The following is a 72,089-nucleotide window of genomic DNA, read 5'->3' as shown; positions in this document are numbered from 1 at the left end:
TATTTAAGCTGCTGGATTAACGCTAGCAAGAGGTGTGTTACACCGTCCGTCCACTTGGCTCGTGTGGGGCCCATCCCACACGTACAATACGTGCGGGGGTGGGGCCCATCTATCATGTAATGTATATTCAGGCCATCCATACCTGGACGGTCCTGTGGACGCACTCATGGTATGCATTAAATCCATGCCATCCAGCTAGTTGAAGAGACCATCTTATGGCATTCGTAGGACCCACCCACACGTGCCACACGTGTGGGGTAGGCCCACCTTGATGAATGTATTCTAATACACGTCGTCCGTCTAGCGTCCAGGTCTGGATGTTGGACCCCCCTTTTCAAACAAAATAATAATAATAATAATAATAATAATAATAATAATATATTATCATATAATATCATATGATGGACCCTATGTGGGACCCACCATGATGTATTTGTTCTATATCCACTCCGTCCTTGTCCAGGACGGTGGACCCCACGGTGATGTATGTGTTTCACACACACAGTCCATTTATTTTCAGCTCGCGTGGGGCCATCCCACACATGTTATACCTGTGGAATGGGACCCACCTTGGTGTATGAACTGTATATCCACTCTGCCATCTGTCCAGATGGTGTGGCCCCCACTATAATGTATATGTTTTTTATCCAAACCGTCCATCCATTTGGCAACTCGTTTTAAGGTTTGAGACTAAAACTGAGGCAGTTTCAAACCTCTGGTGGGCCACCACATAGACACCACCATGATGATTTATTTCATGCACACCATCCAAATTGTGCTGGATGGTGCTAGACAGTGTTTGGACGGTGTTATCCAATGTTTGGACGGTGCTGATTAGTTATTCAGTGTTTGGACGGTGCTGATTGGCTGTTTAGTGTTTGGGTGGTTCTGTCATGCCAGGCACACCGTGATGTATGTGTTTCATGTAGGTCGTTCATCTGTAGGCCCACCTGCAGCGTGCAGGGCCCACCTCCATGTATTTATTCTATATTCACTCCGTCCATATGCCAGATGGGTGGGGCCCACCTTGAGATGTGTGTATATTCATACCGTTCACATGAAAATCCCACCTGCGATGTATATTTGAGGCCCACTTGGGATGTATTGAGGCCCATGTGTAGGGACCACCTATTGTGTATTTGAAGCCCATGGGTTGTGGCCCATTGTGATGTATTCAAGGCCCATGGGCGAGTCCCAATGTGATGTATTCGAGGCCTATGGGCAAGGCCTGATGTAATGTATTTATGGACCATGTGATGGGGCCCACCTATTGCGTATTTGAAGCCCATGAGTCGTGGCCCATTATGATGTATTTTCGACCCATTTGGTAAGGCCCATTGTGATGTATTTCCAACCCATATGTTGTAGCCCATTGTGATATATTTTCAACCCATACGATTAGGCCCATTGTGATGTGATGAGGCTCGATACGATGTATATGAAGCCGTGTGATTCGGCCCATTATGATGTATATGTGGCCCATGAGTGAGGCCCGATGTATGTATATGAAACCCATGAGTGAGGCCCATGGTGATGTATATTAGGCCCTTGGGTGAGGCCATGGGCCCACTATATGTTTGGCCCTATGCATGCCACTCCTTAGAAGCAATGTTGGTTAAATGTCCACATTGTAACCTTCCTTTAGGCCTTGTTAGGCCCATTCTCACCGATTTCGATTGTCGAGGTCGATTGTTGAGGCCGATTCTGATTGTCGAGGCCAATTGTTGAGGCCGATTATGATTGTTGAGGCCGATTCCGATTGTCGAGGTCAATTCCAATTGTTAAGGCTGATTTTGATTATCGAGGCTGATTCCGATTGTCGAAGCCAATTCTGATTGTCGAGGCCGATTATCGATGTCGATTCAGATTGTCAAGGGCAATTCCGATTGTTAGGGACAATTCTGATTGTCGAGGCCGATTCCGATTGTCGAAGCCGATTCCGATTCTCGAGGCCGATTGTCGAGGCTGATTCTGATTGTTGAGGCCGATTCCGATTGAATAGGCCGATTATCGAGGCCGATTCTGATTGTCGAGGCCAATTGTCGAATCCTAACGTGATATATATGTGGTCCGTATTTGAGGCCCATTGTGATGTGTATTCATCCCTTGTTTAAGGCCCAATGTGATGTATATGAGGCCATGTGATGAGGCCCATTGTGGTACATTTGAAGGCCAGTAGATGGAGCTCATTGTGATATATATTAGGCCCATGTAAGAGGCCCATCGTGATGTGTATTAAGCTCTTGAGTAAGACCCATGGTGTTATATATTAGGCCCTTGTGTGAAGCCATGAGTCCACTATATGTTAGCCTCTATGTGGGTCATTCCTTGGGGGCAATGTTGGTTAAATGTCCACATTGTTGAGGTCGATTGTTGATGCCGGTTATTGATACCGATTATGAGTATGAGACAGCATAGCATCATGATACATACCCATACGCATCATTTGCATGTTTATTATGAGATGTGATTGATCATTGCATATGTTATAGTACAGATGGTTTATGGGATTCCCTGATAGGTGGAGTTATCCCACATGAGCGTACGGTATGCGCAGGATTGATGCATAATTAGACTACATGACTCATGCATCTTGCATTGTGTGATTGTGACTACTGTACGCCCTAGTGACATCAAGGTTGTGACCTCCACAGGCATGTCGTGGATGACCAAATGGGACACCGAAAATATTTGGGTTCGAGTATCTGAGCACTTTGAATGTCCATGGGTGAAAGTCCTTAAACCTCCGAGACCAGGAGACGCCCCAACGTCGAGACCGAGTGGATACATAAGCGTTCGAGTGCCGAATACCAGGAGGCCGCATCTCTCACTGTGTCATGATCGGTTGGAGGGGGTGTGGCCTTATCCGCCCTATTCGTAGTGGGCAAAACTAGGCCGAGTTTGACCAGCTCATAAACGGGTTTGCTATCGACGTGTCGGGTAGGTATTAGCTGACTACTGGTCAGGCAGATAGTGAGGTCTCTTCCACTCACCTAGTTGCGCGCGATGGGACGACAATTTGGTTTGAAGTGTATTAGACCCCGGTGATGACCCCGGAGATGTACGGTACTGATATGTGGCCTTATTGAGCAGTAGTTGGATACTCATTCATTCATTCATTTACTATCCACTCGGGCTGGTGGTGCGTAATTATTTATTATGTGTACCTTTGTAATGGCCAGGATTTTGGTTGGGGCACGTGAATAACCTGAGATTAGGAGTTTACCACATTGAGTCTAACTATCCAAATTTAGGTATAGGACTGGTTTGGATAGAAGTCCCTTATGGTAGACCCCATAGCCTGCGATACTATGTACTGTCATCCCGACTTCACACTTCAGCTTGGTCATTTCATTCGCATCGCATATTGCATTGCATCCTCAGTACATAGCATTTGGTTTACTGTGCTTCTGCATTACATAACCTGATTAAGGTTAACGGTATTCATGGACTCAGTACCTAAAATTTTTCTCTCTATGTCTCCGCATTGCATAATCTATCTACATTACATACTCGGATATTATATGATTTATAGACTTGCCAGTATTTCCGACATTGTATGATTTATGGACCTGTATTGTATACTTGGCACTAACCTTGTGCACACACTTATACCACCCTCTAAGCTTTCTATAAGCTTATGCACGATAGATGCATGCAGGTGGCGTTAGGTTGCAACAGCGTTGAGCATGCAGCGTGCAGCGGTCTCCTTGAGCTTTGATTTTTGACATATGTATTTCCCTTTCTGCATTGTATTCAACTGTTTATATTAGTGGATATATGAAGATGATGTTGCCTTTGTGATTTGGGTATACTTGTGGTTATGCTTCTTATGAAATAAACGTACGTTGAAAAATCCTCCTTGTAGGATCCCAGGATCGAAATCTGGCATATGCACGCTGGGAGCTGAGAATGGGGTACTACGGAGGCTGTCGGCATCAAATTCGGTAATCGAAAATTCTGTGAGCTCGGTTTCCGAGTTTGGGACGTGACACCATAGCTCAAAAAGGTTTGAACTAGTGCCAAAAAGAGGCTCTTTTAGCTCATTGTGATGGTGCTAAGTGCTAAGTGTGCCTAATAAAGCACCCAAGCCACTCATGTGCCGTACTTGAGGAAATTTGAACCTTGATTGTAAAAGCGAAAACTCTATCTCTTACCATCTGACTATACACATTATTTATGAAAAGTTTTAATAATAATATATTTATTTACTTACTAAAAATAAACTTTTCTTTTTGAAATTTATTTTTTATTATAAAAACACAACAAAATGAACTTTTTTTCTCGCAGAACGTGAGTCGTTACGACTTTTGTCTTCGAAGGGTCCATTCCTACGCCACTTGTTAAAAGGCCAAGAACATATGATAGGGTTGTCAACTGATTGTGTTCCAATCGAGTTCAGATGTACCCGTATCGGGACAGATCCACATCTGGTCCTATCTGGTCAGTTGCAACAGGCCTTGAAGCCATACTTATTCAGGTTCTAATGCAAGGAAGGACGTGAGGTCGAGCACCGTCTTCCTCAAGGGAATAACTGTTCCGAATCCATGAAAATTCTCTGGACTCCTCACAGTGACTTCTCGAATCCATGAGAAAGAAAGCAAGTAAAATAGAAAATAAATTCTATAAAATTCAAAATTGATTGATGAATGAATAAAAACAAGTTCACAACCCTTTAAATAGGGGTACCAAGCAATGGGAGAGAAATCAGAATCAAACTACGACTAAAACTCCTAGAATTCGTGACTTATTATAAATAGTAAACTTACTATTTATAGACAGTTGTGATGTCTACTAGTGCGTAAGGTTTTCGGCCAAAAATAGTAAGTGTCCTATTTGGCTTCACCAATCTGTTCTCCTAATTATTCTAAGCTCTTTTCGCGTTGGGCGCAACTCCTAAAGCCCAACGGATGAAGAGTATAATCAAACTAAAACTTACTATTTATAGTAAAAACGGAATTAAAATAGGGAAACGACCGTCGATCTGGCGGTATTTTGCAAATCCGGCTTATGCAACCCGACATAGAGGGGTTGGTTGGCTAAAGTAGCTTGTTCTACTCCAAAATCATATATTTTACGTCCAATAACTCATTCTGGATTGCGAGATGCCTAATTTAATGTCCGACGGTCCAGATCACTTCTGTCGTTGACCGGGCTATTTCTGATCCGTCTTGGCCATGTAACTATTCGCGACCCTCTCTACATCAGTCTCCTCCACTTCAAAAGAACTCATCCTCGAGTTCTCGTCTTGCTCTAGTTCATGATACTCGGTCAGGTCCACGACGTTGAAAGTCTGTGAGATCGCCATGTCATCTGGAAGATCAACAACGTTAGTATTATCATTGATCTTTCGGATGATTGGTACCGGTCCAATCTTCTTATTTTTCAACTTGTTGTACATTCCGGTCAGAAATCTTTTTTGCGCAAATGGACCATCTCGAACACTTTTTGTCACCGATGCTTGTCCACTTACTCCTTGTACTTTTCGTTCGAGGAATGTAACTTGGTTTGTACCTCCGCATGAATGCCCATGATCCTATCTGTATATGTTCTACTGCAATGCTCATGCCTGGGAGCTTGGGCGCAGGGACCAAGTCAAGTGTGTAGCGAGGTACTCATCTGTAAATAACCTAGAACATGGATTTCCCTGTTGAGTGGTTCACTATGTTATTGAATGCAAACTTTGCTTGAGATAAGGCCAAATCTCATTACTTCGATTTTTCTCCTGAAATACATCGAAGGAGGTTTCCCAATGTCTAATTCACAACCTCGGGCTGCTCGTCAGTCTGTGGGTGGTAGGCGCTACTAAACTAAAGTCCTGTATCGAATCGAGTCCACAAAGTTCGCCAAAAGTGACTAATGAACTTTGTGTCACGATCAGAAGTAATAGTCTTGAGAAGCCCGTGTAGCTGCACAACTTCTTTGAAGAATAAATTCGCCACGTGTATTGCATAGAGAGTCTTCTTACATGGAATAAAGTGCGCCATCTTGGAGAAACGATCTACTACCACGAACACTGAATCCATGCCGCATTGTATTCATAGGAGACCAAGCACAAAGTCCATAGATAAATCCTCCCAAGGGCCGTCAGGCACAAGTAACGGGGTATACAGGCCCGTATTATGATATTGCCCCTTGGAGGTCTGACAAATATAATAATGTTGGACTGTTTTTCCCACATCACGTATTAATTGTAGCCAGTAATACCGCTTTTCCATAAGTGCTCGCGTCTTGTCTCGCCCAAGGTGTCCACTAAGGTCACCTTAATGTAGCTCTTGGATTATCTGTTCCCTTAACGAATTTTTGGGGATGCACAGTCGATTCCCCTTCAAAAGAAACTCATCTTGCATATCTAAGTTGCCGAGGTGACCTTCTTGGCATCTAACCCATGCATCCTTGAAGTTGTTGTCGTCAACATATTATATGTCCTTGAGGCGCTCGAACCCAACAACCTCATTGCTCATAGTAAGTAACAAAGTTGCACGACGACTCAGCGCATCAACTACTTTGTTCTGTTGTCCAGACTTATGTTTTAGCACGAATGTGAATTCCCGCAAAAACGAGATTCATCTAGCATGCACACGGTTAATGTTAGCTTGGCTATTAATGAATTTGAGAGCTTAATGGTCCGTGTAAAGTATGAATTTCCTTTAAATCATAATGTCGCCAGTGTCGCAATGCTTGGACCACTGCGTACAACTCGATCTCATATGTAGACCACTTCTTGCATGCATCACTAAGTTTCTCACCATAGAAGGCTATCGGCCTACCTTCTTGAGACAAACCTCTCTCAATCCCAACATATGAGGCATCATATTCGACTTCAAACACTTTATCGAAGTTGGGAAGTACAAGAATCGGGGTCGTGGATAACTTGCATTTATTTTCGGCAAAGCTCCTATCGGATTCATTAGTCCATTGAAATTGTCCTTTCTTCATGCAATATGTGATTGGTGACACAATGGTACTGAAATTTTTCACGAACCGACGATAAAATGTCGCCAGTCCATGAAAACTTCGTACTTCGTGAATATTTGTGGGAACCAGTCATTCTCTGATTGCCTTCACCTTCTTCTCATCCCCCGAATGCCTGTGGATGTTACGACAAAATCCAGAAACAACAGGCTATCAGTCATGAAGCTGCACTTTTTAAAATTGAGATACAGTTTATTTTCAGTGAGCACTTGAAGGACCTTCTTGAGGTATTCCATATGTGTGATTTCGTCTTGATTGTATATCAATAAACCACAACAAACTGCCCAATGAAAGGTTTCAGAACTTGGTTCATCAATCTCATGAATGTGCTAGGTACATTTGAAAGACTAAAGGACATGACCATCCATTCGTACAATCCTTGGTCTTAAAGGCTGTCTTCCACTCATCACCTGGCCGTATTCGAATCTGATGATAGTCGTTCCTCAGATCAAACTTAGAGAATAATTTCACGCCTTCAAGCATGTCCAACATATCGTCCAGTCATGGTATGGGAAACCTATATTTTATGGTGATTTTGTTGATGGCGCGGCTGTCGACACACATACGCCAACTCCCATCTTTCTTAGGAGTTAATAAAGCAGGTACGGCGCATGGGCTCATGTTTTTTTGAATAAGACCCTTACAGATCAGTTCCTTCACTTGCCCTTGCAGAATTTCGCACTCTTTCGGACTCATCCGATAATGAGGATGGTTTAGTAAGTTGGACCCAGGGACAATGTCGATATGGTGTTTGATATCTTACATGAAAGGTAATCCATCGAAAAGGTCGTTAGGCCAAATTTCTTTAAACTCATGCAGTAAGGGTTTTAGTTCATTAGGGATGTTAGTGGGACCGAGTTCTTTCCCTTTCACGATTAATGTATAGGCTTTTCTTGTTTCTTTGGATTTCTCTACAAAGTCCTGTATGGTTAAGAGAAAACGACCATCCATTTTAGAAGTTTCAGGTGGTCCCTCTGGATCCATAGGGGCCAATATAGTCTTTCGGTCATCCTTGATGAAGATATATATGTTATCTCGCCCTTTATGAGTGGCGTCACGGTCAGATTGCCAAGGTCGACCGAGTAGTATGTGACATGCTTCCATGTTAACTACATCACATACTACTTCATCCTTATAATGTTTGCCAATTGAAAAAGATATGGTGCACCGTTCAATTACTTTTGTTTCGCTGACCTTCTTGATCCAACCGATTGTATATGGGGAGGGAAGACGCTCCATTTTTAATTGCAATTTTTCTACCATCACCCTAGAGCGATATTCTCGCTGCTTCCGTTGTCAATGACCACATCACAGACTTTTCGATTCACCATACACTTAGTTCAGAAGATGTTATGCTATTGTGAGCGCACTTCTTTCCGTGACACATACAATAGTCGTCTCACGATGAGTGATTCGCCATGATCCTGTTGAACCCAACCTAACTCATTCGCCTCGTCTTTTGTGGCATGCTCTGGTTCCTCGATACCTGGATCATGGTCAGCATCTTCAGCAATACTATCATTGATGGTGAGGTTTACCACTTGTCGTTGGGGACAGTATTTGACAGGTGACCTAGTTGGCCACAACAAAAGCAATGGTCTCCCCTTGGCTGAGCATAGGGGTTCGGGATCTTGCTTAGGCCAGTGGCAGTCGATACGTCCCTTTGGGGCCTAGTTTGCCTGCTTACTTGATCCCGGTTCACAGGTGTATGGGGTTGAGTGCATGCTTCTACGAGCTCCTTACCCTTGGGTTGTGGAGCTCCCTGTGGTGGACCTACCGCAGCAACCCTTGCAATAGGATAAGTCCATGTGTTAGGACGTTCAAGTTACGCTTCCGCCCGGGTGGCCAACTTGATTGCATCATTCATCGTACAAACGGACTGCATCTGGACTCGATCCTAGATTGCTATACGCAATCCACCGTTGAATCGGGCGATTTGCTGCAATTCAGTTTCGACTAAATCGTTAAGCGCCGCCAGGCGATAAGATTCTTTTGCGTATTCTCTCACCGACCGACTACCCTGTCGATAATTTTGGTATTATTGGAATAATACCTGATCGTAGTCGTTAGGGAGGAATCATTCCACATACACAAAATTCACATCCACTTCACATGCAAAATAATAATAATAATAATAATCCATGTTCTTCCATATTCAACCCATTTATATAATCATTCCAAATTCATTCCATATTCAACCCACAAAAAGAAAGTCTTTATTATATTTAACCCTTAGACATAAAATATCCACATTTTCAACATTCAATCCGCATGCATAAAAAAATCTCCATCCATTCCACAATCCACTCATATGAAGAAAAATAATAATAATAATAATAATTCTCCACACTCTTTTCGCATCCATAATGGCAACCATTTAGGCAAGTGACAATTAAAAAGAAAAAAAGGAGTGTCACGCCTATCATATATATCCAAGAAAAGAAATTACACAAAAAGAGTCATCTATCCAACAATTCAGGCAGATGCTTGAAAAATGGGACACACCTATCATATATATCTAACAAAGGAAACTGTACAAAAATAATCATCTATCTAACCATTCAAGTGGGTGCCAACAAAAAAATTGAGTCATGTCTATCATATATATCCAAGAAAAGAATTTGTACAAAAAGGAGTAATTTATCTAACTAAAGAATTTGCACAAAAAGAGCCATTATCAAACCCTTAAGTTTAACTTGAACTCATTCCAACCATAAATAACTCAGAAAGAAAATGCAATGTGATTGGTAGAATACATGTCAACACGATTCCTATTAATAAATGAGATGCTAATGCCATTGTCACCGTGATTACAACATTTACAGAATGCATATTATTTATGAATTAATGTCGTCGTCCTGCATAGAAAAATTTACACTTAAATGTACAAAATGTCTCACAATATCCAAATTCACAAGGTTTTTGCAATATTATGTGAAATAGAAATTGTCAGTTTTACCTTACTAAAAACGATACTTCCTTGAGATGAAACTTGACGTAAATGTAACAATTGTGGGTTGCTTGAGAGAATTTGTTGGTCAAGTTAATGTTTGGTTGGTAGGTAGAAATAGTTAAAGGGACATTCATGGATCCACTAGAACCACTCCCAGGTATTCTGAAACCTCTCGCTCTGATAACATTCAAACTCTGAAAGAGCAGAAGTACAATAGTGAAAACTTCAATAAGCATAAGCGATATGAATGATATATGTAATATTAGAAGTCCATCCATTAAATCTAATTTTTACCTGACTTGTTAGAGGATTTTGTTGAAACATGCTAACATTAGTTCGTTGGTACCCACATTAAGCTATTAATGCATTGATGGATTTACAAGGGTTAGAAGTGTTGCCCTCCACCATATTATGACCATGACCTACATGGGATCCACTTAGTAATCCAAAAGGACACACCACAATAATATGTGACTCCTAATAAAGAAAAAAAAGAATAAGAAATTTCAACAACAATAACATATGATATGACCAACTTTAGTAAACATGTTTTTAATGTACCATATTGAAATGACATAATTAAGGCACTGTAAATGTCTAATGTGAAGGTTGCAACAAATGATGGTGCATGATGTTTGGTGCTTGAGTCATTTCTTGTCTCTCTTGATTTATTTGTGGCTGAACAGATTCAGTTTGGAATATTTTCTTTTTTATTTTATCTAATGAATTTTTATATGTGCGACAATTGCCCCTGCTAACTTTAAGCTTTACTTTAATCCCACTAACTGTTTGTGAACTCAAACTATCAACAAAAGTAACTTCCTTTTCAGTCGACTAGGGGCATGTATGTTTATTATGTAGAGATTTAGTTGGCTCAGGGCATGCACATTCACTATCCACACTTTCAGTCAGCTCAGGACGTGCACATTCGATATCTACACTTTCATCAGCAGCTTGATATAACCTTAGTAGAAGTTCATTAATTTCTTTCATACATTACATTACTACATGAAATTTATCTGCATATTTATCAACCACTTTGAAGACCTCATCATATTCTACGATCATTGTCACAATTTTAAAAAGCTTGCAAGATCAATATTTATATCGCTTACCTAAAACAACATTGGAATCAACTTATAATCTTAACCGAATATGATCTTTAGTGAAACCTACCTTTACATCTCTTTGCTATCTTAAAAATATAATGGAGATGAAGTGCCTTTTTATTATGATAATCTAAAACTTTAAATACATGGCTACATAAGATTCTAACAAACTCAAACTTCTTGCAACTACACATAATGGAACCGTCTAATGAATCGAATCTAACAATTTGTCCTTCATATTTGTCGTTATAAATAATTTGAAACTTTATAATTATCTCAAACTCATCACTTCCTTTAACATATTCACATCAACAAACATTATAGGGATACTTTGCCTCATTCTGAAATAAGTAAATGATTAATCCTATTACTGTCGATCCATCACTACTCGTTTGTACTGAGTTAAAAAACGTAAGAGATATTTTTTAATAAATTATTCATACTCCCTCTCTCTCTATTGTATACTTTTCATGTCAGCACATAATGTATTTCGTCCATAGACTAATACCCATTTTTCTCTTACTTAAATAGATCCCGTAGTCACTCATTTTTCTTTAAATCATATCTCTCGAGCATGGCATTTCATGCAATCATAAACTCCTCCCTCTCATAGTCATATACACACCTATTGAAATTAATTTCAAAACTTTTTTAACATTTAAATACATTGTTAAGGTGTTTGGCAATATTTTGGTAAATATGTCAAATACACAAACAATGATATGTTCCCGGCATCACTGAAGCTATTGCATTGGTCATTGCAACATCTTGGTTTGTTAAGATTGTCATTAGTTATTTTCTAGACATCACACTTAAAAATGTTTTAAACAACTTTTTAAAAGACTCGATCGTTTCATCATATAACAAGGTCGCACCAAATATTATAGTTTACTTATAATAATTTACCCCAATAAATCGGACAAATGATCATTCATAACTATTTACTTTGTATATAGTATTAAAGAAAACTACGTTCCCAAAATACTATAATCTATTATTGACTTTACATCTACCCACAACATATCCGTGATCTGATCATCTTTATCTACTTGTATTGAGAATGATCCTCTATTTGCATTTTCTGAAAGTATTCTAAAATGGACCCCTGCATCACCATTTTGCATTGCTTTCATTCACTTCCTCTGTAAGTAATTTTTACAATCAATGGCCAAGAAACCTAGATTCTCTCGACCTCCAGTTTGTTTACTTAAATAATTTGCAATTGCTTTTGGTGTTATTCCTAAATCATATACCATATTCACTTCTTCTTTTTAAACGTCAATCAAGCCTCTCTATTACCATAACATATGCGCCTTTGAAGGTGTAACAACCTCATGGTTTTGCTTGGCAACAAAGTTAGTCACATGGTATTTTTCATTTATCTCAATCTTCAAACTCATACTTGCTTGACATTTTGTTCTTGTAATCGGATGGATTTATTCGACTGATTGATTTCTTTTTTTCTTTTCATATTTTCAATCTTATTTAGAACAATAAAATCTTTTATAAAGTATGACATCATCATCTGATTTTCTTACCCAATCCTTTGAGCACTAAATTTTGTCTTCTAACTATATTTATTGTAATACTTATATGCAGTCTCATCAGAAATAAACCCCATTCCCACTTTTGGTTCTTCATATAACTTCTCATCTGTATTAACTGGTACATCTTGTCCTGCTTCTTAGCCTTCTACTTGTTGGCTTACTTCTTGATCATCTATTTCAATATCAAACTCTAAGCCTTGACATGGTTCAAAAAATGCTTGACTCTTAAATTTATTTACATCCATTTCACCACCTTCAAATTTTAAAATAGAATAAAGTGTGTGTGTGTGTGTGTGTAAGTCTTTATATATGAAAAATCAGCTCAGAATTTTAGGTTAAAAAAATATTGATATATAAACAAGTCTGTAGAGATAGCAAGTTGGGAAAAAAAAAGCAACAAGAAAAATTATAATTTTGGTCGAACGGGTAACACTTTGACAGTGCTCCAATTGAGATTGGGATATTATTAATTCTGATGTATCACAACTTGTTACACAGTCCAGATGCACTTCCAGGAGACATGGGCTCATGCTTTCTTCATCTGTGACAGTTGTCTCATGGGCTTTTCCGAACGTTGGAGGATGAGTCAAATGCATTCTTGATTGAAAGATCGCAACCATTAAAATATCCTGTAATTTCCTCTCATATTTTGATACATCATGACCTTATCTGTCCTCAAAATTTACTAATATTTTTTGAATATATATATATATATATATTAGTTTGAGGATTAGGGTCATGATCTGACTAATCCACACTGTCTGTGCCTATGTTTCAACCAATCCGTTTGATAGGCACAACATGGATTAATAAAGCCTAAATATTTTTTGTTTCAAATGATGTTATCCATTCGATCATTTTCGATTACTTCTATCAAATGGCGAAACACTTTCACAATGGGTAGGATAATCTGATTTGGAAGAATTTCAAGTTGTTTCCGATCCAGAGTGGGACCCATCAGATCAACAGCTTAAATCTTGTTACAATGTAGGTGAATCATTACACTTTAATATGACAATCAAACAAGGCCATAGTTTGCATACAAAAATAAAATTCATTTGTAATTTGTCACGGTAGAAATTTGGCATCATGAATACCCCAAGATTGTATTATCGAATGGCCCACCAAACGCTTCCTATTCTCAAATTTTCCGATCAAGGGACGTTGGGATTCCATACCAGGCCTGTGATGTTGCGATTATATAGACAGAGGTTTTGAAATTCATGAAAGAAACTCATGAAAAATCCTACCAGGAAATCATGTTGAGCCTCTTTCCTACTATTATTATAAAACATTAACATCAATTTAATCATATTCAATTTATTAATACACAATCACTAGTTTTCATCCTCTCTGTTTGTGATCCAAATAAGCATACCAACGCCCTTCATGGCTAGAGAATTGAGCATATATCAATAACTTGCATGATACCCATGCCATCGATTTGGCCACATATGTTCGATAGTATATCAATGTCATCAGGTGGGCACATATGTTGGAGAAAATATCAATGCCATCAAGTGAGCCACATATGTTGGAGAAAATATCAATGCCATCAGGTGGGCCACATATGTTCGAAATACAAATATCAATATCAAATCCCTGTCCAGTTTGAAAATACAAAGCAATAAAAAGGCGATATGAATCCATTTCATTTTCATCTCTCATCTTTCTGGCAATGTACTCTATATTCACTGAATATATATCTAGAAAAGAAAATCAGAGCCTACCTGCCCAGGATAACGAGCCGCTGGTGTGGGATTTTTTACAGAAGACTATCGAGTCGCGATCTGTTGGAAGGAAGAGAAAGGCACCTTAGAAGAAGGAATTGCAAGCCGTTGCGAACGATGAAACGTAATCAAGGAAGAAGATGGTTCCAATGTCAGTAAAAGCCATGCCTTTCCAGAGACCTTCGTATATCTAATTAGAGATGCTCTGGAAATGCGAAGACCACGTCGTATAGCAGCTCCGACACTAGAGAGACTGTCGACCATGGCAACAGGGAAGATTAGAAGGTGTGAGGAATGGATAACCAACAACATGCGTCCATGAGAAAAACTATAAAATGATAAATAGTCTTGTTATATCATAGAATCCATTTCATCACATATCCTACCTTCTTGGATTGATATCTGTTTGATCACGTGTCGAGTGGGCTGAAGACGATTGATTCAGGAAGATATCCTTTTATATCTGTTCGCTGAGGGCGTTCCCGCTTTGATACTCCTGTGGACCACCATTCCAAATGTCAAACAAATCTGTTGTTGTAGTCTTTCCAATCAATTACCTACATTTAAAAGAAGGATTCAGGCGCCTCCTTTGTTCTCAAAACAAATGTCTTAAATCTGTCTGTCCACACTGCTCGACCAGTCGAGGGACTAACTTGACTAGTCGAAGGTCCCTTCGACTGGTCGAAGCCCATTCGACTCGAAGACTAGCAACAATGTATTTGAAGTTCCGAGGTACTCGACTAGTCGAAGGACTGGCTCGACTAGTCGAAGGTCCCTTCGACTGGTCGAAGCCCTCCTTTGACTAGTCGAGGGTTACGCAGATGGTGCACGATTCCGCGCGGACTGCGTAAATTGGAAGCGGTTTCTAGGGAGGTGCGTAAGTGGGGTTTCCCTATCTATAAATAGGAGTCTCTAGGGCCATTCTCTGGTATTCTAAGGGTTTCCTAAAGGTATTCCAAGGGTTTTTAAAAGGGTTCTAAGGTTATCAAAGGGTGTAGCAAGGGTAAGATTCAAGGTTGTTCGAATCGGGTAAGTCCTCTCTTTATAATTTCTATTTTCCTAGTCGATTTTTGTCGCTTTGTATCGTAATTTTTTTCCGAAAGGGTTTCTCACGTTAAATCTTTGTGTTCTCTTGTGTTTGCTTGGTGTTTCTGGATTGTTATCCTAGATCCATATATGTGTGATTCCGCAGCACAAATCCCAACATCCTTTACTTGGATTTCCCTCCAACTACTGTCGTCATTGAATGTTGTTATTTAATACAATTTACAAACACTTGTGAAATGTCATTATTACCCAACACACTCCAAATGCCAGTATCCTTCGAAACCAAACAGGCCCTTAGGCTATCATTTCCTTCTCTTCTTTTGTTTTTTTTCAAACATATTCTCCCTCGGGACCCCCTTGGATAGACGGGGAATTCTCATCTTGAGGCGTTTGCCTTGAGCTCATTTGTGATCATGCCATGTTGACGTCGGTGAATCTTGTTACCCATGGTAATTGTTCGAGAAGTTCTCTCAAGAGATTCCTTTTTTTCGTCTCTTTAAAATTTTAGATTGACGCATTTTTGTTCGAATTTCTGCTTTCTAACTTGCAATAGCTCAATATGCAAATATGCATGGTCGTCTCGGAGCCTTTAATCAAGGATCAGGACATTAATATCATAATTTCCATGAATGTACATACCACAATAAGTATGTGCATGAATTCAACCATAACCATAAACACAGCCACTCACGTTAGGTAACCAAAACCAACAATTAATAAATGTCCAATGTCTGGTTGATCTGATAGGTCAAACATCAGATGACGACAGTGTCCTACGAGAGAGCCACCCAGAGAGAGAGAGGTCATCGATCTAATCAACGGAATTTGATTATTGAATGTGGCAGATCAGCTTCCCCGTGCAGAAATACTTGCTGATTTGACTTTTAACTGGCTGACCGGTGAATAGTTAATGAACAGAAAACAGTCAGTGATCTAATTTAATAAATGCTTATCAATCAAAGATTAGGAACGTTAAATCAATATGAATTTTGGCCAGAACCAAGGGTAGCCATGGGCGGCTATACCCAGGCCCTCTCAACACTAAAAGACCCAAGGCCCAAGCTTGGCCCAAGCCCAACATGGGCAGAGCATAGCAGGACCAAGCCCATGCGTGACAAAATTTGCTGGCTCAGGCAGGACCCGGCTCGGCTGGAAAATTGGTAAAATCCCTATTTCTCACTCGAATATTCCAAATCCATCCATTGATCAAGTGGTTAACATATGTAAAAAGAATTAGACATTTTTGAAGAACAAAACCCAGGGTCTACATTCAAGATGGATGGATTGCCTAACCAAGGATTGGAATAGCATAGTTGTAGGATTTAACACAACTATAAAGTCTGGTCGGGCTCGGCAGCACAGGCTAAAATGACTTGAGACCAGCACACCCAGATAATTGATCAGACTACATGCAAAGCCCAACCCCATGTGTTTTGTTACTGGTATTAGGCTGAGATACATCACGTAGAGTCAAAGGGTATAAACATCAACCATACCCCATCCATCTCTTCACAGGCATTGCACATGCCATACCTACAAACATGTACAGAGAGAAACTGTACAGAGGTATAACAAGCATGTAAAGACATCAGATCACATGATAGATCCACCATTGATGGAAGGGACTGCGACTGGTGTTTCAGAGAGAGACTTTTGCTGCCCAAGTGTAGCATTTTCAACAGATGGATAGCTTTTGCCCACTAAACTGGCAGCATTCTCTCCTGTTGTTGACACATCTGGTTCTCTATTGCTTTGGATCAACTGTACAGACTTCTCAGTTGCATCTGGCTCCTGGCCAGATATTACATCAGGGTGCAGAATTTCAGGCCTTTTCTCTCCCAAGTCAGGCGTAGCAGTTAGGTGGTTGATTACCATTGTTCCTTTCTTGCTCCTTCAAGCCCACCATGAAAACATGACCCATGCCTGCTGCTGGCCTGGTAGTTTTTGCCTGTCAGCCCTGACCCGTTTTGAAAGCAGGTCCTGAATTATTTGAAACTGAAGCTTTCCTTTTGGACACTCGTCTTGCAACGGCAGGTACATTGCTCTTGCCTTTTCCTGCAGATGACTTCATTTCAGGCACCAGAGCTGCAACCGATACTACTCTCTTTACATCGATGGAGCTCTTATCTAGTGCATGGCTGAGATGCGGATTGTCTTGGGGAGTGGCAACTTCAACAGGTTTGACCCTGTGAAGTTCCATTTGTGTAGCCGTATCAGACATCGAGGCATCAAAGCCAACTGCTTTCCGAGTGCTTTGGATGGAAGAGTACTCGGGCTTTTCAGCTGGTTTCTGCTTCTGGTCGGGTGTCATGTCGGCAGGGCCCACTCGAAGGGTCCTCTCCATCAAATCTTGTGCCAATGGAGCAGTAACAGTGGGAGATTGGCTGACCCAGTGCTCATTCCCAGCTTGCATCGAACCAATATTTGCAGTATTCTCATTCTTCAAATCTATCATGTATGTAGGATTGGTGCTTGGTGCAGCTGTGATCTCAGAAGAAGCAGTTGTAGTAACAGAACCTCGACCTCCTGTTTCATGTTCCCTTTTTTCCAGCAAAGGTGATGTACTCCCATATTTCTCTTGCGCAACGGACAGATTCTGAGCTTGGCCTGGAACTAAATCAACAGCCTTTTGGAGACTGGAAATTGGATTGGCTTCATTCTGAGTAAACGCATGCACATGTATTCCTGATGACCCAAGCGATGTTCCCCTGTCTTGGGCAAAACCCAAAACTGGAAGACTTGGAAAGGAATTAGCTTCAGGACCAACAGCAGCTGCATTGGGTTTCCGTTTCGTTGCCCGTCGTCGAGGTTTTCCTTGTGCAGTTTGAGTCTTGTGGCTTTGTTCTATGACTTGTGAGGTCATGGCAGGAACCAGAGTTGCTAGTGAACCGGGGGCAGTTGCTACCACTAACTGATGTTGTGGGTTGGCTTCATTCTGAGTAAACGCATGCACATGTATTCCTGATGACCCAAGCAATGTTCCCCCGTCTTGGGCAAAACCCAAAACTGGAAGACTTGGAAAGGAATTAGCTTCAGGACCAACAGCAGCTGCATTGGGTTTCCGTTTCGTTGCCCGTCGTCGAGGTTTTCCTTGTGCAGTTTGAGTCTTTTGGCTTTGTTCTATGACTTGTGAGGGCATGGCAGGAACCAGAGTTGCTAGTGAACCGGGGGCAGTTGCTATGGTTAACTGATGTTGTGGGTTGGCTTCATTATGAGTAAACGCATGCACATGTATTCCTGATGACCCAGGCAATGTTCCCCTGTCTTGGGCAAAACCCAAAACTGGAAGACTTGGAATGGAATTAGCTTCAGGACCAACAGCAGCTGCATTGGGTTTCTGTTTCGTTGCCCGTCGTCGAGGTTTTCCTTGTGCAGTTTGAGTCTTTTGGCTTTGTTCTATGACTTGTGAGGGCATGGCAGGAACCAGAGTTGCTAGTGAACCAGGGGCAGTTGCTACCGCTAACTGATGTTGTGGGTTGGCTTCATTCTGACTAAACGCATGCACATGTATTCCGGATGACCCAAGCAATGTTCCCCTGTCTTGGGCAAAACTCAAAACTGGAAGACTTGGAATGGAATTAGCTTCAGGACCAACAGCAGCTGCATTGGGTTTCCGTTTTGTTGCCCGTTGTCGAGGTTTTCCTTGTGCAGTTTGAGTCTTTTGGCATTGCTCTATGACTTGTGAGGGCATGGCAGGAACCAGAGTTGCTAGTGAACCGGGGGCAGTTGCTACCGCTAACTGATGTTGTGGGTCGGCTTCATTCTGAGTAAACGCATGCACATGTATTCCTGATGACCCAAGCAATGTTCCCCTGTCTTGGGCAAAACTCAAAACTGGAAGACTTGGAATGGAATTAGCTTCAGGACCAACAGCAGCTGCATTGGGTTTCTGTTTCGTTGCCCGTCGTCGAGGTTTTCCTTGTGCAGTTTGAGTCTTTTGGCTTTGTTCTATGACTTGTGAGGGCATGGCAGGAACCAGATTTGCTAGTGAACTGGGGGCAGTTGCTACCGCTAACTGATGTTGTGGGTTGGCTTCATTCTGAGTAAATGCATGCACATGTATTCCTGATGACCCAAGCAATGTTCCCCTGTCTTGGGCAAAACCCAAAACTGGAAGACTTGGAATGGAATTAGCTTCAGGACCAACAGCAGCTGCATTGGGTTTCCGTTTCATTGCCCGTCGTCGAGGTTTTCCTTGTGCAGTTTGAGTCTTTTGGCTTTGGTCTATGACTTGTGAGGGCATGGCAGGAACTGGAGTTGCTAGTGAACCGGGGGCAGTTGCTACCGCTAACTGATGTTGTGGGTTTCCACTCAATCCTTGTAAGTAAAGGGAAGCATCTGGGATAGGGACCATACTATAAACAGGAAATTCTTGTATTTGAGGTTCCATTGCTGATGTGCCAACACTTTCAAATGGCACCGGAACAATCATAGGGGGTGGAGAGACATCCTTCGCTGCTCTTTTTGGCATGACCTGCCACCATTTCACTGGTGGAGTTGCTTCATTGCATACAAGTTGCACATCTTTGGATGGTGGTGATGGCCCTTTGAATAAGCATGGTAATGACCTTTTGGATGGGAGTGGTGCCACCAAAGATGGCTGTGCTGGTTCTTTTGATAGCACCGGAACAATCATAGGGGGTGGAGAGACATCCTTCGTTGCTCTTTTTGGCATGGCCTGCCACCATTTCACTGGTGGAGTTGCGTCATTGCATGCAAGCTGCACATCTTTGGATGGTGGTGATGGCCCTTTGGATAAGCATGGTAATGACCTTTTGGATGGGAGTGGTGCCTCCAAAGATGGCTGTGGTGGTTCTTTTGATGGCACCGGAACAATCATAGGGGGTGGAGAGACATCCCTTGTTGCTCTTTTTGGCATGGCCTGCCACCATTTCACTGGAGTTGCGTCATTGCATGCAAGCTGCACATCTTTGGATGGTGGTGATGGCCCTTTGGATAAGCATGGTAATGACCTTTTGGATGGGGATGGTGCCTCCATAGATGGCTGTGGTGGTTCTTTTGATGAGGGCGGTACCTCGGTCGGCTGTGGTGGTTCCTTGGATGGCAGTTCTGGCTCTTTGGATGGCTGTTGTGGCTCCCTGACAGATTGTGTCAGCTCTTTCAATTGCGATGATGACTCTATCGATGATGGTAGTGGCAGCCATATGGATAGAGGCAAAGGCTCTGCACATGCAACTGGCAGCAACTCTTTGGATGGTGGATAATCTGTTGATGGCAGCTGTTGCACTTCTGTATCTCCCACGTTTGACCCATCAGCCTCTTTACCCATACATGAATCCCTAGTATCATCCTTCGCTTTGGGGGATTCAGGAGAATCAACTCTACAAAGCTTTTTAAATTCTTCTTTTGTCAATTGATATCCATATGAGTGTACCTACAGGGAAAGAAAAAAGTAAAAAGACCTTCAATGGCAACACTAGATATCATGAGATACTCAGGAAGGATTTCCTTTTCCTTTTCTTTAATGTTTTGTTTGATCCAGCAATGGTACAAGTGGGGCCCAACTTTCAGTGTCCCAAGCCATCAATCAGATGTCCATCAAGGGATGGAGCATGCCTTAATATCTCCCCTCACAGATTATCATAGCAATCTGATGAAAATGGACAACTACAAACAATAGTCCCAGAACCAATGAGAGAGTAACGATCACTGGCTGGGGAAGATTTCTGGGTATATCCTGCCTGCCTTGAGACCCACTATACAAACAATCTGGACCACCAAAAGATGGGTAATTACGTACTACTGATAGGGCCAAGTTAATGCACAACTGGACAGTATATTTCATGTAAAGCTGCCCCATCATGCAAACCACTTCCATTGCTATAAGAGTTCAGTGACAAACCTCTCTAGCTCGTTTACCCCATCCATATCGTTGGGTATCAATCCCCCCAAAGGAGTTGCTTTTCCGTTTTACCATGGCATTGGATGCTTCATCTATCTGCATAGCTTGATAGAATGCCTTCAAGTCGTCGTCTGTCACAAGACGAGGAGGCACAGGCTGTAGTGGCTCTGAGCAATTGTTGCTTCGCACAAGTAGCTTTTGCCACACTTCCTGGAATTTTGGTAATATGAGTCCTCTATTAGAATAGCAGAAAACCAGAACTGGCAGAAAAAAACACATGTATAAAGAGTTCTATTAATAAGCCCACATACATTTTCCAAACCTAGCAGATGTATGGGATATTCATGCCGTGCATCAGGTGGCTCCTGCTGTCAAGATGACCTGGCTCAGAAATCAAGATGGCCTTCTGATCAGGTACGGCACGCATGTCTGTTAGATGTGGCCACTGCAATTGTTTTTTAAAATGTCCACCATTTCGGTCCATGCGTATACCACTTGGATAAGCTGACCAGCATGAGTTTTGGACAAGGTCATTTACATGGTGGGATCCACCTGACGCACGGTTACGATACCCTGATCATGTGCAAGGTTGGCACCTGTAACTGAATGTAGAGGTGTGTTTGGGCTCATCATAGCTCCATGTATAGGACCAAAACACAGACCATCTCTTCTGCATGCCTTTGTTTGTCAATCGATTCAAAAATGTCAATCTCCGAACCGCTGCAAGCAAAAAATAAACATGAGGAAATAAAAAGGAGAGCATGATAGATAATTACAACCATATCTTGCATAAAAATACAGTAACTACAAGAACACGTCAGTAAGAAACAAACTTTTTTACTTTTTCTTTTTTTTCTTTTATTTTTTATTTTTTTGCGTTAGCTTGTTAGTACACACCCATGTCAGTACACACACTCCATGTTAGCCACCCCCAGTAGGGATCGATACCATGACCTCAAGTGTTGAAACGAGGTATCTCCACTCAGTCTGCCAGTTGAGCTATGGATCTGGGTGTCAGTAAGAAACAAACTCAAACTGTAAAAGATAATTGAATTCCTAAAATCAGACCTACCTGCGGGCTATGAGTTCATTCAGAGCATCATCATCTAAAACATGGGCAGCTTCTTCTTTCTTACACTCCCTAAGGAGAGACTCCAAATATTCCCTTCGATCTTCCGGACTGCAATAGTAATACAGTAGAGATCTTTTGAGCGGAAATCATAAAGTCAAGATCATTCATCGGCTTGGTAGTGACAAATCTCATTCTCAACAATTTCTATACAAGCCTCAAGATATTTCAAATTTTGTGGGTTTTTTGGGGATAGATAATCTCACATAAAATAAAAATCAATACAAAATATATGTAAACGGTAAATATGGGATATGTGAATTTTATTGTGTAATTATCAAGAAAACGTCAAGACATTATTTGTTATGTTATCAGTCTTTCGGTGATATTTTGAAAATGCCAAGCTTTCTAAAAATACCAAGTTGAAAGTATTGGTGATAGTATGAGTAGTTGAGCTGACCGTGCACATGCTCCAGCTTGAAATCAAGCCAGACATTAGGTGGGACAGAAACGCACATCAAATGTGAACCATTGTCAATTTTTTTTTAGCATCCAGTTTCCTCATACATGTGCCGCCCACCTGACACCCTGACCAGCCTAATGTTTTGGGTCATGGCGCATAGTGGCAGGCCCACCAAGCAAAAACACAGATCAGGCATGCACGTGCCGCTTGGGAACATGTTGAGGGAGTAGAATCCTTGTGGTAGAACCTTCAAATCCCAATCTACCTAGTATTGTTGTCGAAAAAGCCAGCAGTAATGCTCTGGTTAGCAAGTCCCAGTTTTTGCTCAGATGAAGCCCTAATTTGTTCCTCCACAGAGCACACCTGATTACAGCAATCAGTAAATGTAAAATGATTTAGCAAACAAAGACTTTGTACTCTTAGATATCATCTTAACACAAGAAAAGATTCAGATCCAGTAGTTCATTTCTACAGTTCAAATGCAGCTGTAGAGAAGACATGGAATTCAGTTGGAAAAAGTATTTCATTCATTCAGACATGCATGGGTAAGAGTGGGCGAACTATTTCATTTTCTATTGAAAGCAAGACAACTCAGTTTGGGCTAATATTTAACCAGGATTTACAGTGATGGATAAGGCTAATATACATCTAATGGGATATAAATCTAATGGGATACAAGAGCAACACAATTTGGAAGGAGAAATTATAGGGTCCTGAGCCCCCACATATAGCTTGCTGATGCTTTCAACATGTGGCACCCAGGGATCCATGTCTAGAGACCAAACTGTTGATCTGGTGGCCCTCATTGTGTATGGAGGATGCCCCAAAAATCTCCTACTGGAAGATCCTAACCATTTGATTGTTGTATTCTTTTCTTAACCATCCACTTGTAGACCACTAAACAAAGGTAAAGAGCTTCCAATTTGGGAGCTTTTTTAGCAGCTTCCAATTCGACAGTGTCCATCAGATCAACAGTCTGGATCACCAAACCATGAGCCCCACATGTATAGACTTGAAAGCATCACCAAACTGTACTTCTGCTAAGGCTCACGACCAAGTGTCCCAAATCGGTTGCTTAGCGACCATTATATAACTGTATCGGTGGTGCCTGTTACATTATTCGGGGCCGTAACGAGCACCCCATAGAAAACACACTTGTAATGGCCGCTATGGTCAAAAGATGGCTATTTTTTCTTTAAAATCAGTGCAAATGGCCTCCTTTTCCACTTGTTTTTTCCATTTATTGTCTTGGAGTGTACTCTTTGCCAATTAAAATGCTCGAATTAGGCAGCTTGAATAAACCAAAGTTCCTTGGGCTGTTTTGAGAAAAAATAGAAAAAAGAAGTAAATATCCAAATTTTTCAAAAAAAAAAAAAAAAAACCCTTCAAGAATGAATGTAGGATGAATGGATGTGCAAATTCATGCCTTAGATTAGTCATTTTAATCTGATTTTGTAAATTTTTTTGTATTTTTTATTTTTGGCTTAAAAATAAAAATAAAAATGAATGGTGACTATCAAGAAAAAACCTTAAAAAGTTTTTTTTTTTTTTTAATTTTTAATTTTTAATATTGATTGTAAATGGCTGGAATACTTATATATGGTTCTATTACGGGGCAGATACAGGTTTTTTAGGGGTTTTTTCAATAAATAAAAAAATAAAAAAGAGAGACCATAACGGTCGTTACAGGGCCGTAATAGCCGTTATGCCCTGTATCGTAAAGGTAACGGTGGTGGCCGTTACGGCCATCGTTACCATTACGGAACACCTTGGACATGGTCCATAAAATGAAGCAAATCCAAATCTCAAGTGGACCACACAGTAGGGATTGAATTTCCACCGTTAAAAACTTCTTGTGGCCACAAAGCTTTGGATCAAGCTGTTATTTGTGTTTTCCCTTTAATCCAGGTATGTGTGACCTTATCAACAGGTTGGTTGGCAAATAAACATTATGTTGGGCCCTAAAAACCTTTACTGGTGGGCATTCAATGACCGCTTTTTCCTATGGCGTGGCCCACTTGAGATTTGCATCCGCTTCATTTTTTGGATTGTGCCCTAAAATGAACTGGCAAAACAGATGGACGTCATGGATATAAAAAACATACATAGGGCTGGGCCACATAGTCAAGGCTCACCCACATGTGGATTGCCTACTGACGTTGCTAGTAGCAACTACTAGTAGACGGTGCGTTGTGGGCCCCACCATGATGTATGCATTTTAACCAAGCCGTCCATCCATTTTGCCAAATCCTTTTATGGCATGAGTGCAAAAGAGCCAAATCCAAATCTCAAGTGGACCACACCACATGAAACAATGGTGATTGAATGCCCACCATTAAAAACTTCTTTGGGGTCACAAGTTTTGGATCAAGTTGATATTGGTGTTTTCCCTTCATCTAGGTATGTGTGACAAATCAACAGGTTGGATGGTGAATAAACATAATAATGGACCCTGGGAAGCTTTTAATGGTGGACATTCAATCACCACTACCCATATTCTAGCCAGATTTTGGTCTAGACATGGGGATTATTCAATGTGAAATAGTGTGACCCCCAGTCGGTGCCGCAACTATTATGGGCGTGGTAGGGAGTGCATCTATTAAAGGACTATCCATTTGGAGGTTGTGCTTGCTTGCATGTCTACGGAATATATGGGGAGAACATAACGCTCAATGTTTTGACAATTCCCACAAAGTGTGGGAGGAGAGGCTTTGGAAGATTAAGAAAGACGTCTTTGAATGGGCCGTGGATCTTATGCATATTGACATGATTGTAGCTCGGTCTATTTTGTTTCCTTTAATCTCATGTATGTTTTTTTTTCGGCTGGCTATTGTTGGTCCGCTTTTTAATAAAATTCCATTCATAGCTCTTCAAAAAAAAAAGAAAAATCATTATTGCCTCTATCATATGGTCCACCTAAGATTTGAATATGCCTCATTTTTGGGCTCATGCCATAAAATGAGCTATCATGGATAAAATGTATACATCATGGTGGGCCCACAGAGCACCATCAAATAGCGTTTGGGTCATGCCCTAAAATTTAGGGGCTCATGCCCTAAAATTTAGGGGCTCATGCTAAAACATATGGACGGCATGGATACAACACATACATCGAGATGGGCCCACGTTCAGGGCCTCATCCACTAGTCGTCCACATGAGATTTGGATCTGCCTCATTTTTGGACCATGCCCTAAAATGAGTTGGAAAAACAAATGGATTGGCATGGATATACAATGCATACATCAAGGTGGGCCCCATGTACAAGGCCCTAAAGAATTGTACATGAGGCTCCACGTAATACACCAATATTGTAAATAATAGTAAAACATGCAAATATGAGATGTTTTCGTATTACATTCTTTCTAATAAATTTGTCATCGATATTATGTAGTTAAAAATTAAATATAGAAGATCTGCAATCAATCCCAAGTTGCCAAGTTCATAAATTCATCAGACAACCCAATACAACATTCTTACCAAAAAGTAGACCATTACACTACTATAAACATGTTCAAAAAAAATAAAAATAAAAATGAATGCATATTTAGAATATTTACATTTTTCTGAAATTTATGAATATTTTTCGAGGAAAAAAAAAAGTCAACAGATACAAGGTCATATCGGCCCTTACAGCCCCTGTATCGATAATGGTAGTGACCATTACAACCACCATTACCAATACAGAACACCTTGCACAACACAATGGTACAGTCAACTACAGATCACGATGTTAATGAGGATCAACTGGGTAAACGAGGCTAAACTTATAAACATACTAAGTCACAATACAACCAAGGGGGTCCTTACTCATGCCTCAGTGGTAGACTCACAAAATTTTCAACAAGAGGTCATGGGTTCGAGTACCCATTGTGGTGAAAATCCATTGTGGTGTGAGTGTGTGGGTGTGAGTGGGGAGTGAGTGCGTGTAAATAAAAATAATAATAATAATAAAAAAAAAAAAAACAGCCAGGGGAGAGCATCATGGGGAGGTTGGTACTAGTGGCACTGGAGGCAGTGTTCAAATTATCTCCGAGATTCTCGAAATACCTCTGATATTATTTTTATCTCCAGCTCAGCGATACCGATAACACAGGTAGCGATACCGATAACGCTGGTAGTATCAGAAATTCCTGGTAATAGCAATGTATTGCTAAGTATCACCAATGCATCAATACCGCTAATGTAATCGCCAATATTTTCAACTATGTAAATTCTAGGTGTCGCTTGTATTGCCAATGCATCAATATCACCCATGTATCGCCAATATTTTGGACTGTAAATTCTAGGTAATGCTTGTATCATAAGTATATCGACGATATTTCAATAATATCGCTAACGTATTGATATCATCAAAATTTTATTTATTATAAAAGAAATTATTTCAATTTTTTTCATGGGCACATGGTTGCATCTAGTGTTCAAATTGTCATTGATAATATTGATAATATCTCGATATTATCGATATCGCAACATGCACGATATTGAGACCACAATCTTTCGTTTCCTTTCCAATTATTGATGATTTCTCGGTGAAATATCATGTGTTGTTAATATTTTGCAATATCGATGGTCGTTTGGATGGAAGGTTGGATGATTAAATAGGTTAAAGGGGATGGTTGGACTAATTTCTTACAATAACACATGCTTTTAAGGCCCCATTAAATGGAAACTTGTAATGTATGCATTCTTTTTGTAATTTTTTACTTCCAAATATGAAAATATGTACATTTTAACATCTTATGAAGTTTCACTGAAAATTCCACCGTTTTCCCCATGTTTCCCCGCATTTCCAGTTATCAACGGTAGTATCGACGATATTGATATTGTTTTTGTATCCTTGACCAACGAAACTTATAGCGATACCGATACTTCGAACACTGACTGGAGGACATGGAGCAATGTGAGATCCAGGACAACAAACTACTTACGATCGGTATTGTGTTATGTATGGCATCCTTGGGCTAGAGATGCGTATCGGTTATCACGCGGAAAATATCATTTATACCGAGTAATTTATTGCACTTTTTGGGAAACATGGGGGAAAATTGGGAAAATGGTTGAATTTTCAATGAAACTTCAGGGATTGTATCATAACATCTCAAAAAAGAAGTGCACCTAATAGATTTCCTTTGTATAAGGTCATAAGTTATGCGTTGTCTGACTAAACTAATGCAACTATATTCAAATTGAATGCATAATATTTAGAGTGTATGAGATGATTATTTCATCAAACACTCCTAAATACTTCGAAATTAGTCTCAATTGACGACTAGTTAAAGGAAAATTTCGAAAAAAAAAATTTAATAATTTTTATTAATTTTTAAATAAAAAATGGTTTTTATTTTTCAAAAATTGGCAAGGAGTTCACTAATCAGTAGATTAGCCCTCATACATGCTTGATTTCATGTTTGGAGTGCAACATTGCATACAATTTGGAAGAAATTGGGGAAATTTTGAATTTTCCCTTTTTTTTTTCCAAATCTGACCACCTACACTCAAATTTTGAAATTAGAGTATATGTGATGATCATTTAATCAAATACTCCTAAATACTTCAAAATTAGTCTCAATTGACAACTGGTTGAAGGAAATTTTCGAAAAGAAAAATATGGAGAACATGAAGAACCAGTGGAAATCGAAATCAAAACTCCATGATTTTCGATGCAAAATATTAAGAACCAATGGATTTGTAACCATTTGACATTGATTCAACATAATTTCAACAACAAAAAAGGGATCGGAAATTGAAAATGCTCACTGGATCGAACATGTGGGATATCTCAGCACTACTTGTGCGTTTCATATCGCAAAGGTGGGATACAAGATATATCGTGGGATATATCGGCTGATATCATTGATATTTAAAACATTGTATGGAACCAGTAGAGGCACTATTATGTTGGGCTATTCCTAGCCATCGATCAAGTCCATTTGCAGTAGGTCGATATGGGGGCGACACATATCCGGATCCAAAGCTGAGTTATCAGTCATTGTAGTCTCACTCTTAACAGTACGAGTATGAGTAAAATACAGGTACCAAGGGCAGCTGCAATACAGGCACAGCTATAGCGGTGGGCTTGGTGACTTTGATTATGGATATAGGTCTTCCTCCTACACTAGTGGATATTTTTACTCAAGGTTAACACAACAGATGCCTAATGAGGATCGTGATTATTCATCACTGGGTTTTATTGACATGATATTTCTCTTTGGATTTGGTTATTATTGTTATGCAGCACCTATTCCATAGGGACCACAACTGCAACCTGATGATGACGAGGACATGGAGGTCGACTAGCCACAGGCAACAAGATTTTTATTCCGGTGGTGATTGACTAGAGTGGTGACACAAATACAATTGTTGTGTATAAATTGTAAATTTGTAATATTTTTGTATATATGTTTGTCCATTGGGCTTTGAGCCTTTGAGTGACATTATTTTATGACTAATCTCTTACAATTTGAGTCTTTTGTCAATTTTTCCATGGTTATATAAATATAAATAATTAATTATCTCATTATTAGTTACATTCATGCTAGTATAATCTTATCATTGATATTAAATATTTGAGAAATTAATTTTAGGAAATTTGCAGTTAATATAAGCCTCTATCAAGTTCATAAAATCATTAGACAAGCCGAGACAGCATTGTTACAAAAAGGTGGATTTGTACACAATCATAAACATGTTCAAAAACAAAAAAGAATACATATTTAGAAATATATTTAGAACCTCTAATATATTTGGGATTCTTTCCATATTTTTTCTTCTGTTTTTTTGTTTGCAGAATTTATTTATTTTTACCATTACAAGAGTGTAATGGCCATTATACCCCCCAACAACAGTCATTACGCCTATAGTAATGGTGAGGACCATATGCCTACCGTTATTTTTATGTCATACCTCACTCACGACATCAGAATTCCTCATCCGGGAGGAAGAAATCCAATGGGCAATGCAAGCATGTCCAAGATTTGGTTTGTCGTGGATCAATTTCATCATTATCTAAGCCTTATCCCAACTAATTGGGGTCAACTTAGCTACTTGAATCCTTTTTTGCTATTCCACTCTATCAAGGGCGATAAATCCAGTTAGACCATAGGTCGTCAAATATTTTCTTATTACCTCCACCCACGTCCTTTTGGGCCTTCCCCTTGTCCTTTTAGAGCCTTCAACTTATACCAACTCACGACTTCTAACCGGTGCAGTTCTTGATCGCCGTTAGACATGACATGACCAAACCATTTAAGACTACTTACCCTCATCTTATTACCCATAGGTGCAACTCTCCCTTGAATGCATTCATTTCTAATTCTTTCTGTCTTGCCACTCATCCATCTCAACATCCTCATTTCAGCTACACTCATCTTATGAACATGTTCCTATAAATTTGTGCATAAAAAAATGGCACATCCTAAAATAACACATAATTTCCACAAAAAAAAGAGTAGAGAAATCAAAGCCAATAACAAGCAAAAGATAGATTTAATACAATCAAATAATAAAATAACTGAAAATATCTGAAGGGCAAAGGGCATCCATGGGCTGTTAAGATGGCCATGGATCATCAGTTCATCATCATGCCTAGTCCAAAAATTTAGGGTTGCCTTTTAAGTGGTAGATATGCAAAAGCTGTATGATCGGCTGCCCACCAGACATCACCCTGCCTCTTTTACCCAAGCTCTTGTAACTGGCCGTGTCAAGGGTCAATTAGACACCTCTATGCATGCCAACCTGGTCCCACCAAGCATTGACCACCACCCAACTATTAAATGCACACCCCAAAGGACGAGCAACCACAGGTAGGGCCATGAGAGGCAGTGAAGGCAGACCACTTAGCACGAAGCACCAACAAAAACAAAAGGTCATGTTCAGGTAGTTGGATGCATAAAAGAGCAGGGACACACTGATAATGATTACCCAAAGGCTTTATTTCTGCACCTTAGAATAACTATTGGACACTACCCAAAAAAGGAGACTAGTGATGTGTAGAGCATATGAGGTGCAAGATGAGACTGCTGAGTACACAACAATAGCATGGAGCCCAATTATACATGTTTACCAAACACCAATCACATACCAACATGCCCCATACTGCACTAGTCGATGTACTGTGCATAGAAAAGAAATATGCAAGCAATGAAGATTTCTAGCATGCAATATGAGGAAAAATTGCTAGGCATGGTTAAAAGAAACATAGCTGAGGGGAAAAAAAAAAAAAAATTGCTGTGGAAGCATGTATAGGGGACAAGTAATTTAAGTAAGAGAGTATAAAATCCACCGTTTCTAATCGAAGAACAAGCACATCCTTCTTTTGACCAATCCTGTGAACCCTCGCTTGCGCTTGCAGATCCACCTGAATAAGCACCCAGAAGAAACAAGATTAATAATGAACTCAAAATGCATGCAAACTGACTCACAAACACGAGGGTTGCCAATTGCAAGCATTAGACTGCACGAGTCCCAATAGGACAAGTGGAGCATGATCTGTAGACTTCTATGGTAGACCCCACCACATATGGCCATGACCTAAAAAATCAGGAAGATCATAAAATACAAAGTGCTTGACCAAACAGGGCCGAGAAAATGAGAGCTTACTGCTTTATACCTCGAATCGAGAGGTTAAGATCATCTGACTGATTTTTTGCGCCACGCCCAATATATGCTTAGGGCCGATAGACAAGTGTTCCAAATTAGGACATCTCTGCCATATCTCCATGAGAACAAGGGTACAACAAGTCATGCAGAATTAGAACCCAAAAGGGAAACTATTTTTTAAATTACCTGTGGATTCCAATCGGGGTCAAATATGATGACTGTATCAGCAGATTGTAGATTCACTCCAACACCGCCAGCCCGAATACTACCATCACATGCAGATAATATAGTACAACATTTTATATTACACCCAGTGTCTGTCAACCAGACAAATGAAATAGGTTCCTCAATTTTCTTTCATTGTGTGGAAGCAACAGGACAGAAAATGCACAAATTTACCTGATCAGAAAAATAAAAGTAGGAGAATCTGGCCGATTGAATTCTTCGATAAGGGCACCACGTTCATTTCCTGGAGTATTTCCATCCAAACGAAGGTACTTGTAACATTTCCAGGTAAGATATTCCTCCATAATATCGAGCAGTCTAGTCATTGTGGAGAAGAGAAGCACCTGCAGCATAATCATCCCAGATCAACCTAGCTGATTCTTCAAAGCATTGAAAATGGTCACTTAGCTTGATTCAACAAGAATAACAAATGAGATATAGAGACTTCTGCAAACAAGAAGAGCATCTCTAACGAGCCTTTTGACCTTGGCTAGCTCTAACAAAGACTCATCAGATTTATATTGTCATATTTAAATGATCTTACAGCAACTAATTACCATTGCATGGTTCAAGTTGAAAGCTCTAAAAGGGAAAGGCAAAGGCCCAAAAGAATGCAGTTGGAGGTAGTAAGAAAAGATTTGATGACCTATGGTTTCATTGAGGATGTGGTCCCTGATAGAGTGGAATGGCGGGACAGGATTGATGTGGCTGAGCCCAATTAGTTAGGATAAGGGTTAGATGTTGGTGACTTGGTGGGGAGGGGGCGTTGGCAAGAAAGGCAAAGGATGGTGGAGGGTGACTCTTTTGGCAGGTTTTTGGGAGCTATGGGAGGAACGAAATCATCGTTGTTTCCAGACCATTAATAGGGAAGCTCTGGAGCTTTTTACGAGGGCTAGGGTAGATGTTAGGGATTGAGGGGCAATTTGGACTGGAGATGTTGGTTAGAAGCTTATGTATTGGTAGGTTCCCTTGAGGATTGTATTTCTTTGGGCCGGTTGTGGCATTTTTTTCAATAAAATTGTTAGTGTTCAGAAAAAAAAAAAAGGCTTAGATGTGGAGGTCGACGATGATGATGATGATAAGACCATACAATGATCTGATAGAATTGTACCAAATGATTTTTTTGAAGGAACCAGATGAGTTTGTAATCAAGGGAGCCGGCAAATGGAAACCAAAAATTCAAGAAAATATGTTTCTCAACATTGATGCCATTTTATTTACACTGTTTCTCTGACCCTATTTCATCTCTCAACACATTTTAAAGATAGAGAAAAGGAATAACAGTGTAGACCTATATGTTACTTAGCTCTCTTACAACTTACCACTAATAGATAGCAAGTAATAAATGCAGCAACTGATCCTCTACACCAAAGTAGTCTGTATCGGTAATGGTGGCCATAATGGTCACCACCATTACAAATATGGTTATCGGCCGTAACATCCGATACAGGAGTAACGACCGTTATGACCCTCGTAACAGTTGGAAAAAAAAATGCCCAAAAAAATCTGAAAAATACCTAAAAAATCCATAAAAATGTAAACATTTCAAATTCGTATTCATTTTTTGTTTTAAACATGTTTATAGCAGTGTACCAGTCCACTCTTTGGTGAGAGTGTTGTATTAAGCTATCTGGTAAATTTATGAACATGGTTATGTATCTCTAATGTTTGCACATCACAATCAAGCATTAGAATTAGAAATCAAGAAGAAAAAAAACATGTATACCACGTTTTTCAATTTTTAAAAAAAAATGGCCTTCAGAGCTTCTATTCGCCCAAATTGCTTCAATCTATTGTTTTAATCCTAAAAACATTAGTAGTTGAAATTTGCTGTAAAATGATTTTGGAAAGTTTTTGGAATGAGAAAAGTGAAAAGAAAAAAAATAATAAAAAAGAGATGGATTTCCATAGAAAAAATGTGGTCATTTTTCGACTGTTACGAGGGTAACATTCATTATGCCCTGTAACGACCATTACGACCCCCCGTAACGGCCGATACAAAAAACCAACTACCCTGTTTCACCCATGTATTGCATAATGGTCACGGCCCTATACGTATCGGCCTTTACAACTGTATCGTAACAGATACGGAACGCCTTGCTCTACACTCATAATTGATATACATTTTTGTATCACTACACGAAGCTAGAATACGCCTGACAACTTTCATGTGTAATTGAGACCATTCGTTACTCGTATGAAACTTTAGCTATAGTGATTAATTGGCATGAAACACAGGGAAAGATATGCTAATAAGATATCTGTTGTAAAAGAACCATTGCTCAGAAACCCAAACCCAGACCAACCATCTCACCATGCAATCCAAGACGTGGTGCACCGACAGCTTGGCCAACAACATAGACTTTTAATTGGAAAAAAAAAAAAAAGGTTAGGCTTCTTAGTCCTCCTCTTCAAGTCGATGAATCTACAGGGTTTTAAGTGACCCAATCGATTCTAACATATTACATTTCAAACAATACTAGATATGCCCTAAGTTGATTTTTAACAATATATACAGAAATGCATGCATCCATACCTACATATAGACATACATAAATACATACATATATGCACCTATATATAAGCAAACCATGGGTAGGGCTTAAGTTATACTTGCTAATTTATCTCACACTCCTACCCATGCTTCATAGTTGTTTAGGCTTGCTACACGGATGCTTGCCTGTTACCGAACCCCCTCCATAAATGGATAGATGGATGGTTGAATGGAGGGATGGATGGATGGATCATCATGCATGTGTTTGTGCATGTTTGTACGCATGCATGCATGGATGGGTGGTTGGTAGGATTGATGGATGGATGGATGAAGGAAGCATTGTTGGGATGTATGGATGTTGGATGGATAGATGGTTGGTACGATAGGTGGTTGATACTTGATAGAATCGATGGATGAATGGATGGAAGGATGGTTAGTTGGATGGGATGATTGGATGTGATGATTGGACGGATAGATCATAGATGGGATGGATATGGATGGATGGATGGATCATCATGCATGTGTATTGTGTTTATGTGCTTATTATACATGGATGTATAATGTATGAATGTATGTTTGTTGCATGCATGCATGGATTGATGCATTACATGTTAATTAGTTTAATAAGATGTAAGTGATTATTGTGTTATTAATGGATGTTATTATTCATTGTATTTATATGCAAGTAGCAATAAGTAAACTGTCGTCAAGAAAATGAGCAAGGGACATTGGGTGGAAACATGAACAACCAATTGAGGCAAATAAATATGGAACAATTTCGGGGGGTATAAGAATGTGAAGGATTACCAAGTGTTCTAAGGGAGGTGAAAGCATATATTCGAAAAGTGTTTAATGAAAGGGTAGACACATGGGCAACAGCAGGAGGAATGGGAGAGGGATATCAGATAGAAGTTGCATTACGGGTTCCTAGATGGGGCCCAGAGACTATTAATAAGAAACATGATGACGATGATAAGGAGGTGTTGGCATCTCCCGAAGACTACACTACTGAGCGGGAAAGGGGGGAGCATAGAGAAGCAAGTGTGAGTGCTTAGCATTGAGGTAGGATAGGGTGCAAAGGAGACGACTTGAGGAGACTACGCCATTGTTTGAGAGCTCTAGATGGGAGGTTAATGGGAGCAATAGGGGGGGGGTTGAAAGAGACAGTAGAGATGGTGATTTAAGAGGCCTGGCCTACAATGCACCCGTATTACAGATGCACCCATTGCGGGTGCAAAGAAAACGAGACTTAAAGACATATGGAGAAAAGAGGGTTTCAAGGAGACTACGGGGAGCATTATAGCTAAGTGGTTCATTTTGAGCCACATGCTAAGAAATGCAGCAACTAGCCCTCATTTCCATAATATTATCGACATCGTGCAGCATGTTAGAATAGGCATCAAGCCTTCAATGCCAAAGGCAATCTGAATACTTTGATCGCGAGTACAAGGAAATGCAACCATGGGTACATGAACTCAAGCCAAACTAGGAGACATAAGAAGTGATGGTCATATGCAATTGGTGGACGGGACCCACGAAGTTGTTCATTATCAACTTTATGGTATTATAGAGGACAACCCGTTTTCCTTTGATATATTAATGCATCCGCCCAATCAAAAATCACTCCTATATATACAATCTTTGGAAGGGAGTGATTAGAGAAGCGGGATGAAAGAATTTGGTACAAGTTGTGGCAGATAATGATGGTACGATCAACAAGGCAAGGAAGAAGTTGATAAAGAAGTATAGTATTTACTAGACCTAATGCGCACTAATTCAATTAACCTGATTCTCGAAGCGATATGCTAGAGACAAACAGTCAGGAACACCATCAAAGTAGTGAGAAGGGTGACGAACTTCATATATAGTCACTCATGATTGTTAGCAACAATGCGTTGACCTTATCAGGGAGGATATTGTCTAGCCAGGTGCGACATGGTTTGCCATGAACTTTATCAAACCAAACAACTTGTACGAGCTCAGAGTGGGGCTTAGGGTTTGTTCAAAACTGAGGGTTATTTCGAGAGGAATCAGAGACAGGCCCAAACTACATAGAGGGCTGCAGGGATGGTGCTTAGTGATTCCTTTTAGGACAGAGTTCATGACGTAGATGCCATCCTCTGGTCAATTTATGGCGTCCTTAGGGCCGTAGATAATGAGACGTGACCTTCGATGGAGTCGATGTACGAGTTTATGAGATTGAGGAGAGGGGATACGGGCCGCATCCCCCAATTCGCATCTATGGGTGCTACAAATCAGCGAGATAGATAGACCAAGACCCTTGAACAACTACTCCACCAGGCTAGTGAGTTTATTACATTTAACTTTATTTATTTATCACTTGCACTTGCACTTTAAGTATTACTTTTGTGCAGTGTTTTAAATAGCGGGAGTGTGATGCGTAGCGCTTTGCCCTCTATAGCGTGTAGCGTAAATACGTAGCGTGTAGCGTAAGCTACACGATACTTCTATTTTTTAATTTAAAAATAGGAAAAATATAATAAATAGTGAAAAAAATGAAATATATATATATATATGCCTAAAAGATGATTTATTTTATCAATTATAAGCATGTTCAAAAAAGTTATTAGTTATCATTTATCAAAAGCCAATCCGCATATATAAGCCAAATCAAATAATTATCACATCAACAACTTTCTAAACAAACCACTTTAATTAATAATGTCTAATTGAAACCACAAGTCACAACTATGAAAAGAAATAAAAATCCCATAGGTTAAAAGTATCAAGTATAATATAAGTGTCACATTCCTCAACATTAGAAACAAAGAAAACGTGAAAAAAATAATAAAAAAATAAAATAGTAAAAAAAATACATTGTAGTTTACACTACGGACGCTACGCACCACGTAGCTGTAGCGTACGCTACGGCCCCTGCAGCGTACGTTACAGAGGATTTACGCTATTTGGGACGCTACGTAGCGTACACTACAGGCGCTATTTGAAACACTGCTTTTGTGTATATGTTAATGCAACTAAGTACATATTATTTGGGTTTCATCATACTACATGAACCCCAAGTTCCATTACAAACATCGCTTATCGGAGGATAACAATTGACGATGACTGTCCAGTAGGTCTATGAAATGTTGTTCCCTAACTCGAAGGAAAAAAGCAGATTTTTAGAACCAGGTAATGTAAATTGAGCAAATTTCAATAATAGTAAAATAGATTTACTTTCTTATAGTCTCTACAAATATGGGTGGTTAATAATGGTGATTTGTGAATCTGTGTTTCTAGTTGTTCTGTTTTAGATATGCTAGAGTGTGTTCTCAGTCGCAACAACATAAGCATCGAGAGAGACAACGATGCCATATGAGTTTATTTACTATTTTAATTAATTAAGTAGTATGGTTTATAATTAACTGCATTCCTCGTTTAAACTAAAACATGCTTCTATTGGATATGCAGACAAGTGGTGGCGATGTATGAAGGCCATGTACCCACACTGCAGTTATTGATCATCCATGTTCTCAACCAAACTGTCTGCTCTTCGCCATGTGAAAGGAATAAACTGGGATATGAAAAGCTACAAAAGCTTGTATACTGCCATCATGGTATGCCAAATCGGTTACGTATCGGCCGTATCGGCCGATACGTAACGGTAACGGTACGAACCGTTACCCGTTTCGGGGCCGAAACGGCCGATTCAATTTTTTGTACCCGTATCGGCCGATACGGGACCGATACGGGCGTAACGGCCCGAAACGGGCCGTTACGGGCCGGTAACGGGCCTGAAACGGTAACTTTTTTTTTTTTAGCTCTGTTTTTGCTGTTTTTTTAAAACCTCTTGCTTCCAAACCGTTTCTAACTCCTTCTACTACTAATTTCGACCAACCTTAGCTAGGTATTTGATAGAAAAGCACATTATATTATAGATTTTTTTGAATCAAAGCTCGGTGGGCCATTTTTCAAAAATTCGTCAAAAATAGGTATTTATACTTTTTTTTAATATATTTTGCTGTTTTAATCATGTCATATGATGTGTTAATCATAGTAGAACATGTTAATGTGCATTTTACAGATTTGGGGTGCCATTTAATAATTTTTTAATATTTTTTTCTATTTACGCATGAATTTTGGCCCCTTTTTTTAAAATTCGAAAAATCAGTTTTTAATGGTTGTTTTGCTGTTTTAATCATGCCATTTGATGTATTAATCATAGTAGAACATGTTAATGTGCATTTTACAGATTTGGGGTGCCATTTTATATTTTTTTTTATATTTTTTTCTATTTACGCATTTATTTTGGCCCTTTTTTTGAAAATTCGAAAAACCATTTTTAAATGATTCTTTCGCTGTTTTAATGATGTCATATGATGTGTTAATCATAGTAGAACATGTTAATGTGCATTTTACAGATTTGGGGTTCCATTTTATATATTTTTTATATTTTTTTCTATTTACGCATTTATTTTGGCCCTTTTTTTGAAAATTCGAAAAATCATTTTTAATGATTCTTTTGCTGTTTTAATGATGCCATATGATGTTTTAATCATAGTAGAACATGTTAATTTGCATTTTACAGATTTGGGGTGCCATTTTATATTTTTTTAATATTTTTTCTATTTACGCATTTATTTCGGCCCTTTTTTTGAAAATTCGAAAAATCATTTTTAATGATTCTTTTGCTGTTTTAATGATGCCATATGATGTGTTAATCATAGTAGAACATGTTAATGTGCATTTTACATATTTGGGGTGCCATTTTATATATATATATATATTTTTTTTCTATTTACGCATTTATTTCGGCCCTTTTTTTGAAAATTCGAAAAATCATTTTTTAATGATTCTTTTGCTGTTTTAATGATGCCATATGATGTGTTAATCATAGTAGAACATGTTAATGTGCATTTTACATATTTGGGGTGCCATTTTATATTTTTTTCTATTTACGCATGAATTTTGGCCCTCAAAAATAATTGCAAACACCTAAATGTAAGATATTTTCATATTACATTCATTCTAATATATCTATCATTGATAGTAGATAGTTAGAAAATTAAATATATGAAATTTGTAGTCAAATTCAGGTTATCTGGTTCATAAATTCATCAGACAGTCCGATACAACTTCTCACTAAAGAGTGGACCGTTACACCACCATAAACATGTTCCAATTTATAAATGAATGCATATTTGGAATGCTTAGAATATTCCGGATTTAATCCATATTTTTTCATATTTTTTTGGCAAAAAAAAAAATTTGCGCCGTTACGAGCCGTTACGCCCCCGTATCACCGTTACGCCCCCGTATCCGTATCGGTTTTGGAGGTCACCGTTACGCCAACCGATACCGATACGGGACACCTTGACTGCCATTATAATATGATGTTGAAAGAGATTAACTATGGGCAAATCGATATATGGAGGACATCAGGACCCACTCGACTTGTTGTCAACAAGCACGATAGCACAATGCAATAATGATGCTAAGGACCCACTTTATGATTAGGTCAAGCCAACTGATTTAGATAATGTCAAAGGAGGCCCTACTCTATAGGTAGCTGAATGAACAACGTCTCTTGGTATTGATATCAACCAGGTAGTCAACAAGAAGAGGGTTGAGGCAAACTCCTTCGATGCTTTGATGAGGAGTCCAATACGTCTTGATGGGGTTAGCAAAGCACTTTCCAAGACCCTCCCCACTTTCGGGTTGTATTGAATGATGATGAGACTTTATCCCCATTTGATGGTGGTGGCGGGGATAATGACGACGATGACGATGACGATGGAGAAGATGGAGGCCAGTCCGATAGAGGTGGTGGTGACACTGAAACCAATGTAAGTGGTAGCGGTGGTGGTACACAATAGGTAAGAGTCAGCAATATGTTGGCTAGTTCACTAAGGAAGCCTACTTTGACTATACAACTTGGAACGAAGACCATGGATCTGTCCATCATCCTCCCTGAGAGCAACACTACAAAGCTAGCATTTCAAGCGTAGGAAGAAGAAAGTGGCATGCATTGAGTCTCTTACACGCAGCTTATCATACATAGATATCGATTCATAATAGGGGAGCTCCACTTCTGTTCCACCTTATGCACAGGGAGGGTATCATGGTTATGGGTATGGTGGCTTCGACACTCGGTCACTCTCGTCCACCTACGAATACTCGCAACCGAAGGATAGCAGCTCCAGTTATGGGTATGGATGGAAATATTTCAGGTACCCATCATATGATTGGGCCCAATACCATCCGAGAGTTGAGGTTTAAGGCAATCTGTACCCTCAGGACCCTACTCAATCACAATCAATGTTCATCACATAGTAGCCACATCTAGGCATACTCATATAGTTCGAGGAGGATGACTATTAGAGATATGTGAGAGAGTAACTCCATTGGGATGAGTAGTTGATGACTTGGGCAGCGTACTGTCAACAAATTGAGCAGAGGTATCACAACAGATGGAGTCAGGATGGAGATGACGACTTCGAGCCACCTCATAATAAGAGAGATAGCCAAATAGGTAAGTTTTTGAGTTCATATACATTTTAGATGTCTTATTGTTTGGTATTTGCATTTGTATTATATAAACTCATTTTGGTCACTATTGCACTTATTTCTTACGATAGCACATGCTTTTAGGACCCCCATCAAATTCCTTCATTTTCCAATGTTTTCCCAATATTTCCCTTGGTCAATGATACATTTTCAAGAATTAGTAAAATATTATCGATAATATTGATACTTGTTTCCATATCTTGGCCAACGAAACTTGTAATGATGCCGATACTACGAAATTTGGGTGCAACCAAACACAACCTTGATTAGAATCTGGTAGTAGTGAGTAGCTTACGCCTCACGGTTCAGAGAGGTGAACGCTACGCAACATGTTATTTGCTATTTAAAACACCACATCTAATAAATGCCTCAAAATCTCTTAATTATCATGTCCCTACTGTAAAAACAATTTATTATTTCCAAAATATGATTGGAAATATCATGAAATTTCATGATATTTTGCACCAAATTAGTTTGATTAATAATGAAATCCTATGATATTTGGTGCAACCAAAGACAACATAAAATTATAGAAAAAATAGGCAAAGATTAAGTATAAAGGTAAAGAAAGAGCATCTTAACTAATTTAATATTGTTACTTATATTATTTTACTAAAATCATTAAAAAATTAACTAATTTTTATTGAAATTTGAAATTTATAACAAATCATTGAAAACATAAATTGATTTTAATGCTTTAATGAAAATAACTTATAGTGTAAGCTTTGTAGTGTGTACCATAAGCTATGTAGAGTGTAGCATATGCAAATTAGCATGTAGCATAGGCTACACGCAACTTGAGCTATTTTCATGAGCTACATAGCATTAAGGCTAAGCTACACTACATAGCATAAGCTACACACTACATAGTGAAGCTTTTTTTTTTTAATGACAACGGTGTATCCCTGCCCCATTTTAAGGCAAGACAAATCCTTGCAAATACAGGGAACAATCACTTACAAACCACGTGCATCGGGTAATCCCGGGGAAGGGAATCGAACTCGCATCTGTGGGGAGCAAACCTAAAACGCTAGCCATTTAAAATACTGTTATGCAAAAAATGCCCTCAACTTTTAACAACACTTCAAAAAAATTATTTATTTATTATTATTATTGTAAAGGATAAGATGAATTTTTTAATGGAGCACCAAGATGGTGTGAAAACTACAACCAAAGCAAGAAAGAAATATTACAATCCCTTGAAGATCTTATACAAGAGACCCACTTCACTATAAGGAGAATAGCCTTAGAGAAAACCTCTCCCACCCTAGTAGATTCATTCAAAAGCGTCTACAATCTCTCCCCAAACTGCTCAGAAAGTGACTACAAGAGCCAATCTCCATAAAGTTTTCTTTTGCCTACCAAGCTCAACCCCATGCCAAACTGCGAGCAGAGATCCCATCTAAGCTGGCATAACCCACATTAAATCAAATAGCTTCAGCTTCACATCTGCCTAGCAAACGAGCAATGGATGAAGAGGTGATCTACAGATTCAACATCTGCCATGCACATCATGCACATGTTGGCAAGCACCATAGCACTTTTCTGGAGATTGTCAATGGTGACAACTATTTCTTCCAACTAACATTCTAAAGGCCACAACTTTTGGAGGAGCCTCATAATGCCACATATGCGTCGTATGCTTATATGAGGCGACTTTAGACAAGGACCGGAGAGAATCGAAAAAAAAAAAAACTTGATGCGGACATCAGTGGCGCACCCTTTAGAGTGTACCAGAGGAGGAGGCGTCACTGACAGAGTATCAGAGTGAAGGAGTTGATGTGGATGGACGTTGGGTCCATCGGACCCATTTCTGACGTGCTACGAGTGCAAGAGCGGCATGACCACACCCTAACCATAAATCCATAAGTTGGATTTCACACCCTACCACATGGGTGTTTTAGTTTTAGGCGTTTTTGTTCTTTTCCTTATTTTAGGGGCTTTATTGTACTTTCTTTACTTTTCATCTTTTTTGTTAATTTTCTTGTTTTCAGGCGCTTTAGTGCACTTTTACTTTTTCCATAGCTTATATATACGTTGTGAGAAACCATATTTTCATTATTATTGAATGCATAGAAATTCTTCTCTTTTCTTCCTCTTTATTCAAGAGATTAGGGTTTCAGATTGGCCCTTGGGTGTTAAGGATTCCACCCTGATTTCAAGTTTCCCTCTTTCCAAGATCTTCGAGGTGCAAGAAAAGGTAAGAATCATCCTCTTTTTTTTCTTTTGATGACAAAAAGACCTATACCTTCTTCATCTCAAATCCATCATCCTTCACCCCTTTCGTTTCTCCCTGAATATCCCCTTTCTAGTTCAAACGAAAAAGAGGGATGGTTAGTCAATAGAATCAGATCCAAGCTTAATCGTGGACTGACTTATGCTAAATTTGGAATATCCTCATATCCCGAGGTCCTCCATTTTTACTGTTTACGTGATCTTATGCTAACGGCAATGATCCTAACAGAATAACCTCATCTTCATGTTGAGATTTACCTAATCCCTTTGATTGGAAACGGATAGTTAATTGGTGTATTTATTTGAATATTCTTTAACCTGATTATATATGCATCTAGGGTTAGGTCATCACATGTCCCTATATCAAGACCGGACCAAGAATCAGCCCGATTTATCCTTAAGGAAAAACATACAATCCCAATCTCCACTCGAAAAGAGCAGCACAGGAGGCAATCAATAAGCCTAATGAAGTCCTCCGCTTCCTTATCTGGCAAATTTCTTCGAGAAGGCAAGGTCCACACCACTTCATCGCCGCTCCACGAAACAAGGATGTTCTCCTTCGATGAGAGACGAGCTATTCTTAGGAACACGGACTTGAGGGGGGAATCCCCAACCCACGAGTCCTAGAAATGAATTCTTTCTCCATTGCCGAGGAAAAAGCCAACCCCCTCCATAAACCTATCTTCCAAGCTTGGAATCCCCTTCCATAGACTGGAAGCTTTATATAGCCAGGAGTCTTTGATCCACCATCCCCCATCTTGGCAATTATACTTTCCTGCGATGATCTATATGATCTCTCTCCATATTGAGTCCTACACCCCAAACCTCCAAAGTCATTTCCCCAAAAAAAAAAAAAAAAAACTAGATTCATCATTTCCAAACACCTTATTTGCCTAAATACACATTTTGCATGGGGAAAACATGGGGGGAAATGGAGAAAACGTGGAATTTTTCAATGAAATTTCAAGAGATGCCTAAATACACATGTTCGCATATTTGAGAATAAAAAAATTTGCAAAAAGAATGCATGTATAATAAGTTTTCATTTAATTGAGGCCTAAAAGCATGTGCCATCATAAGAAATCAATTCAAATGTAACCAAAATAATTTTATATAATACAAACGCAGGAACCAACCACACAATAAGTCGGACATGTAAAAGTAAATGAACTCAAAAATTATACCTATCTGGCCATCCCTCATACCCAATTAAGAAGCAATTAAGCAAAAAAAAAAAAGGTGCTTAATGCAAATGCATACATTATACATCGATCCATCCATTCATCCAATCCATCCATCCAACCATCACATCCATCCATCCATCCAAACAACCATCCATCCTGTCATTCCAACTATCACATCCATCCATCAAATCCAACCATCCATCCATCCATCCAACCCACCAAACATTCATCCATCCCATCCAACCACCCATCCATCCTTCCAAACAATGATCCATCCATCCAAACATCCATCCACCCATCCAATCATGCAAACAACCATCCATCCACCCATCCCATACATCCATCTAAACAATCATCCATCCAACCATCACATCCGACCAACCAACCATCCATCCAACCAACCAACCATTCATCCATCCATCCATCACATCCAACCATCCATCCATCCCATCATACATCCATCCGTCCATCCAAACACCAAAGATACATAACATTGCATGAAACATGATACATTTTAAAATATTTTTTACATTTAACATCTTTTTTTAAAAAAATTTCAAAAATATAAAAATAATAATAATAAATAATTATTTAATCTTTTTTTTTTTAAATGGGCCCCATTTAAAGAAAAAAAAGGATTAAATAATTAAATTAACATTAAACAAATAATTTTCATAATTTTCAATAATATAAAAAAAAATTGAAAAAATCAAAAGATTATAGAACAGCCCTTCCTCCTAATCATACAAAAAAATTGGGCCCCAATTTAGTATTTTTGGGAAGAAATTGGGGAAAATTGTAATTTCCCCGATTTTCCCAAAATCAAAAATATTCAATCCCAAACTCTTTGACTTTCCACTCCAAATCCATCTCAATGCATGATTCGAAGCCAAATCCATGCTTAAATCGAGTGGAAAATGTATTTTAAGGATTTATTCATACCTCTAGATTCCGAGCCACCCAAGCTTTGATTGTGATTGTGGCCCCAAATCAGTTGTTTAATCCACTGAGCCTGGACAGGAGTTGTCGATTTTTACTTCACAACTCAGATTTCCATCTCCCTTTGTTTTTTCCTTTTTTGTCATTTGTTTTTTTTTTTTCGATTTGTGATGATTTAAAACATAGGTGCACTATCGAGTTGCAGTGCTTGGCGATAACATAATAAAACAATAGTATATATCAACAAAATCAAGAGGAGTGGATTGTTGGCTACATCCCTTAAAGGTGGTAGGGGTCGATTTTAACACCGACAATGAGTAATATTGAAAAAATCGATATTTTCGGCGAAATCTCGCTAACAATAGGAAACAAATCGAAAAAAGGGGGTTTCAATATCGCAGCACAAACGATACTGATAATTTCACCAAAATTGTCGATTTGTCGGCAACAACTCAAACTCTGGCCAGAACCAACTTTGGGTTTTTAAAGAGAGACATGAAATACAAAGGTACGTTCAATAGCATCGCCTTGATGAGTATGAGACGACCTCCAAGAGTTCCTCTCGAACCATTCCAAATGCCTAGCCAGCTTATCGATGCATAAAGGTAGCCCATGATAAGTGATGCAGGACCGATGCATGAACTAAGTAACAAGTGAGATCAAATAGCCGAATTAAGATATTTAACCAAAAAAAAAAACACAAACATCGTTATATTCATCACAAATATCATGAAAATCAAAAGAAAATCATGCATAATCCTAGCCTAAGCTACCAATATCGTAACACAAGATCATTAAATAAAAAGAAACTAGGATCTAATGGATGTAGGGACATCCAATTAGCATAAGGTATAGTCTATTTCAAAATAGGAAACCTAATACAACTTAGGATGAAAATTAGGGTTTTGGTGATTTGGGAAAGTAGGAAAATTAGGAATTTTAGGTTTAAGGTTAGGGTTTCGGGGATAGAAGGGATTTTGATATAATGATAGTGGGAAACCAAAAGGGGCAGAAGGGATTCACATGTGTGGCCGTACAGTCACACGTGTGGTGTGGGAGGATGGGTTTAGGTCGGTTAGGGTTTAGATTATGGATGGGTATGGGAAAGTAGGGTTTAGGAGAACAAGAAGATTTGGAATGGAGAAAATGAAGAACCTGAAGAAAATACCTGGATAGGGAAGAAAAGAGAAGATCGTGTGGGGATAGATGGAGACCTCGAACCAATCTTCCCTCCAAATCGCATGGAGGTATCTTCAAATCGCATGAAGATGGGAGAAGAAAGCAAAAGCTTTTCTCTTTTTTTATCACAAAATTCAATGGGAGAGAGCTCACACGCCCCCCTCTTTTTATAGATCCAAGAAGTTTCAAAAATTACAATAATCCTCGTCTTGTGAAATTTAACGAAAATAACCCTAGTGTAAATAAAATCAACTAAAACACTCATAATGTGTCCAAATATAAAACAATCAAAAACTAAATCCTAAAATATGATAAAGTCTAAAACTAATGTGGACGATCAACGATCACTGGCCTGATCATGTAATCCATGCGATCCAATGGCCCGATCTTCGCGTCCCTCCGATCCAACGGTCTGGATCACTCCATAAAGCAGCCCATGTGCATCTTCCCAGTGTGGAGTCTTCCAGATGCTCGCACATGCACATGGGGTCTTCAGCATGATCACAGGTACTCTCTTAGCCACAGGGAAATCGGTGCAGCCCGCCTCCTTTGATATGTACGTAAGGTTCTACGTGACGTGATGTCCTCATCAACTCTCCTCAGCTGAGAAGAGTTCGCCTCTGGCAGACTAAAACTCCTATAGCGCTCCAAAATATGTGTCTAAGTGTTATAACTCGTCTTCTGTAATCCACGCACTGTCTGAGATCGGCCTATGCTTCCACTTGACAAGGGATTTTTGAAATCCTCAATGTCGAGTGGAAATGGCTTGTGCATCCAGTATGTCTTCTATCTGTTCACTTCGAGCAGGCAAGGAAGGTAAAGGTGGTAATTGCTCGAATGATTAGTCAGGTAGGGGCCATGGATTTGGGACTAGGTCACAGTCTGTGGGAGGGTCTGTGGATGGATCAAAAGGTGAAGTAGCAGAACCCTTGTATTGTACTAGATCTTCCACATTAAAAGTAGAACTAATTCCCATGGTAGGTGGAAGGTCTACTACATACGCATTAGGACCCAGTTTCTGCATTATTTTGTATGGTCCTGCGCGCTTGTAACTTTTAACAGCCCCATGTTGGAACCGTTTAGGCCTCATGCGAACCATGACATAAATCTCCTACTTAGAATTCATGAAACCTGCGATGAGAATCAGCAAATGCTTTATATTTTTCATTACTTGCATTAATTCGCTTCCCGACCTCACTATGCAACTCATGTATATGACGTGCAAACTCATGTGCGGACTCAGATGGCCTATAGGACACAGACATAAGTATGAGATCTACAGGTTTCCTAGGTTTGTAGCCATGCACAACCTCAAATGGACTTATGCGAATGGACCCATTAATGGAACTATTGTATGCTAACTCGGCAATAGGCAAAACGGTATCCCAAGTTTGGACGTGATCACCCACAAGACATCTAAGCAGATATCCAAGACTCCTATTGACAACTTCAGTTTGACCGTCTATTTGAGGATGATAGGCAGATGAAAATTGAAGCCTTGTCCCCATCATGTGCCCTAGTGTCTTTCAAAAATAGCTCATAAAGCGTACATCACGATCAGACACTATGGTCTTAGGTAAACCATGTAAACGCACTACCTCCCCAAAGAAAAGCTTAGCCACATTGGAGGCATCTGACGTTTTTGAGCACGGAATGAAATGGGCCATTTTGGATAAAGGGCCCACAACCATGAATATGGAATCGTGTTTCTTGATAGTTTTCGGTAAGCCCAACACAAAATCCATACTAATATCCTGCCACGGAGCACGGGGTACTAGCAAAGGCGTATACAATCTTATATTTTGCTTCCTCTGCTTTGCCAGTTGACAAGTCTTACACTATCCAACAATCTTGGCTACATCTCGCTTGAGACTTGGCCAATAAAATCTATCCTCCACAAGGGCAATGGTCTTGTCCTTCCCCAAATGACCAGCTACCCCTCTTGCATGAAGTTCCCAAACTAGGAAATCACGGAGGGAGGTACGAGGAACGCAAAGTCTGTCACCTTTAAATAGGAACTCATCGATGATGACAAACCCGCTACTATCAATCGACTGACCGTCTCGCAGTGACGCATACAACTCACCAAAGTCTGGGCATGTAGGATACTCTTCTCTCAGACGATCAAACCCAATCACTTCCACTCTCATACTTTGGAGTAGCACCACACAATGACTAAAGGCATCAGCAAGTTTGTTCTCGACCCCAGCCTTATGTTTAAGAACGAAAGAGTATTCCTGAAGAAATTGGACCCATTTAGCATGCCTAGGGTTTAGTTTCTTCTGGGAACTGAGGTAACGTGAGGCCTCGTGGTCAGAGAACAAGACAAATTCTTGCGGTAATAAATAATTTCACCAATGGCACAAGGATTGAACGACCGTATAGAACTCTATGTCATAGGTGGAATATTGTTGCTTTACCTCATTCAACTTCTCACTAAAATAAGTAACGGGGTGCCCTTCCTGACTGAGCCCGCCATCTATACCTACCCTAAATGCGTCACATGCGACCTCAAAAACTTTAGAAAAGTCTGGAAGGCGCATGACAGGAGCTTCACTCATCTTGCCCTTAATCTCCTTAAAAGCTTTAAAGGCAGCTTTAGTCCATACAAACTATAAGGGAGCTTGGTTGGCAACTATGAATACTTGCCATCCACTCAATCTCCTCCTTGGACATGCACACCCAACATCTCGCTCTTGGCGATGTTGACTTTTAAGGCCGACACTGATTCAAAGTATAGGATAATCATTCGTAGCTTGTCCACCATATCCTCATCTACTTTGCAAAAGAGGATTGTATCATTTGCGAACTGAAGATGGGAGATTGGAAGGCTCACCTTGCCGACCCTAATACCACAAATGGGCCTAATCTCCTAGTCTTCCTCTAACATCCTAGCCAAGGCCTTGGCCACCACCTTACAAGTTCCTCTTGATGGCTTGGAGAAGCCTTTAGGAGATTCGTTGATCAAGACTGAGAATCTAGCCGAGTTGACACACATTTATCTAACCTCTCCATTTTGGACCACAACCCAAACACACTACCAAATAATCCAAGAAATTCCAGTTAACATGGTCAAAAGCCTTCTCGATTTCCAACTTCACATGATACCTTTCCGTCCCTCCTTATACCGAGAGACAATTCACTAAATGCAATTAAGGCGCTAACCAAAATCTGTCTTCAAGCGATAAATACACTATTGACTTTTTGAAATGACACTAGCCAAGACCGCTCGAAACCGAGTGGCTAAAGTTTTTGTAAGGATTTTGTATGGCCCACCAATCAAACTAATCGGCCTGAAGTCTTTTAAACTATACCCCTTCATGAGCTTAAGATTCTGACCTAATCTGAATCCCGCAAAACCCTCCATGTGGAACAATTGCAGCCATTCCTTAACTAAATTAATAAGGGTTCCACCTCGAGCCAAGCAAGTTTGAACCTACAAGGTTCTGGGCCAACTCTCCTTTTTGGCATCCAACATAATAGGGCAATGATCAGAGGCAGGCTTCAGCAGTGCTCTCGAAGAGATCATAGGAAACCTTTCTACCCAATCAATCAACACAACCTTATCTACTAGCTCATGCACACCAACCCATTCTGAAAAATCTTTCATGCTTCGAGTAGTTCTACCTCCACTAGATTTCTCAAACATGAACCTCGTTAAGTTGAAGTCACCCCCAATGGACCATGGGAACACAAATCTGGCACAGACAGAATTGAGCTCGACACAAAACTCCTTCCTCCTAGCTACTTGGTCTGGCCTCATAAATAAAATTAATGTACTTTTTTTTTTCAAATAGACAAGTCAGGGGAGTTCATTCTTAACATAGTAAACCCAAGCCCAACTCCTCTCAGAACCCAAATAAGATAGGTTTCGCTCGACCTAGTGACCCAAAAATGACTAGTTTGAGTCTATTCATGTAGGTCCCAAGATGACTATTGGGGTTTTCAAACTAAGAAGCACAATTCGCGGGCAATGGGAAAAAATGTTTAATGAATAGTTACATTATAAACTAGTGGCTTTGAATCAAGGTCTAAAATTTTGTTTTTTTTAATGAGCTTATAATAAAATTTTATTAATAAAGGCTAAAAGTCAAAGAATTTTTTTAAAAAAAAAAAAAAAAAGAAGAAAGAAGAAAACAAACAAAAGATACAACCTGTAAATCTAACCAGCCATCTGGAAATTGAGCAGCAGGGAACACAATAGCTGCATATGCCCACTCAATTACATTCATTTTCACCTATTAAAACTGCCCCTTCGATTTCTAAAAAAGCGACTATTTCTTTCCAACCAACAGGATAATGAAGCTCTCCTGCTCCCTCCCTCGATCGACGAGGTCCATGCGGCCGTCCTCTCCATTCCCATGGATGGGGCTGCCGGCCCTGACGGTTTCTCGGCGGCCTTCTTTGCCGATTGCTGGAACACGGTTGCCAAGGATATCCACCGTGTAGCAGTGGAGTTTCTCGCAGGGGGTGCCCTCCCGCGAGCATATACTACAACACTAATCTGCCTCATCCCCAAATCCTCCGCAGCCACTGCATTCTCTGACTTCCATCCCATTAGTCTTTGTAACGTTATTTATAAAATTCTCGCAAAGATTCTGGCTAACAGACTTAGCTCTATCCTTCCTAAATTGATTTCTCGGGAGCAGGGTGCCTTTGTTCAAGGCAGATCAATTGCGGAACACATTGCGATGGGGCAGGAAGGGACACGAGAGCTCAACCGACAAGTCCGGGGGGGAAACTTCATCCTAAAGTTGGACCTAGAGAAAGCATATGACAGAGTCAACTGGGACTTCCCCAAGCAAGTCCTCAGATTTGGATTTAACATCAAATGGGTAGCACTCATGGAAGCCTGTTGGAACAACAACTAGTTCTCAATCCTCATCAACTGGGAAGCGACGGGGTTCTTCAAATCGACTAGAGGTTTACGTCAGGGTGACCCGCTTTCTCCTGCTTTGTTCATCATCGCGATGGAAGCCTTCTCTGTTAACCTAAAGTATTTACTTCATGGTGGTAGTTGCGAGCCTTATAAACTCCCTCGTAGATGTCCGACCATCTCACATCTTTTATATGCAGATGATATGTTACTCTTCCTCAATGGTGAACAATCCTCGCTCAGAGCAGCCAAAGGTTTCTTGCAGCTATTTCAATCTACGACGGGTCTTAAGATAAACAACAGGAAAAGCTGCTTTCTGTGCTCCAAACACATTCGTACGAGCAGAATCAGAGCCGCGGAGCGCATCTTGGGATTTAGAAAAGCAACAAATGGTATTCAGTACCTGGGGGCCCCTCTTGTTATCGCCAGGACAAAAGTTGCCGACTTTCAATTTCTCATAGATAAGGTCAGCAAGAGAGTGAACGGCTGGTCTGCTAGACATGTTTCCCAAGTAGGAAGAGCAACTCTTATTCGCCACGTTTTGGGAAGTTTCCCCATTCATATAATGGCAGCAATGCACATTCCCCGTCAGGTGACAGAGTGTCTTGAAAGTCGCTTCGCCAGTTTCTTTTGGGGGTGGGCTGATAGTAAACGGAAATTACATTGGATTGCTTGGAAGAAAATTGTGAAGCCGGTGGATTAAGGAGGGCTAGGAATTAGAAGCTTGAAAGAGGTTATGGCTGCCCTGCGTTTGAAGCTGACATGGGCGGTTAAATTTGGAGATAACAGTAGTCTGTGGGTATCCCACATGAGGGCCAAACACCACAGGGATCTGATTGCAGAAATTCCAACATTGCCGCAGCAAATGCTTCCCCTTTTTGGAGAAAAATCAGAAATTTTCTTCCGATGTTGACAGAGAACGTTCAGTAGCAACTAGGTCGGGGTAAGCTGAACCTTTGGGCTTATAATTGGACGGGAATGGGCCCTCTTCAGCGGCTCCTTGATAGACCGATCCCAGAGACCCTCCGCGATCTACAAGTGCGGGATTTTCTGGGTAACGCTGGCCCTCTCCCCCCATCAGCGGTATTTACCTTCCTCCCACAAGGTATCATTAATGAAATCTTCCAATGCGGCTTTGCAACATCGGTCGAGATTCGAGAAGGATGAATGTTTCTGGCCCCACAATCCTGTTGGTGTATTCACCGTCAAATCAGCCTGGAGATTACATAGAGGGTCCCACCCAACTATGCAACGGGCTAACGGAATCTGGGATAGTACTCTCCCCCCCAAAATCTCGATTTTCATGTGGAGATTGTTGCAGGGAGCGACCCCTGTTGATGAAAGAATTCAATCCAAGGGCATGGCGTTGGCTTCCAAGTGTCTTTGTTGTCATGGCGAGGGCCTTCCAAGTCAGCATACAGAGTCCATTCACCACCTTTTCCTCGTTGATCAGCAGGCGATCTCCATCTGGAACCATTTCGGCAACTTTTTTGGTGTGTCCTCGCCTCCTAAGCAAACAGTTCGCAATAGACTACTCCAACGGCGAAGTGCCTCTGCCCCGGGTAGTGCTTCATCCCGTGTTAGAACAATGCTCCCAATTCTGATCCTCTGGGAGATTTGGCGAGCGAGGAACTTTGCTAAGTATGAGAACAAACCTATGCATGTCAGGGCCTCCATCGCCCGAATTAACTGGTGGGCTACCCATGTGATTGGAGAGGACAGTGCCTTCGCCCTCTAACACCAACATTCAAAGGTTACGACTTAGGACAGGTACCGTGAATAGCCAGAGAGGCAGAGCCGTCGTTGTCAAGTTGAATAGGCCTCCCGGCTGGGTAAAATTAAATGTGGATGGCTTCGCCAGAGGAAACCCCAGGATTTCGAGTGGTGGCGGCATATGCAGAAAAGATGATGGCGCTTTCATGTTTGCGTTTGCCACTGGATATGGCGTGGGCTCTAATAATCTCGCAGAGCTACGTGCAATTCACGATGGGATGGTGATTTGCCTTAAGAGAGGATTGAACAAAGTGATTGTCGAATCTGACTCCAAAGTGGTGACCAACCTTCTTCTGGGAAAGTCTGCCACCCTGTGGAGATGGAAACCATGGGCTGCACGGATAAACGGTTTAAAACAGTTGGGCATTTTCACCTTCAATCACATCCTTCGAGAAGGGAACGGCCCCGCCGACAGTATGGCTCGAGCTGGAAGTGGGAATTAGGAGACAGCCCTGTACCTCCATCGTCTCTTCCAGAACATGTTAGAGGTCAGATTTTCCTTGACAAAGTCGGTTTAAGGTCGCTCAGGTCAGAACCGTCCACCCCTTAGGCAAGTTTTGTTCTGTTTTCCTTTTGTATATAGGTGGTCGTGCTATGACCCCTTATGATAGGCCCCCCAAGCTGATCTTTTTGTTGTTGGGGCTGCCCGAATGTTTTGTACGTTTTGTACAGCCGTTTTGGGTTGTTTTGAATGAAAATAAAAGTTATTTTTAAAAAAAGCTCCAAAGAGCTGCTAATAAACATAAACTCCATATTCGATTCCTGGTCTTGCTCTTGCCCCCTCCATCTCAAGCCAAGAAAAATTGGTCAATCGATCCTGGAATAACCCATGAGAGTCCAAATAGTTTAAAGAAGTTGGACCACATCTTTGATGCAAAAAGGCCATGAATGAAAAGGTGATCAACCAACTCCTCATTGCTATAATATAGGAGATACATTAGGGATTAACTGACCACATTTTCGCAGGTTGTCAACTATAAGAACCTTTCTCCTACCCACAAACCATGCAAATGCCGCCACCTTGGAAAGAGCACCATATCTCCATGCTTGCAATGTATGAGACTCAACTTGATTAGAATAACCTCCATCTATTCTCATGTATAAGGACTTAACCGAGAATTTACCATCTTTTTCAATGAGCCACACCAAAGCATCTTCCTCTGAGATTGATGGGAGGCGATTCGAGATAATCTAACAACCCCTCCACCTCTGCCTTGGTCAAATTTCTTCTACAAGGAGGACCCTAAATAACTTCCTCACCATGAATGGAATAACACCTCTCAACCGAGATATTTGGTTCTATAGCAATACGAGCCAAATGAAGAAATAATAAACTCAAATTTTTATTCCCCACCCCCATGTCCTCCCAAAATCGTATATTCTTCCCATTCCCTAATGAAAAACCCACACATTCCCAAAACCTTATCCTTTAATATGTTCACCGACTTCCATAATGATGAGGCCACATACAATGAAGAAGCCTTTGTCCAACTACCCCCCTCCTCTACACTATATTTTCCACCCGACACCTCTCTCCACAAACTGCCCTCCTCAACCCCAAACCTCCACACCCATTTACCCAACAATGCCATGTTCATCATTCATCCCCAATTTCCGCAACCCCGCACCCTCCTTGAGATAATGGTTAGCATAACTCATCCCAACTCAAAAGATGAAAATTATGCTTTTCTCCTGCCCTTGCCAATGAAAATCATGTCTAATCTTTTCTAACTTGATTTCAACTGATTTTGGACATCTAAAAATAGACATGAAATATATCGAAAGAGAGATGATTCGCCCTCCGAGATGATAATTTCTAAAAAGTTGTTTATGACCCCATAATAGATGATTAGCTTTTTAAAGAAAATGAAAAAGGAAAGCATCCAGCCTAGGCAAAATAATGGGCTTTTCATGAAGAATGGTTTTTTATAATCGAAAATGTAACACTTTTATGGTCTAGAAATCGGTACAAAACAATTTTTCCCATTGCAGAGCTGCTGTTATTGTGAAAATGGTGGCCAATATCTAATAGGCATTTTTGTTGCGTGATATGATGGAGCAACCGTGACCTTTATAACCAGTGTTATGATGTTTTCTAACCCTTTGGATTAGTCTTAGGTAATCTACCTTTTTGCAGCAAATATCCAGCATTTCAATAGTATGTTGGTCAGAATTACTCCACAAAGTTGATGGGGACATCTCACGATCTGGATCGATGACGACGTCCAGGAAGGACCTCCTACTCCTAGTTAGATGACTGCGTTTTGGTTCGTTAGAGTGGACCCGATAGTCATGTGAATCCCACCATGGGTTCTCATGATCGTGGTCCACTATTCTAATTAATCTAGTACTTTGGGTTTTACTTATTATTGTTATTAGGAATATCATGGACGGTTTAGATTGCTTTGATTAGTTGTTATTTTTTATTACTTCGTCTCCAAGTAATAGGTTAAGCACATGGCGCGAGTTTTGGAGTATAAGGTTTTATTATAAATAGGCATCCCTTGTAGTCTTTTTTTTCTGAATGAAGATTAATAAAATTGCTGCGTTTTTTGCTCCTCTAAATTTCTGAGTAGTAGAGATTCAATTGGGTGCGAAACCCTCCCTTCCTCAAAGGGCTGACTACCATGGTGCGAAGCCACACCTATCCCGATTCGCTCCCACCTTCTACCATCCATATTTCTCCTCCTACAAGCATTCCATCTGCAAATCCATCAATATTTGCAGGCGTTTTTCTCTCTACAGCAGATTTCCAAAATCTGGCCCTGCAGGAGAGCTGAAACTTTGGCAGAGCACCATGCACAAATCGTGCGTCGGATCAAGCTGACATTTGGGGGTTTTGGAGTCCATCCTTGTCCAACCAGGGCCAAGGTGGCCTTTTTCTGAATAGTGAGCCCGATACACGTGCGGCCGGGATCACACGCACGTGCGTCTGGGCCATTGTTGCTGTCTATAAGTGCGGTACCTCTCTGGTTCGTCTCTTTCCTCTCTTTCACTCCTCTTTCACCCAAAATCCCTAAACCTAACCCTAAATTACTCAGATCCCCAATTTTATGCCCTTTCTTCAACCTTCGGGTTCCCCGAATTGAAATTTCTGAATCCCTTGGATTGGGGGAATTATTTATGTGCATGTGTGGATGAATTTACCTTCCTTTGATTCTTGTTTGGTCTATAATTTTGATTGATCCGGCCCTAGCATGTGTAGGCCTGGATCCGCACAAGATTCCCCTTGATTGAGTGTTTGAACTTTTGTGTGGGACGTGAAATTTTGTGTAATTGTTTCTGAACTAGTGTGATCAAAAGCTTGAAAATCTTTCACATCATGCTTGAATTTCATGTCCTGCATCAAAAGTCCAGCCTTCTGGTGCCAATATGAAGGGTTCGTGTATTACAGAGTGGTAGGCCAAACATATGAGTATCCAAGTAACCCAGGAAATTTCGCCTTTCTCAACAAGAAAAACAATGGCATTAAAAAATAATAATAGAATAATATAATAAAAAACTCAGAAAGATGCTTTATCTTTACCTCATAATGACAAAATGACCAAACTACTCTATCTGCACAAATAAAATAAAATAAAGAAGAAAATAAGATAAACAACCTACAGAGCCTAATGACCGGGCCACCAACATCTCAGAAAACTCCATTCACAGCATGGTCATGTATAGATTTACAAAAGGATAAATGAATCCACTATGGCCAGAAACAAGACATAAATCATATCATTGGCAACATCGACAAATCAGATTAAACATATACAAAGATTGTCACATACCCGATGATTGGTTGCCTTTAGCTTCGGTAGTAACCGATCTAACATCTCTAGCTTTCCACAAAGTCTCACAATTGGTGGCAGATAATGTTTAGGTATTAAACTATCAACCTATAGCCACAAGAACAACCAGAGTTGTGATGAAAGTAAAGCAAGAGTTAGCAAATAACGCAGAAGATTAAGGACCCATTTTAATGCACCTTGGAATGACAATGGGATTGAATGTGGCCTCGCCCATGCACATTTTGCAAAAGGCAAACGCATTTGGTGCATCCCACAAAATGCAGATGGTAGGATGCTCTAGATGCCTCCATCTTTAAAATCAACCAAAATGAGAATGCAATAGTAAAGGATCACACACCATTCTCATTTGATGCTGTGGGGATGCACATGCCCATCCAAATTTTGTGGACACTTCAATCTATGATACCCAGATACTTGTCTATGCTCAATATATCGTGTTGTATGGGACACAATACCATACTAATAGGATACTTATAGGAAACATTTTAACAGAATCAGATTGTATTAGATTCGATCTTTTTTAAACTTTGACAATTTTTTGTTCTTTTTTTCATTCTATATGCTTATTCATGATGTATGAATACCATAACAGTTGTAAACTAGCCATTCGAAAAAAGAAAGAAAGAAAGAAGAAGTTGTTAACTAACAAGTTTCTTTAAATTTATTAAGCAATAAAGATTAAGAAACAAAAGATAGTTTATTAATACTACAATCAATAGAATGACATATCGATCTTGTAAAAAATGTAAACTAAACATGAATAGCATGCAACAAACAGGATACCCTAATCCATATATATATTGCGCATTTTCTATAAATGGACAATTGCATTTCCATATCCATATTATGCCTGCATCAGTATCCATATCTAGGTATCGTAGATTCCAAACTTGCCATTAACATAGAAACAGAATGTTGAGAAAGTGACAATGAGACATACCTCCTCTGCATGCACTTGGCTTAGATATGGATGATTGCATATATTGCGTAACTCCATCACAGAATTGTAAACCCGGCGGACCTAACCATGGGGAATGACATTAGGCATAGAAACTGGTAAGACTGGGACAATCACAGAAGAAATCATAAAAGTAGTGATAGAATTTCACTTCTAGAAAACTTGGAAGAGAAGAGAAGATAAGAGAAAAGGAGCGAGGGAGGGAGGGAGAGAGAGAATGCATAAAATACCTTTGGAGCTCCGATGGAACCAAGATTATCTTCCACCCTCTTCATCAAAAGCTTTTGATAAGCAGAAGTGTCACATCTTACCAGTCTCTCAATCTTCCCAGGTAATTCAATTGCAACCTACCAGAAAACAGGAATGTAAGATCATTATCACCATAGCCTTGTCCCAGCTATTTTGGGGGCTGGCCATAGACTAATTGAACAAAATTATAACATTTTAACATTTTTGAGAAACCACTTGCTAAAGAAACCATTGCAAAAATAATCAGCAACCTAGCCTTCCACCCAGCAATATGGGATTGGTTTAAATGGTAGATTGGCAAATTTTCTACGGTCAGAACTCACATAACATCAACCCTCTTTCAGGTGGGCTCACCAGGCAGGCCATGACGGAGGCTCACATTGAGAACACTCACAGGGCAACATGTTCCCAACCAGTAAGTACTGCCGATCTGACTATAACATGCATGCCTCAAAGGGAGAGCAGGCAGAATGGGGTCATGGATGGGCAATTGCCAGGCAAACCACTAAGCACAAAGCACCCACCCACATCGAAGGTCATGCTCAAGTAGTTGGCTGCTTAAATAGTAGGGCACTGACCAGTAACCATCCCGACTCACATGCCAGCACAGTCAAGCCCCATGCCTTAACACAACTATTGCATGCACAGAGAATGGTTGATGTAAAGAGGATTTAGTGCCAGATGAGCCCGCTCAGCATGAACCACCCATCAGATAATAAGTGGAGATGACATGCTGATTTTATTTATTTTATTTATTTATTTATTTGAAAGATATTGATTTTATTGAGCCAAAAGGCAAAGCAAAACAAAGACAAAAAGAAAACACAAAGGAAAAAAATAAGGAGAAATATTTTTTATTTTTTCTATTGAAGGCATGCTCAAGTACTTGGCCACCCCCAGGGAATAGAAGGTAGGTGCTAAATGAGGGACAAGTGAATGGGAAAGATGGGATTTTCCATTGATAAGGTTTAGGACATGACAGGCGGCATAAATGAAAAGTAGGGGATGGGAAGAAAATTGGCAGTCAAGTGTTGGAAGTTCATCGCTAAACATGGGCCAAAGGCAAAAGAGGGAAAAGAAGATACTAATTACTAGAGGAGCCACAGGTGAGGGGGGCAAGCCAGCATCACGTCACCCTCAAGTCAGTCGAATGGTGGGATACTCTTCGAGGACAAGGTGAAACAACGTTAAGGAATGTTGGAATCAACCATAGATTATAAAATGAATCAATTCCAAAGGATAATGACAGAGGTAAGATGGCTTGGGTGGAAAAGATTGAGGGGAAAAAAGTCCTTGAAGTTGGACTAAAAGGTTATCCAGGAGTTGCAGGAGGATCTTAAATGAAGGGCTGGTGGCAACAGTGGCAACGGAGGGAGTCTCTTATGAGGAGATATCCAAATTGGTGAGGCTAAAATGGAGATACCAGGAGGGGGATTTCACCGTGAAAAGTCTTTCTAAAAATGGATACAACTTGAGTTTGAAGCAACAGACAGGATGAGATGCTAGTAGGGGTGAATGTTTTTATGACAGGCCAATAAAATATTTCTGTTGGTCAAACCAGTTGAATTGCATAGGCTCAGTGATAGAGATAGATTCAAAAACAGTAAAAGGAGGACGAATTTGTATGAATGAAGATTTGGGACTAGCTTATCAAAATCTGGGGGAGTCTAGATTCTTCAGCACTTAAATGGTTAGTGAGGAGGCTGAGAAAAGCCAATAGGCAGACCAAAGAATGGGAGGAGCTCTGCCTGGCAGATGAACACAAAGGATCAAAAGTTCAGCTCTTTTGCAATCTATCAGAGAGAAGTGATAGGGGTATGTGGCTCAAGGAGATTGGTTTCTAGACCATACTGGTCAGTTAAATGGGGGACAATGGGAGGGTTGATGGGGAGGGCAGGGTTAAGCTGGCGATTCAGCATAATTTCAGTCCCTGTTGCCTGTGATTCAAAAAATGTAAAAATGTGACCAATTTGGATTATCTAAGGCCATGCCCTGTGGAGGATCGCCAATATTTTTAATGAAGCACTTGAACTACACGCCAGTATAACGGACTCTATTTCCCACATCCTAGATTTGCCAAGAGCAGATTCTCTTGCAAAAGATGGAGCCCACTCGGCTGCTCTAATGACCTCAGATCTTAGGCACCGATTGTAATCTGCTTAGTTTTTGTGTTGCAGGGCTTGCTAGCCTTATTTGTTTTGATTTCCTTTTTCCTTCCTTTAATAAAATTAATTTCCATTCATTAAAAAAAGCATATTCATATATGTAACTATATATAGCATATTTACGTATCTACTTGTGTAAACCTACCTTCAATCACTATGCTGCCAGGCCAAGAAGGGCTCATGGCTAGGTGGGTAGTCAGCATGTGCAACTTGACAACTATGACACCATGCACGATGAACAGTGGAGAGAACTCATACATATCCATGTGCAGTTGTTGTAAAGCCGATTGTGTAAGTGGATACAGGATGAACTCATACATATCTATGTAAAAGCAGTGGACCAGACTAACTACTGGGGCTGGCAAGATGAACTACTGGGGCTGGCAATTTATATCCATTTACCCAACATATCAAACTCGAGAAAATCGGATACGGATATGGAATTTTTACCCAATTATCCGACTTCTAAGCATGTCAAATATGGATATCCATATCTGCTTACCCGATTACCCAACAACATTTCCACAATTTAAGCAATTAATAATATATTTTTTTAAAGAATGGAACTAATAATATTTTTAACTAAATAATATCTTATTAAATTCTATAGTGTTGATTGATATTTACATGGATGATGAGGTTGATAAGGTGATTCTTGATGAATTGCAATTGACTTTTTTTGTCAAAGTCAGTTTTTATTTAAATGATGTAAGAATTGTAGCATGATAGTATGTGTTATGGAAATCATTATTTTTTACTAGTTTATTAGGTATTCAAGGATAGTGGGTTTTTTTTTCTATTTTTGTATGCGTTTGCTAATTTTATTAGATATGTAACTTATATTTTAGTTTTTTAATTAGATATTACCCAGATATCAAATTACCTAACTATCCGACTTTGGATTATATCCATATCCAACATATATCCAAATCTGTATCCATATCTGAAATCCAAGTTGGATATGAGATATGGATTATATGCAATATCCAACCTGTTTACAGCCCTAATAACTATGGATTCTACAAATGCTCCCCTAAAAAGAAACTGCTCAATCCCCAACAAAAAAGGCAATTGATGACAAATATGTAAACCATTCTTTCTTTCTTCTTCTTTTCTTTTTTTTGTTAAAAGAACATTCTAGCATTTTGTTCGAGATGTCACTGCTTCCAACAAACTAGAATCATTTCTGGAGCTCTGGAATTCGAGAGTATCAAAGAAATTCAAGATAAAATATATATCATACCAATCACTCTAGAATATGTTATTTACTCAAAATAGTAAACAATCCAGGAATACAAAGGCTTTATCTATTAGAATATCACTTTAGTGAAAAGCTTAACAAGGACAAAGATTTTGAATATGTAAACAAAATACTTACAAAACATAGCTTACCAAAAGCAAGAAGAACTTAGTTCACAGACCTTGTGTTTCAGCCTCCGAAGAACAAAGGGTCGAAGGACTTGGTGAAGATGATTTATAATCAAAAGATTCTCCTCCTCGGATAGCAAAGCCTGTTAGATCATGAGTATCAATTGTACAAAGATCCTAGAAAATGTTCTCACATCAGGCTAGAAAGAAACAAAAATGCTGCATTTTACATACTAAATATAAGCCCAACACTTACTGCATCAGGTGAACTATTGCCACTTCTCTCAAAAGGTTTGTTGAACCATTGTGAGAAATCCTCTGATGAATTGAAAATGTTTGGTAATAAGAAGTTCAGTAACGCCCATAGCTCCTCAAGATTGTTCTGTGTAAAAAAAGAGACAGTTATATCCATCATCTAGAAAAAGAGAATTTAAATTATTCAAGCATACACTTTGAGAAAAATCTTAATAAATCAAAATGTATATGTAGATATTGCAAAGAAAGAAACAAAATCAATGCAATCCAGTTCCAAGGCGGAAAGAAAATGCTAATGACATAAGCTGTGAAGGAAGGAATTGAAACACGGGAGAAGAATTATAAAGTGCTGGTGAATCAAAACAGAAATAGTGCCCAAATGCTCCCAGTCCGTACAGGTGAAAGGACATTGTTTGGTGATCGAGATAGTTAATCTGATGGAAACAAACATGGATGAGGATGTCCCAGAGATCTCTAAGTTCAGAAGATCAACCCCACCCACACACACCCCACCCACACACACCCCACACCCCACCCCCACCCCCCAAAAAAAAAAAAAACATGGATACTCTAATAGGCAAAGGAAAATGAGGCAGTAACCCACAATAAATAAATGAATAAAGGAAAGGAAATATATCGCACTTATGGGAATGGAACTCAATTTGCACTAGCAGAGGGAGAATTTTGGTTGACCTGTAGAGGTGTTCCAGTCAACAGCAAGCGATGAGAACTCTGATAATGCTTCAGTTCCGCATTCAACTTGCAAGATGGATTCTTTATGCGATGGCCTTCATCAATTATTATATAGTGCCAATGGATTTTTCTGAGTCTTAGTCTATCACGTCTGTTCATTAAGTATTCATATGTTGTCAAAAGGAGATTGAATTTCTGATGACAGATCCTTTCCCTGCAAAAAGGAATGACAACTAATCTGTTCCTCACATAACTAACAAAATGATAAAGCAAGGAATTTCACATTGACTTGCTGTTACCTGAATAACCTACACCTCTCTTCAGGAGAGCCAGCATATGTGATTTTGTTTATGCCAGGGGCCCAGAGGGCAATTTCAGACTCCCATCCTGGTAGAACAGACAATGGCACGGCTACCAGAAACGGTCCTCTATCATTTTTTGATTCCATCAGGTAACAAATTAGAGAAATAACCTGCAAAAAGACTGCTTATCAGATGCTTTGTTTCAGCACCATTACTCACCACAGTATATGTAAGTGTACTGCATGTGCGAGTGTCCATTATTCATCATCATAATGTGTGTTTGCAAGCATGTCCACTATTCATCATCACTATATGTGCATGCAAGCGTGGGTGCATGCATGTCTGTGTGCGTGCTCATGTGGTACAGGTACCACCACTTGTTGTGGTATTGTGGGGCCCACACCAACTGTGCATCATATCCACCCCATCAATTAGATGCACCCTTCAATCTTAGGTCATGGGGCCAAAAATCAGCCCAAACGGAAACTCAAGTAGACCACCCCACAAGGAACAGTTGGGAGGGGATGCCCAACCAAAAAAATTGTCCCCTCCGTTTGTGGGGCACACTGTTTTGGGTATACGCTATCTCATCCGCTCATCGAATGCATCCTGTTAGGATGAAGGGACACAAAAGTTCATGCCAATCCAAAACCCGGGTGGACCACACCATGTGAATTTAGAGTTCTTAGGCATGATTTTATGTTGTTCCCTGCATCATGGTCCGCCTAGTTTTGAATCAGCCCGGTGTTTGGTTTCTCCAGTGAGCACGAGGGGAAGAACAAGACCGATGGGGTGGATCCGATGCACAGATGATGTGGGCCCCACAGCAGCCCATGCAACCACAAGTTGTGGTGGTACGGTCTATATCAGTGTCTATGTGTGTGGACTGTAGACACACACACACACACAAATGTTTGCGTCTATAAAGAATCATCTATCGGTGACTGATAAGGAACTTTAATGACTAATAGGTAATTTTCATATTGCACACAGAGGCCTAATTTTTCAATTACTGACCAGAAAATTGGTGATTAAGAAAATATATGCCATGAGTCATTCAATAGAATAAAGACCACAAATCAGTTAGCTTGAATCTTTCAGTGTGGATAATGGTCAATCCATGATAGGGGGCCATCAGATCAATGATCCAGATCGCCAAAGCATACACACATGTACAAACTATGTGCCTGACATGCATGTGCACACACAGCCTCTTATTGAATTAATGCAATTTCACATCTCACTCAGCCATACCTGGACAGTTTTACCAAGACCCATTTCATCAGCAAGAATGCCATTCAAGTGATTGTTGTATAATGAAACCAACCATCGCAGACCATTCATTTCATGCCTGTAAAGTAAAAACAGATATCATATAAATTCAAAACTTGATTTAGAGAAAAGAGTGCATCTGCATCGCATCATCAACATCATCATCATCATCATCTCATCATTATCCCAATTAATAAGATCAGCTACATGAACCTCGTTCTTCTAGGTAAGAAATAAAGGCTATATTCTTCTTTACAAAAATTTTTTAAAAAAAAAAAAAAAAGGTTCAGTTGCAAAAAAATGATAATTATAAATATCAGACTCACTCTCTCAATTTTCCACCCTGAAGATAGGATGGCTGCTCATCTACGCTCTCTTTCACACTGCAGAAAACAATGTTTGTAATATGAATTCCCATTAGTAAAGATGAATTGAAAGCATATACATACATATGTACGTGAAGGGATGTATTTATGCATGAGTGTTCATGAATCTAATAGGTGAAAAACAAAGCACAATGTGAGGAATTTCCCAGGAAAACAGAGAGGAAGTAATGGCCCAAACCAATATTCCATTTCTGAAGCATTCTACTTTATAAAAGCTGCCAATTAATAGCCACCAGTAGTCAACACATGCAATCAAAGCATTCCACTACCCAAAATGCCACAACATTTTCTGAGATATAACATCAATACCTATGAGCTATTTGATAGTAGTTCTCATTGTTTGAAAGGTAATGCTGCAAAAGAAAACTCATAAAATCAGATGGAGAATGAAAGGTAACTTCAAGTCATGCACAAAGCTGATGCTTACCCATGCCTGATCGCTTTCATTTTCATTATTGATGATCATTTCATTTTTCTCAACTGCTCGATTTTCATTCGTTTCCATCTCAAAATGCCTCGCCATAGCCTTTGTTTCCAGCACTTTGGTGCCCAGCTGCTGAAGATATTTTTCAGTCTCCTTGAGGAGCTGCTTAACACGATCTGATTTTGCATCCTACATGGTTATCAACGTGTCAATATGAAAGAAGGTAGGGGCCAATCTGAAACGTGGGATTTGGTGGTATTGAACTGCATTAGATGGAATTGACACCATTGTTACACAATGATTATATGTCTAGAAATGCCATGTTGTTTTGACCATCCAAACCCAGATTTGGGATCGAATTCTTCCTTCGGGAAAACATTGTATTACATGAAACTAGCGTTTGGTGGACACTGGAATTGTAATCAATGGACCATATTTCACAACTGATGCCGGTCACCTATATTCATATGCAACTCGAGTGTCACGTGTAAAGGGCGCATATGGATGGACTGTATAAACACAGAACTTTGTGTGAATGAATACTCTATCTCAAACTTTTGAGTGAGGAGAGTTTGTATTTAAAGATGAAAAAATCATTTACAACATTTTGAATGGCTACAAATTAGGGCTTAAATGAATGAGTTACAACATTTAGAATGGCTACAATTTAAGGCTTGAATGGATGAGTAACAACATTTTGAATGGCTACGATTTAGGGGCTTGAATGGATCAATTACACTACAGCCTGTTTAATGACCATATCATAACAGTTGGTCAGTTTCCTTAACACGCCTCCTCAAACTTGGCATTGCTGGTGTGACGGTGAGTTTGTCACGTAGGAAAATGAATTGCTTAGTAGAGAGGCCCTTGGTTAGGATGTAAGCAAGTTGGTTCTTGGTTGAAATGAAACGAACTTGTAGGTCGCCTATGCCAACTTTGTCCCGGACAAAGTGAAAATCAACTTCAACATGTTTGGCACGTGCATGGAAGACCAGATTCGCTGAGAGATATGTGGCACCAACATTTCACACCATAAGGTAGGTGGCTGAGAGAGATAGACACATGCGAAGCTCACAAAATAGTGACTGAAACCATGTGAGCTCAGCCGTTGCACTGGTAAGAGTATGATATTCACTTTGGGTGCTAGAGCAAGCAACTGTTGGTTGTTTACGAGATTGCCAGGAGATGAGATTGGTGCCCAAATAAACAAGATACCTGCCTTGTGATTTTTTGTCATCCGGGCAGCCGGCCTAGTCGGCATGTAAATAAAGTCATCTTCAACTGGCTTAGACACCATGGCTAACTGATCTGCTAGAGTTTTGGCTTTGAGAAGATACTATGACATAGCGTCTAATCCTTTCTTCATTTGATGAAGTTTTAATCTGAGTTACATAATCCGAGCTTTGGAATGGCCAGCAAAGGTGGCAGCAAGATGTTCCCACACTTCTCGAGATGTGGTTTAGTCCTACAATTTGGGCAAGGACTTCCGTTAAAGAAGAGATGATCCAGTTTAATATCATTTGATCTTGGCAATGCCAGTCGAGATATTCTGGGTTGATTTCAGGAGAGTTGTCTTTTCCGAGTATAGGCAGGGGCAGACAGTGACTTGATCCACCCACAAAACCCATAAGGTTATAGCCCTTCGGGATTGGTAGGAACTGTGATCGCCAAACCAAGTGATTTGCCTGCGTTAGTTTGATAGGTAAATAGTGATGAATGTTAGGAGAAATAATACAGGGAGAAGAGGATGAAGACATTGACATTTTTCTTTTTCTTTCTTTTTTTCGTTCTTTTTCTTTTTCTTTTCTTTTTTTTTTAATTTTTTAAAGGAGATGGGAAGAGCGTGATGACTCTAATACCATATAAACACAGAACTTTGTGTGAATGAATTCTCTATCTCACACTTCTGAGTGAGACGAGAGCTTGTGTTTAGAGATGAAAAAACCAGTAACAATATTTTGAATGGCTACAATTTAGGGCTTGAATGGATGATTTACAACATTTGAATGGCTACAATAAGGAGCTTGAATGTATCAATTACACTACAGCCTGTTTAATGACCAAATCATAACAGTTGGTCATTTATCCTAGGGTTTGTTTGGTTGGATGTATTTCAGGGAAATTGCAGTGTATTTTACACTTTTAAAGCATTAATTACATGCTAAAGGAATTTGTGATGGAAGGGATGTTGTATGACATTGACAGCATCAACTTTTAGGTACGGAAAACGAGATGGACTCTATGGGGCCCACCATGATGTATATGTTTTATCCATGCCATCCATTCATTTGGCCAAATCATTCTAGGGTATGCCTCCAAAAATGAGACAGATCCAAAGCTCAAGTGGATCACACTATGGGAAGAACATTTAAATGGTTAGCGTTCAATCTCCAGTATTTTATGTAGTGTGGTCCACTTGATCTTTGAATATGCCTCATTTTTGGGCCCAAGCCCTAAAATGATCTTTACTAATGAACGGATGGAGTGGATATAACACATATATCATGGTGAGGCCCACCAAGCTTTGGCCTCAAATTGTCATGAAATCTCTTCCTGGGCAACTACTCTTCACTTTGAAATACATTCAATTAGAGTTGTACACGAACTGAGTTAGCTCGGTTAACTCGCACGACTCAACTCGGGAAAGCTCGATTCGACTCAGCTCAAAAGTGGGTTCGAGCTGAGTCGAGCTGATTTTTTTAGCTCGAAAAAATTTCGAGCCGAGTCCAAGCTAGACCAAGCTCAACTCGACTTGACTCAGAACTTGACTCGGTTCGAATCGATTTGACTCGAATTGGGTTCACTTAATATAAATATTTTGTAAATATTTAATTTAAATAAATTATATATTATATATTATATACATTAAAAATCCTAAAATCTAAACTCGAACTCAACTCACAGGCTCAAACTCGTACTCGGCTCAAAAGATCAAGCTGCTGACCAAGCTGAGCCGAGCTGGCCATTCAAGCTCAAGGACCAAGCCAAGCCAAGTTCGAGCTGGGGTAGCCTGCTGGCCGAGCTTGGCCAAGCTCGACTCGGTTCGGCTTGTTTCAGCTCTACATTTAATTCTGATTTGAGAGAAATTACATGAAAATTCATGTAATTACATCAAACCAAACAAGCCCTTAACAGATGGCATGGATAAAACACATGCATCAACGTGGGGCCCACAGATACCTGGATTAATCCAATCTTTCCCATACATACCAAACATTGGATGGAATTTATATCCCACCAAATGCAATTCAATACCACCTAATCCCGCATTCCAAACAGGCCCTAAAGCATCACACCAACATAAAACACGTTTTAATAAATTTCAAAAAAAAAAAAAGGTGGGGGGAGGGGAATTTAAACGAGTACCTGAACCATGAGTAGGGACCCCTCCACGTCGTTGTTCTTTAACAGTTTGATCTTCTCACGCTGAATTCTGTGAACCTTCTGCCGGTGTAACTTCTCTTTTCTTTTATGGAACTCCTTTACATACTTGTTGAAACCCCTCCGGCGTTTGTTCTTGATCTCGAAGCAGACTTCCAGTCTCTCCCTCAAAAGTGTACTCATGATTCCCAACTTCTCTTTTCTCTTCTGCTTCAATCTCCCCTTGAAAATCGCACTCATGATTCCCAGCTTTTTTTTTTCTTTTTTTGTTCTTTGGAAAAGATAATGAAATTTTAGTACAAGAGAAAAACTAAATGAACAACGACAGGGAAACAACAATAGCACTCTACCGATGAAGAAACAACAAGGACGCCGATTGCGTATTGAGCAACTCAGTAGGCTCGAGTAAACTCTGCCGGCCTAGCGTGATGTATGTGTCTTATCCATGCCGTCCATCCGTTTTATCAGAACATTTTAGTGGTTGACGCTGAAATTAAAGAATATCCAAAGTTCAAATAGACCACACCACAGGTAACAGTGGGAACTGAAAGCCTACCGTTAAAAACTTCCGGAAGGACACACAAGTTTTAGACCAAGCTAATATTGTTATTTTCTCTTCATCCGTTTCTTTTTCACTAAATGAACGGGTTGGATGAAAAGTAAACATCTCTGTGGACCCAAGTAAGGTTTCAACGGTGGAGATATTATCTCCTCTGCTTCATGTGGTGTGGTCCACACTTTCCACGCTAAAAAGAACCCACGGTCAGTATTTGTATAGCCTTAAGTGAGCCATTTGATCACTATGTGATCATCGAAATCTTATTAAGAATCAACCCAATTATTAGAAGTAAAGATACAAACCAAATACACCCTGATCCATCCATAGCTCAAGTGGTAGACCGAGTGAAGCATACCTCGTTTCAACAACACTGAGGTCTTGGTATCTATTCCGTAGTGGGGGTGGTTGACACTGACGTGTGAACTGACCCTGTTGTGTACTAACAAGCTAACAAAAAAAGATAAAAAAAATCCAAACCAAATCAGTGTCAGAAGCTTTCCCTAGCACTCTCCAAATTATAAAACCGTATACCCACATAAACCCCGGTCTGGTTTAGCGACAGATGAGTTGTCTCATGCAGTTGCAATGTAATCTCAGTTTTGTGTATTTTCTATTTAATTTCAAAAGGTTATTTCATATGAATTTTTATTTTCGGTTCATCTTATAAATATGGAATTAAAATACGTGATTTGTATAAACGAGAATTCATCATTATTGGCTTTTAGTTCTAACCTTGAATAATTGCTAAAAATTCAATTTTGCATTGAAGTTTGAACTTATTTTTTGAAGATTGTATTTTATGATATTTTTAAAGCTTTTATGTTGTCTACTGAAGAATCTTATAATTACATGAGATTGTGTTTAGGTTTTGATGCCATGGAAATGTTGAGAAGTTGAGGACTTGATTTCTTTGGAAAAGGCATGTCATTCATGTAATGTACTTGGTTATTGGAAATATAATTGAAATATTAGATCTCCATCGTAGTTAATTTGGGTGGGTGAGCATGGTTAATTTACAAAGGTTTCTCACTGTCAGACTTACTAGGAGACATGCGTGTTGTTTGACCATACGAAGTGGTCCCTCAACTGTGAGTCTTTTAGATGGATGAATATATATATATATTTATATTTGCAAAAGGTTCCCATTTCCATGTTAGATACCTTTGGATAGGTAAGTATAAGTGCAAAAGGTTTCCATTGTTGGACCAAGAGTGTCATTTAGATGATTGAGCATCATACAAAGGGTTCCGATTGTTAGGCAAGTGCCCATTGGATGGATGAGCATCATATAAAAGGTTCTTGTCACTGTCACCAAGCCATGTGTTGTATTAAGGTTGGTCAACCATATTAAAGAAATTATGAGAAGTCTAATAATTAATTAAATTATGATTGATATAATAATGATATGCTTGCTACATGGTATACATATTTCTAAATGAATGGTTTATAATGTTCTTTTCATTGAAATCTTGATTTCTTCATGAATTTATGAAATATCTTTTTACCATTTTAAAACTTTAATTACATGTGTTAACCTATGCAAGGCTATCTTACTGGGCTTTATAGCTCACTCATTTGAGAATATTTAGTTTTAGGTGATGAGTTAGAGAAATTTTTTCTTGAGGAATGAGAGTATTAGAGACTTAATTCATAATTTATTTATTATTCATTATTGAGGAATTGATGTATAAGGTCTACATAGATGACCATTGAACTCAAAAAATAATAAAATAATAATAAAATAGTGGATTAGTTAGTGGTGAATGATGATTTAAACATTGATTTTTAGTGAGGATAATTTAATGAAAGTCAATTTCTGTCTTAAACAATACTGGAATGTGAATGTGATGTGGATTAAATAAAAAATTATACTTTATATATCTCACACCCACAACTCTGGACTAGAGTTATGTTGTAAACAAATGTCTTAATTCTATATGCAACCGTGCTGCTCGAACGGTCGAGGGCCTGGCTCGACCAATCGAGGGTCCACTCCACCGATCGAGACCTGCTCAACCCGAAGTCCAACATCTATGGGTTCTGCTATCCCGTGATGCTCGACCAGTCGAGAGATTTGCTCAACCAGTCGAGGCCCTCCTTTGACTAGTCGAGGGTTACACACATAGTGCACGGTTTTGCGCGAAATATATAAATTTAAGGCGGTTTCACAAAGGTGCGGAAGAGGTGTTTCCTAAATTATAAATAGGGGCCCGTAGGGCTTTTCTAAGTAATTCTAAGGCTTTCTAAAAGGGTTCCAAGGGTTTCTAAAAGGGTTTTAGGGTTTATAAAGGGTGTCACAAGGGTGAGATTCGAGGTTGTTCGAATCAGGTAAGTCTTTTTCTCTTTGTAATTTATGCTTTCATAGTGGAATTTTGTTGCTTTGTGCAGTGGTTTTTTTCCTGAAAGGATTTTCCACGTTAAATCTGTGTTTCTCTTATGTTTGCTTGGTGTCAATGGATTGTTATCCTAGACCTAGATCTATGTGATTCCGCAACACAAATCCCCAACAAGTGGTATCAAAGAAATCGTTGGGGCACAGATTTGAATCTGAGAGATTAGTAATAATGGAAAGCACTAGATATGAGATTGAGAAGTACTCAGAGAAAAATAATTTTGAGTTATGGAAGATCAAGATGATCAGTTCCTTAATTAAGCAAGGCGAAGATGGTGCTCTTGAGGAGCGAAAGTCTACTGTGACCTATAATGAATGAAGTACTCTTGATAAGAAGGCTTTATCGATCATCAATCCGTTTATGTCTCACGGATGAGGTTCTCTACAATGACATCAGGGAGAAAACTGCGGCTAAGTTATAGGCGAAGTTAGAGGATGTCTATGTGAAAAAATCCTCTGAAAATAGCTTGCACTTGAAGCGGTAATGGTATAACTTCAAGATAGCAGAGGGTGGAGATCTAGAGGCTCACATTAGCAACTTTAATATATTGGTTTACAAATTGCTGGATATAGAGGAAGTGATGAAAGATGAGGAACAGACATGTATGTTGTTGAATTCTCTTCCGATATCGTATGAGTCATTCAAGGACACTATGTCCATCATCAATAAAACCCTCTGAAAATAGCTTGCACTTGAAGCGGCAATGGTATAACTTTAAGATGGCAGAGGGTGGAGATCTAGAGGCTCACATCAGCAACTTTAATAAATTGGTTTGCAAATTGCTGGATATACAAGAAGTGATGAAAGATGAGGAACAGGCATGTATGTTGTTGAATTCTCTTCCGACATCGTATGAGTCATTCAAGGACACTATGTCCATCACAAATAAAACCCTGAGTGTTGACACTATTATCTCAGCCCTTCACGGGAAGGCTATGAGAAAGCTTAACGTCAACATGGGGATATCTTCTGATGCACTATTTACTGGGGGTAGGAATTATAAACAAGGTACAGGTTCTTCAAGTTCTAGATCCAAATCCAAGGGCAAGGGCAAAAAAAAGGTAAAGTGCTGGAATTGTGGGATGGAAGGACATGTGAA

General features: G+C 39.7%; 1 protein-coding gene across 3 annotated transcripts; it reads right to left on the bottom strand.

The window, feature by feature from the left end:
* Positions 1-16,626: 16,626 nt before the first annotated feature.
* LOC131226679 (chromatin structure-remodeling complex protein SYD-like) lies at positions 16,627-68,359 on the bottom strand. Of its 3 annotated transcripts, none has more exons than XM_058222308.1 (20): positions 68,024-68,359; positions 64,667-64,846; positions 64,543-64,586; positions 64,174-64,230; positions 63,830-63,926; positions 62,573-62,745; positions 62,274-62,487; positions 61,582-61,707; positions 61,379-61,468; positions 57,774-57,890; positions 57,526-57,606; positions 56,565-56,672; positions 31,755-31,924; positions 31,542-31,620; positions 31,039-31,113; positions 23,022-23,119; positions 22,297-22,404; positions 21,887-21,944; positions 21,225-21,434; positions 16,627-20,756 (listed from the first exon to the last, which is right to left on the bottom strand). In XM_058222308.1, exons 1-20 carry the CDS (start codon positions 68,276-68,278, stop codon positions 17,313-17,315), a joined length of 5,784 nt encoding a protein of 1,927 aa, XP_058078291.1. In that variant the 5' UTR covers positions 68,279-68,359; the 3' UTR covers positions 16,627-17,312. The 3 variants fall into 3 exon arrangements, with proteins under 3 accessions (XP_058078291.1, XP_058078290.1, XP_058078292.1); XM_058222307.1 differs by having other exon boundaries at positions 64,661-64,846; positions 68,024-68,358; XM_058222309.1 differs by lacking the exons at positions 62,274-62,487; positions 62,573-62,745 and having other exon boundaries at positions 64,661-64,846; positions 68,024-68,358.
* Between the last annotated feature and the right edge of the window lie 3,730 nt (positions 68,360-72,089).

The sequence above is a fragment of the Magnolia sinica genome, chromosome 15, assembly GCF_029962835.1.
Source record: "Magnolia sinica isolate HGM2019 chromosome 15, MsV1, whole genome shotgun sequence".
In the NCBI taxonomy this organism is placed as follows: Eukaryota; Viridiplantae; Streptophyta; class Magnoliopsida; order Magnoliales; family Magnoliaceae; genus Magnolia; species Magnolia sinica.
The sequence above is the reverse complement of the archived record's forward strand: the minus strand, read 5'-3'. Positions and strand labels throughout refer to the sequence as shown.

Excerpts from the sequence above, each read along its gene's own strand:
- LOC131226679 (XM_058222307.1), bottom strand. The coding sequence starts at position 68,278 with ATGAGTGCGATTTTCAAGGGGAGATTGAAGCAGAAGAGAAAAGAGAAG. Across the intron at positions 23,120-31,038 it reads TTGTTCTTCGATTAGAAACG|GTGTGCTCTGTGGAGGAACA; the intron begins GTGGATTTTATA and ends TGCTGTAATCAG. Across the intron at positions 22,405-23,021 it reads TTTTTCGACAACAATACTAG|TCCGGAAGATCGAAGGGAAT; the intron begins GTAGATTGGGAT and ends TTACTATTGCAG.